Below are 63,343 nucleotides of genomic sequence, written 5' to 3'. Positions count from 1 at the left end.
GACGGTTCTTTTCTGAATCTCTGCTGCTAACAGCGTGATAGTTGAAATGTCAACATCATCTTTTGATAATCCCAATGTATGCGTTCATGCTTGCATTCCACCAACCTTGCGTTCATTCCTCTATTATGGTTATCATTATGTAGCCGCAATCTCTCTGCGATGACCACATTCGCTTGATGACCACAACTTCTATGCGATGATCGCATTCGCTTGACGACCGCAACTTCTATGCGATGGGTGCATGCGGTCGATGGCCGTAACATCCATGCGTTGAACATATGCGTTCACCTCCGCGATGGAGAGATTCCCCGCATGCGATCGTCTTTGCGATAGCTCGGCTTCCGTGTATGCGTCCGCTTCCTGCGTTAGCTACAAAGATAGACAATTTAATGAATAATAGTGGGTTAGCCAAGATTTTTAATGTCGATCGACGCAAACTCGTTTTCTCATGAATTCCTGACGCCGCATATTCTGCTTAATAGCCCTCATAATTCTAAATAAAAGGCCTATAATGACGTGCATTTATGCCCCTCATCACACCCTCAAACTTAGAATCATGTTTGTCCTCAAGCATGTGTTATACTCAAGAAATTCTAAACTCACCCTTTGGCTTTCCTTTGCGATGACCAGCTTCTCAGAATATAATTTACTCATACCTCTGACCATGGTTGCAACACTCTCCTCCACTTTGGCTACTTCTTCAAAGAGATCTTTTCTAAGCTTAAATTCGGCAAGCCTTTGCTCAAAAACTTTTTATTCATTCCCCGCAACTTTGCGTTCAACTTTTGGGAATGCGTTCGTTCAAAACAATTCAAAGCTTTACAATTTCTTATTCGAATGCGGCGTTGAACCTGGTTACGCTCTTTGTTTTGGCTTGTGATAACAGGCAAAAATGCACGTTATCATAGTGCTAAGTTTTTAAACAATGTTGGATTGTGTTGATGAAATATGTTAAATTGCGTCTATTAAGCATAAATTCTATAATATTGCGGTCGCATGGGTTCAGTGTATTGGAATTATTGATTTTTGTATTTTTGTGCAGAATATGCGTTAGCGCAATGCAAAGATTGCGATCATAGGAATTCAGTGGTCGAGCGCAACTTCACCGCAAGGCTTTACATTGATCGTGCTCGCAAGCATTCGCCCGAGAAGGATCGCCGCAACTTGGTCAGTGCAACATGGTGGGCGCATCTGGGTGAAAGGCCAATTAAGAGCGATGGGCAGAAAGCTGATGACAGTCGAATCTAAATTAAGTTGACAGTCGATAACGGTCATAAAGTACATTCAGCTTTATCGGTAACAATCATTCGGTGCGTCAATCAAGAATTAAAGATGTCCCATCTGTACAACCAAGAGAGAGAAGCCGCCTTTCACCATGTATGCTCTATAAATACCAAGTGCATTTTTCAAGAAAGGGGTTGACCGTTCACCGTTTTTACAACCAGTTGCTTCTATTCATAATTTCCTTTCCATTTTAAGGCGAAGCAAGAGAAGAGTGGTGGCACCAGAGATCGCTCAGGAAAACTCGAGAGAGAACCTTGGGGCGTAAGGGCAAAGAGCGGGACGACTCTCGCGAGAGCGAGAATATCTTTAGAGCGCGAGTAGAAACAGTGTAAACGTCTGGCAGCAAGAAATTGCTACCAGGCTCTTTATTATACTTGCATTTTTATTTGTACTTCATCTTCGTATCTATTCAATGAAAGTTCTATTTCTACATCTGCTCACTCTCTTAATACGCATGAGTAGCTAAACTAGTTGAATGGGTTGAGAAGAACTAAGCTAACATGACCTAGAAAGTTCATTGCTTGCGATTGTCTTGTTTTATGTTGTGCAAAATACCCTTTAGAGTTACGAGAGAGAGAGTCTAAAGAAAGAACCTAATGTCTCGAGAGAGCTAGGTTAGAATCTGAACTCGAAAGAGCAAGATTAGGCTTGCATAAATAAGAGATAGGGACTTAGAGATAAGCTCTGTTTGTCAAGTTGCATTGCATGCATCCTAGAGATGGGAATGATATTATGTGGTCGCATATTTGTGTGGTCGTCATGTTGTCATCGCATAAATAGAAATAGAGGTTTATGTGTAAACCCTATACACTTATCACATATATATCGCATGCGTTCTAGCCTTAGAAGCCATGGTATTCACACCAAGAGTTGGTTTACTGTTGTATGCATGTTGCATGATCGCAAGCATGAACGCATTCTAGGGAGTGTTAGCCGAAACCTTTCTCAACCCGTTCACCGCATATTCATTGCATTTCCCGTTTACCAACTTTTTTCAAACTTCGCCGCATTTGTTATTTATTTTTAATCAACGCAATCAACAAACCAAACACTTTATTTACTTTCCCAGTTACCGCTAAGTTTTCATCAAAATTACCAACGCAATCTATTTTCACAAGTCCTTGTGTTCGACCCTGGACTTACCAGGAAACTCAAAGGAATTTAAACTTGAATTCCGCTGGGGAAACTTGACTGCACAATGCAAGTCCATCAACGCATATCATCCATATTTCAACTTCATAAATACGTGCATCAGCTTGCCCCCACGTGTGTCATGCAGACAGCCAACTTCACAACTTAAGTGACTTTCACAACTTAACTCTTATCAACATGGGTTTCCCCATTGTGTTGATAGCAAAGTAGTGAACGAAATTCTCCAGGATCGCTGCCACACCCAAACTTAGAGGTTGGCAGCGCTCTCGCCGCAAAGCTAAAGACAAACTTAGCAGGAATGCGATAATAAATGTTTAAACAGAGGTTTGCACAAAATAAAACTTAAGACTGTCAAAATTTGAAGAAGCTATTAAAAGTAAGGTGAGTCTTACGATGCTTAGTTAGCAGATGTAGTGAATTATACTTACCATCATAGATGCATCGCAAAGGAAAGCAATCGGACAAAGAGAATTTCAAAAGGATAATGCATAAAAGATAACAAGAAAAGAACCTTGAGTAGAACACACTTGCGACCATGCTTTAGACTTCATGCGATCGAAGCCATGCGTTGAAGAATGGGGAGGATTCTTCCATTGTAACTGCGCATCGAGGAGAATTATTGTCGCACCTACAAGGAGCAAACAATTTATGCATAGCCTATTGTTTCAAAGGTATGTACAATTCTATCCCTTGATCATGTAGAAAAGCATGTTGTAATTTCGATTTATGCATAGCCTGTTGTTTCCATTTCGTAACTATAATTGTTGTTGTTCATATACGATTGAAATTTGGAACGATCATTCCGCTGCTCATGGAAATCCTCATGTCTGATTTCCTTCAGTGGGAGGGTTGTGTTGGAATAAGGAAGCAAGCAGCAGAAGAAAAAGGATCATTAAGCATTTTAATTTGTTAATTTTGGCTTCAAATTCAGCATGCTCATAAACTAAAAACAGAGTTTCAACACTAACCTTTGAAGCACCTATTGAATCATGATCTTCAGCTGCAATCTTTTTTTCCTTTGGTTGTGAACCACCACAAGGTCTTCCCTACTGTTCTCTTGGAGCCTTAGATTGAGTTGTAGGACTCAAAACAAGCTTGAATTAGAGAAAATGGGGTGAAGAATTGGTTTTTCAGCAATGTGAAGAACACTTCTTCAAACATATTTTTCAACAAAAATCTATTCAATGCATCATCGATTTTCACTTCACAACTGAAGTTTATATTGCATGGCATTCAAGAGACAAACCTTCCACATGAATTCCTGCTCAAGCATGAGAATTTGAGCTGTAAAAATAGTGGAACCACGAATGAGCTGCTAGGTTGAAGAAGTGGCAAATTCCTACTTTTCCAATTTTCTAATTTTGCAATTTTTTATTTCAATTTTGAAACTTTTCCAAAATCAACATTAAAAATTAACTTTTCAATTTTAATTCTTTAATTAAAATTGAGATTTTATTAATTTTACAAAAATTAATTCAATAATTAATTTCTAATAAAATTAATTATTAATAATTAATTAAAATTTTTAATTAATTCTAATTAATTAATCATCAATTCTACTATCATGAATTTAATATTTAAATCATATTTAAATATTAACCAATTCTCCAATTTCGTTTAATTCCAAAATTAAACGTGTAATTATATCACATATAATTACAAATTCTCCTAGTTCGTATTTGAACAATTCAAATCAACTTATCACGCTACTCTAAAATTAATCCGTTTGTGAGCTAGTAGAGGGACCTAATGGACCTACAGATCATGGGCTCCAACAAATCGAGATTAATTGGCTAAACTCTTTCCACCAAATTAACCCTCATTCATTAACTACCAGGTCATTCCACTAAAGCCCGTAGTTGTACTCCTCTCACTATAGATTTATTGTGTCCACTAGATATAATAATGATTAGTAAGTTAACCCTTCACAAGCTGTTCGTAATAACGGCTAGGTTAAAAGTTTGTTTTACCCCCGAGATTACCTCTTGTTTCTTAAGTTCCGTTGATCCTCTAATGAACAATTGGTTTGTGATCCAATTATCAAACTGAGTCCCTTTCGAGCTAATGAGAGGGTGGGACCCCTTGTTCAAGACCCAGAGTCAGCACTTAAGGGAACAACCTCTCTACTATCCCTGAAAGTGGATAAGAGTGAATTCCATCTTGTACCCTATGTCCCCAGCTATCTACCTGGTCTTACCTCTGAAATGGAAGGTTTATTGAGCTAACGTTGTTGAATCAACCTTCACCTATGCAAATCTAAGGATAATCTTGAATAAATAGGAGTTCATAGTTAGATTAGGATTAAGGTCAAGTTACCTAGGTCATCGTTTTGAAATAGTCAGTCTTAAATAGTAAAGAGCGTTATAAAGTAAGAATGACTTATTTCTTGGTCCGATCTTGCGCAAACTCATTGCATAGGAGGCCCCCACTCCTCATGTCACTACATGTACGAATCAGGATCACTTCATCTGTAGCACTTTACAACTACTTGTAACAACTATAGAGTGGGCCACATCCGATAGTGTTACCAAAATAAGGCATTCAACCTTATTCATAAATTATAGATCATTTAGACTATTTACTCGAACCTGATCCTTTCTTATGTCTCAACATAAAAGTTCAAGTACTCATGTAATAGTCATGGATATTTTAGTTTATTGGATTTATTTCTAAAACGAAATAAGCAATTCATATATTCAATACAACTTTATTGAATCAAACTTCAATAACAACTTTACTGATTTACCGAATGAGTTTATTGTTTACAAACCACGAGTTTTAGGACATAAAACCTAACAAACCCCCACTTGTACTAAAACTCCAGCGGTAACATACATATGAATATATAATGCTAAGTTTTTAGTTTTATGGAGAATTATAATAAATTAGGGCATCACATACCCATGGTTTGCCTTTAGGTATCACATACCCATCCTTAGGTATCACATACCCCCATCCTTAGGTATTACATACCTATGGGTTTTTCTCTCACTTGCCCTAGGTTATACAACTCGTAGTCCTAGTCTCACTAGGTGATCCTCAAACACTTTAGCCGAGAGGATCGTTGTAAACACTTTAGTGTACTATGGATTTCTCATTAAACTATATAGGGAATGCATCTTATTTTCACAACTCTTTGTTTCTCGATACAGTTACCGAGATTTGGTGACTTGAGTTTCCACTCAAATTATGGCTAGGCTGACATACATTCCTCCCACTACATCAAGGTACCCTCAACTCTTTGAGTAAGATGCATCTGACCTGTCTAAACAACTTTTGTTACAGTTTCAGCTTTGATCAATAACTCTTATTGATATACACTTGCTTTTATGGAATATAATAATACATGGTGATCTCGTATATTTTTCCAGAGAATTTGGTATTTCTCAACACAAACACTTGATTTTCATCTTCTTGAAAAATATACTACTTTTGGGTTGCCTACAGATAGGCATGCTAATTGAACAGTATTCCAATACTTAAAGTTTCAACACTAACATATGTGCTGATCTATTTCAAATTTCTGAGCTATGTAAACATCTTTTACATCTCATAAACAGCTTTTATGAGTTCTCCATATCTCATATGGAGTTTCAGAAAATACCTTAAAATTGCAATGGTGTTCAAAATAATTAAGGCAACTAGGTATAGAGAGTTTTCACTGGATTTCATGTTCTATCAAAATAGCCCTAGAAATCTTAAACTCTCTATATTCTTTACTTTGATCCAATCTAAGTATTTCGGATTTATTTTACCTAACAAGTTTTATACACCTTGAACTCTTCAAGTGTTCTAAACTTATTAGTTAGATAAATAACTATTTGTCTTTATTGACTTATAGCAATTTTTAAATATCTAAATATTTGCAAAATGACTTTTAACTTGGTTGGTTCTAACAAAAGTTGCTATAGGTAAAACAAAATCAACTTTTGCTAATGAACATTTCATTTATAACAAAAGTTGTATACAATGTGTTCTTTACGAAAGATGAAATTACTTTCATTACAATAACAAAAGTAAACAAGTTTATCTTTCAACAGCAACTGCATCTCCCATTGGTTGTTCTCAGAAATTCTCCTCTGTTCAAAACTTGGAGTTTACAAGGAATTAGTTTCCTTGTCTTTCTTTCTCTGTTCTTTTCTCCGGAAGGTATTGCGGGCAATTTCTCTTCCAGTGCCCTTCTTCGCTGCAGTGGAAGCATTTTGCTTTATCTGCAGCATTTGCCTTACCCTTTCTGCTAGTAGGTTTCTTTTTCCTTTTCCCTTTGTTCTTTTACTGGAATACTCTTATTCTTTGAAGAAGAAGCAATATCAGGTCTTTTAGAGGACGATCCTCTTTTTTCTGTAGTAGTAACATTTACCTTTGCTTCTAGTCTTTTTGCTCTCATCATGGTCTGGTAAGCCTGAAGCTCATTGAGAAATGTAGTCAAATTATACTCTATTTTATTCATCAGTGCATTCGAGAACTGTAAGATTCTCTTCAAAAGATTGAAGAATAAAACCAACTTGCCTCTTCTCATCAACGGCAGCACCATTTACTTCTATCACGTTGAAATGGACCATCATATCCAGGACATGTACTCTAACAGAGGCCCCTTCTTTCATACGGTAGTTGTAAACATATTTGATTGCATCATGCCTCAGGGAGAAACATGGTTGTCCAAACATCCCACGCAGAGATTCCATAATCTCCCTGGCAGTACTCATGCTCTCATGTTTCTTGGCCAATACATCAAATATGTTAGCAAGAATATAGGCACAGGCTTTCTCGTTAGCCCTGATCCATTTGTTGTATGCATCCCAAACATTTCGGATTACATTTGAGCAAGGAACGGGAGGACACTCCTCTATTAAAATGAACCTCAGGTCATCTATCACAAGTATTGTATTTAAGTTTGACTTCTACGTAGCATAGTTATCCCCAATAAGTTTATCAAAAGCCAATAGTTATACTAAAGAACTCGTCATTCTGAAAATATAAACAAATTTTATTTGTGAATTGCTTTTAAACCCTATCATGTTTTAGTAAAGTAATAATGTACCCAAGATTCATTATTTTTACAATGATACTAAAGTTAGAATAAGTGCTACCGAAAGGCAGTCAATTACTCCTTCACTAAAGCAAGACATTCTTAACTAAATACTATCTCCAGAATAACTCATATTCCAATAGTTATTTAGCTACCGTTTTTTTGTCAGAACTTACTAAAATTTTAGTAATTTCGTAAGTGTAACCCTCTATTTTCAGACCTCAGAGGTCAGCCCCAATGATGCTACCGAATTGGAAAGTCAAGGTTGGAAAACAACCTAAGAAATCATATCCATTTCTGGAGCTCGAGTTGTTTCGAATCCTATGTTACAACCCTCCAAGAGGATAATCGTCGTTAAACGATTAGAAAGGCCGACATAAAGACAACAAGCAAGCGCAAAATAGGAATCTAACGGTCCAAACAAACAGAAGAGACCGTAGGAAACATTGACACATATCCTTCACCCATTTACTATGAACTACTTCCCCCATTCACCTTGATCTTGACCCATACAAACACTTTCCGAATGAAGTAGTCGAGGTATAATCGACACGAAGTGTTGTATGGACCTCACGGTGTGAACTTTCTAGGGATGTGGGAGTTGAAATCAATATATTGTATATTTGATTTTACATTGAAAAACTTCCTTTCATTCACCTTGATCTTGATCCCATGCACACATCTTTTGAATGGAGGTCACTCCCAGGGTGACACAAAATGTCGCATGAATTTTATAGTGTGAAACTTTTAGGGCGTGAGAATGAAAATAAAAACATCACTTTTGATTTTACTGTGAACAACTTCCCCTATTCACCATGATCTCGATTCATGTAAACATTTTCCGTATGGAGGTCACTCCCAGGGTGACATGAAACAAAACATAAATCTCAATTGTGAACTCTTAGAGACATGAAAGCTAAAAATAAAATATCGTATATGTTATTAATCTCTCACGGAAGCATTCTTAAATTCCCACTAAAGTATTCTAATAACATATAATATATGCTATTAAACTTCCACTGAAGTGTCCTAACATTTGTTTGGGTATATTTTTACTTAGGAATGTTCTGACTAATTAAACAACCTAAGTCTAGGTGTTTATCCAAGTATAACATTTATATTTGGATTTAACCTGCGATGTCTAGGTGATAAACTAGTTTTAAAACCTCACATCATTCATATATTACTCATAAAACTAGTTAACAACGCTTAATTATTCGGCAAAATCCCTAGGTAGGAGTTGTTCCGTAGACCGTCAACTTAAATACCCCCAGCCTTAGACAGGATTATGTACGGGTTTAGTTTGTAACCCTAGTTTTACAAGATGTCGACCTATTTTAACTATTAAAACAGGTGGTTAACTTACGTGAGCATGCAACTTATCTTTATTAAGGATTTTAGATGTCTAACCTGATTTTATAGCAACTTACAAAATTTTAGACCTGCTAAGCATCCATAACATACATCAAAGGTATTCAACATTTAATATAAAATTTATATTAAAACATTTGAAACACTATACATGCATACTATATATTATAACATTTTATAACATACTTTCAATGCATGTAACATACTTCTTATTGTGGGATTTTAAATCTACATGGCATACTTTATGCACATACAAGATATATTTAATTATAACATACATCACATGCATAAATAATTAAACACAAACTGATATGATTTTAGTTTTGGCATTTTTAAGCAAGCAAATGCCTAATTATTACAAATTTTAGAAAAACCCAGCTCCAAAACACTTCTAGATTGCTCAAACTGCCTTGAATCGAACCCGAACCTCTCGAACCAAACCTCCAATGCTCAAAATTGTACTGAACTAGGCAAAAACCATCGAGTACCATCAAGCATCAAGTATGCCATTGAGCATCGAGTATGCCCTCAAGCGTCGAGTATGCCCTTAAGTATCGAGTATGTCATCGTGCATCGAGTATTTCACTAAATACCATCGAGTATGACATCGTGTATGGCATCATGCATCAAGTATTTCACAAAATACCAACGAGTATGAGCATCGAGTACCATCAAGTATGAGCATCGAGTACCATCGAGTATGGTATCGTGCATTGAGTATTTCATAAAATACCATCGATTTGCTCATTGAGTATGGCATAGTGCATCAAGTATGGGGCATCGAGCATCGAGTATTGGGCAGTGGTTGAAAATCTAGTTCCTGCTGCTCGACCTTCTTCACTTATTTCTTCAATTACATCCTAATTACAACTCTAATGACTCCAATCAAATTACAGATACTTAAACACACATTAAGGCCCATCAAACAAAAGCCAATTACAATAATTACAACATGATTGAAGAGAAATTAATGCCAAAATTGTGAAAAACCATATTAGTTCTTTATTTTCATACAACTTATGAAAAACACCCACTAAGCCAAAATTAAACTGAATTGAATGCTTATATGATGCTCCGATACCAATTGTTGGATTAAAGAAGCATTCAGCAAAAGAAAACAAGATCATTAAGCATTCTAATTCATTATTTTGACTTCAAATTCAACATGCTCATAAACTAAAAACAGAGTTTTAACACTAACCTTTGAAGTACCTCTTGAATCACAATCTTCAGCAACAATCTCTTCTTCCTTTGGTTGTTAACCACCACAAGGTCTTCCCTACTATTCTCTTGGAGCCTTAGATTGAGTTGTGGGACTCAAAACAAGCTTGAATTAGGGGAAAATAAGGTGAAGAACAAGTTTTTCAACAATGTAAAGAACTTCCTCAAATAGATTTTTCAATAAAAAAATCTATTCAATGCATTACCAATTTCCACTTCAAAATTGAAGTTTATATTGCATGACATTCAAGCAACAAACCTTCTGCATGATTTCCAGCTCAAGCTTGAGAATTTGAGCTATAAAAATAGTGGAACCATGAATGAGCTACTAAATTGAAGAAGTGGGAAATACTCACTTTTCCAATTTTCTAATTTTCCAATTTTTTATTTCAATTTTGAAACTTTTCTAAAATTAAAAATAAAAATTAACTTTTCAATTTTAATTCTTTGATTCAAATTGAGTTTTTATTGATTTTACAAAAATTAATTCAACAATTAATTTTTCTAAGAAAATTAATAATTTATAATTAATTAAATATTTAATTAATTCTAATTAATTTAATATCAAATATCAATTAATTAATCATAAATTCCATATCATGATTCCTTATACATGAATTTAATATTTATATCATATTGAAATATTAACCAATTCTCCAATTTCATTTAAGTCTAAAATTAAACATGTAATTATATTGCATATAATTACTAATTCTCTTAATTCGTATTTAAACGATTCAAATCAACTTATCACACTACTCTATGGCTAATCTGTTTGTGAGTTAGTAGGGGGACCTAGTAGACCTACAGATCATGAGCTCCAACGATCTGAGATTAATTGGCTAAACTCTTTATACTAAATTAACCCTCATTCGTTAACTATTGGGTCACTCCACTAAAGCCCATAGTTGCACTCTTCTCATTGTAGATTTATTGTGTCCACTCGATATAACCATGATTAGTAAGTTAACCTTTCACAGGTTGTTCATAATAATGGCCAGGTCAAAAATTTGTTTTACCCCCGAGATTACCTCTTGTTTCTTAAGTCCCATTGATCCTCTAATGAATAATTGGTTTGTGATTCGGTCATCAAATCGAGTCCATCTCAGGCTAATGAGAGGGTAGGGTCCCTTGTTCAAGACCTAGAGTCAGCACTTAAGGGAACAACCTCTCTACTATCCCTGAAAGTGGGTATGAGTGAATTCCATTTTGCACCCTATGTCCCTAGCTATCTACCCGGTCTTATCCCTGAAATGGGAGGCTTATTGAACCGGCGCTGCTGAGTCAACCCTCACCTGTGCAAATCTAAGGATAATCCCGAATAAACAGGAGTTCATAGTTAGCTCAGGATTAAGGTCAAATTACCTAGGTCATCGTTTTGAAATAGTCAGTCTTAAATAGTAAACATCGTTATAGAGTATGAGTAACTTATTTCTTGGTCTGATCTTGCGCAAGCTCATTGCATAGGACGCCCCCACTTCTCATGTCACTACATGTACGAATCAGGGTCACTTCATCTGTAGCACTTTACAATTACTTGTAACAACTTCAGAGTGGGCTGCATCCGATAGTGTTACCAGAATAAGGATCCAACCTTATTCATATACTATAGATCATTTAGACTATTTACTCGAACCTGATCTACCCTTATGTCTCCACATAAAGTTCAAGTACTCATGTAATATTCATGGATCTTTTAGTTTATTGGATTTATTTCTAAAATAAAATAAGCAATTCATATATTCAATACAACTTTATTGAATCAAACATCAATAACAACTTTATTGATTTACAAAATGAGTTTATTGTTTACAAAACACGAGTTTTAGGACATAAAACCCAACAGATTGCAAACCCGTCTATCCGTTACATGGGTTTAACAGAAATCCTAACTATGATAGTGGACGGAGATGTTAAAGATATGTTGTCTTACAAGAAGGTAATGGTGGATGTTGACAAAGATTAATGAATTAAAGCCATGAATCTCGAAATGGAATCTATGTACTTCAATTCGGTTTGGGATCTTGTAGATCAACCTGATGGGGTAAAATCTATAGGTTACAAATGGATCTACAAGAGAAAACGGGGTGTTGAGGGAAGGTGCAAACCTTTGAGGCTAGACATGTGGAAAAGAGTTCTACCCAAGTTGAGGGAGTCGACTATGAGGAGACTTTCTTACCTGTTGCCATGTTGAAGTCTATTCGGATCCTCTTATCCATTGCCTCATATTATGACTATGAGAATTGGCAAATGGACATCAAGACTACTTTTCTAAATGAAAATCTTGAGGAGACCATTTATATGGAGTAGCCTGAGGGATTCATATCCCAAAGTCAAAAGCAAAGGGTTTGTAAGCTTAATCGGTCCATCTATGGATTGAAGCAAGCTTCTCGATCTTGGAATATAATATTTTATACTACGATAAAATCTTATGGCTTTGATTAAAATGTTGACGAGTCTTGTGTTTACAAGAGAATCATCAACAGTTTAGTAGCTTTTCTAGTATTTTATGTAAACGATATCCTACTCATTGAAAATGATGTAGGTCTACTGACTGAAATTAAGAATTGGCTAGCGATCTAATTCCAAATGAAAATTTTGGGAGAGGCACAATTTGTTTTGGGCATTCAAATCTTTAAAGATTGAAAGAACAAAATGTTAACTCTATCTCAGGCATCGTATATTGACAAAATGCTTGTCAAGTATTCTATGCAGAATTCCAAGAGAGATTTACTTCTTTTCAGGCATAGAATTATATTGTCTAAGGAACAATGTCCTAAGACACCTCAAAAGGTTGAGGAAATGAGACGGATCCCCTATGCATCGGCTGTAGGCAGCCTGATGTATGTGATGTTATATACTAGATCTGACATCTGCTATGCAGTGGGGATAGTCAATAAATATCAATCTAATCTAGGTTTTGATCACTGAATCGCCGTTAAGAACATCCTCAAGTATCTACGGAGAACGATGGACTACATGCTTGTGTATGGTTCTAAGGATTTGATCCTTACAGGATACACGGACTCTGATTTTCAGACTGATAAGGACTCTAGGAAATCCACATCGAGATTAGTGTTCACTATTAACAGAGGGGCAGTAGTCTAGAGGAGCACCAATTAAAGGTGCATTGCGAACTCCACAATGGAGGCTGAGTATGTAGCGGCTTGTGAAGCTACTAAGAAAGTTGTGTGGCTCGGGAAATTCTTGATTGATCTGGAAGTGGTTTCAGACATGTCAAAGCCCATCACTCTTTTGAGCTATGGAAAGGGCGTAAAGTGATGGAACTCGAGACATACGCAGCGAAATTAGGATCTAATTACCCTCTAATTGCTTTTAATTAAAAGGAAATTATGCATGCAATTGAAGGAAAAATAGTAATTAAAAAGGGATGAGATACAACCTTTGTAGCTCCCGAACAACACTTTTCCTCACCGAATCTCGACCCGAACTCCTCCGGACTACCACAAGATTTGACCTACTATCCTCTGGACTCAGAACCGGGTTGTGGGACCCGGTGGATGAAGAACCCCGAGAGAGAGAAAAGAGATGGAAAAAAGGAATGAATTTGGGTTTTGGTTTTTCTTTCTGAACATCACACAAAGAAAGAGGTTTTTTCCAGCCCAAATTAAAAATAAAATTGGCAAATTGTCAAAAGTCTTTAATTTAAAATCAAAAGCCCATTCTATAGAAAAAAACCATGCAATAATTGCATGAACCAAATCCATAAAAACCCAACACCTATAATCCACTATCTTAGTAGACTTAATATCTCCACTAAAAGTCAACACCTAGCCCACTATTTTGTTAGTGGAATTATCCAACGAAATTTTGGATTTTCCCACTAACTATAGTCAAAGGGCAAAATAGTCATTCGGTCAAAGTCAAACTTTGACCAAAAAGTCAACATTTTGACTTTTTATGATTTTTTCTGTGTTGACTAATTTTGACCTCCCGAGCATGAATCCGCATTCATTTTCTCGAAATTCAAATCACATTTGAATATAAGGTCGGTCAAAGTTTGATTTTTCAAAGTTGTATCTCTAAACTAAAAACCCGACCACTATATCACATATACTTGTCGGTTTCTCTCTCTTCACCTAATTCGCAATTCGAATTATTCTATCATACTGTTCTAAGTTTATTTCATATGAGCTAGTAGGGGAACCTAATGGACCTATAGATCATGGGCTCCAACGATCCGAGATTAGCTGGCTAAACTCTTTAGAAGGAGTTAATCAACATGGTCATTCCACTATAGTCCCGTATTTGCACTCCCCTCACTATAGATATATTTGTGTCCATTTGATATAACCATGATTAGTAAGTTAATCCTTCACAGGTTGTTCATAATCTCGACTGGGTCATAAAAACCGTTTTACCCCCAAGACTACATCTTGTTCCTTAAGTTCCACTAATCTTCTAATGAACAATTGGTTTAAGATCCAACCTATAAATCGAATCCCTCTCGGGCCAAGGAGAGGGTGGGGCCTCTTGTTCAAGACCTGGATTCAGTACTAAAGGGAACAACCTATCTACTTGTCTCTTATACACATCTAGATGTGTATAAGAGACAGGTTGCGTCTTGCACCCTATGTTCCCAACTATCCACCCGATCTTACCCCTGAAATGGGAGGCTTATTGGGCCAGCGATGATGAGCTACCCTCACTTATACATATCTAAGGATAATTCGGAGTAAACAGGAGTTCATAGTTAGCTTATGATTAAGATTAAGTTACCTAGATCATCAATTAACGAAATAGTCAGTTTTATACATAAACGGCATTTAAAACGTAAAAAGTGACTATTTCATGGTTCAGTCTTATGCAAACTCTTTAATAGGATGCCCCCACTCACATATCTCTATATGAACGATTCAGGATTACATTGTTTGTACTAACTACAAAATGGGTCGCATCCATAGTGTCCCTAGAATAAGGCGCCCAACCTTATTCATATACTATAGACAATTTTGGCTATATATTTGAACTTGATCCACATTTATGTCACTACATAAAGTTCAAACTACATTAAATAGCCTCAGAACCTTAGTTTATTGGATTCAAGATTAAAATTTCAATAACAATTTTATCAAAAAACAAAACAGAATATGTTTATTAATTTATAAACTACGAGTTTTAGGACATAAAATCCAACATAAAGATAGTTTATAGCACTTTAGGATTTGGGGATGTCTGGCCCACGTGCTTGTGGCTAACCCAAAGAAGTTGGAACCGCATTCGAAAGTTTGCCTTTTTGTAGGCTACCTCAGGGAAATGAGGGGTGGATACTTCTATGATCTAAGTGAGAACAAAGTGCTTGTGTCGAAAAATGCTATCTTTTTGGAAGAAGACAACATCATGGATCATAAACCATGAATTAAGCTTGTTTTAAATGAGATTTTTTATGAGACTACTGAGGGTTCGACAAGAGTTGTTGAACAGACTGATAGATCGACAAGAGTTGTTGATGTCGGTTCATTGATAACAAACAGAAATGCACGTTATTACAGCGCAAAATTTAAAACAATATAGGATTGCGACGATAAAAATATGAAAAATAGTGTCCAAAAGCATTAAGTTGAGAACATTGCAATCGCATGCGCCCATCGCATTAAAGTAGCTAATTTACGTATTTTGTGCAGGAAAATGCGTTGAAGCTAGGCAGAATTGCGATCCAAGGAATTTAACATTTGAACGCATTAGAAGATTGCGACCGCAAAGCCATGCGAATATGCATTCGCAGAGATCTGCTCAAGAACGTGGTCGTATAGAGACGGTGCATCAAGGTGAAGGCTTAATAAATCACGATGGGACAGAAAGCTGATGACGGTCGAATCCGAATTTAGTTGATAAGCCGTTAACGACACACTGTAGCAAGTACACTCAACGTTTCAGTGACAATTAATCGGTGCATCAGACAGAGAGACATCCCATCAGTGTAATCATTTGAGAGAAAAACCCTTCACCCTGAAGCTCTATAAATACCAAAGGCCACCTTCGTTGAAAGAGTTCCGTTCAATTCAGTAGTTTAGAATTTTTTAGTTCTTTTTCGCCATATGCATAGATAGTCGTAGTCTGTAATTTTTATACTTAGAAGGTGGAGGCAAGTGAAGAGAGAAGACGCCGAGTGATCGTTCCTGGTTAGCTCGAGATAGTGTTGGGAAGCATTGAGAACAGAGAGAGGGCCGACTCTTGCGAAATCAAGAACATTCTTTAGGCAGAGTAGAGAAAAACCCAATGTAACAGCCTTGGGAAGCAAGACATTGCTACCAAGCTCCCTATCCTTACTTCCCACTGTCATTCTATATTCTGATTTCATTTATAAAATGGAATTTGCATCTCTACATCTGTTCACTCTCTTTACATTACGCATGAGTAACTAAACTTCCAAATGGGTTGAAAAGCAATTAGCTAGCATGACCTAAGATCTTCATTTTATGCAATCATCTTGTCTTATGTATGCATCCATCACCCCTTTAGAGCTACTTGAGAGAGAGTCTAAAGAAAGAACCTAGACTTGAGAGAGTTAGATTAGAATCTAGGCTTAAGAAATTTAGATTAGAACCTCATAAGCAAGAGATAGAAACTTAGAGATAAATTCTGTTTGCTAACATGCATCGCATGCACCCTAGAAATAGGTTATGATAGTATGCGGTCGCCTTGTGTATGTGTGTGTCATTCATCATCGCATAGACAAGAATAGAGGCTTAGACATAAGTTCTATAGACATCATCGTATACATCGCATGCGTCCTAAAATTAGGAGCTATAGCACTTGCATTGAGAGATGACCTACTGTTGTATGTGTATAGCATGATCGCATAACTTAAACGCAACCTTAGGAAGTGTTAGCTAAATCCCTTCTCAACCCGTTCCATGCATACTCATTGTAACTTTCTTTATTATTAACTCTTTTCTCAATTCCGCCACATAGAATTTACACTTTAAACAAACATACCAACCAACTTATTGTTTTGTTTGTCACCGCAAAGGAATCGAAATTTACCAATGCATAATATCTTAGTAGTCCCTGTGTTCGACCCTGGGCTTACTAGGCAACCTAGTAGGATTTATACTTGAATTTTGCTAGGAAAACTTGCATGTACAACGCATACACCACCATCGCAATATACACCATTATTTCATCATATTCACAACCCATCATTCATCTAGTCAACCATCTCAAGAGTTGAGACTGCCTCAACCTAGTGAGAGGGTTATGAACCTACCGGATCGCTATATGGGTTTTGACTGAAGCCCAGGACATCATTTCTGATGATGGGGTCGAGGATCCATTGTCTTATAAGCAAGCAATGGAGGATGTTGACAAAGATGGGTGGATTAAAGCCATGAACCAGGAAATGGACTCAATGTACTTCAATAATGTCTGGGACCTTGTGGATAAGCCTGATGGGGTAAAACCTATAGGGTGTAAGTGGATCTACAAGAAAAAACAAGGTGTAGATGGAAAGGTGCAGACCTTTAAGGCTATACTCGTGGCAAAGGGTTATACCCAGGTCGAGGGAGTGGACTATGAGGAAACTTTCTCACCTATTGTCATGTTGAAGTCTATCAGGATACTCATACCCATAGCCACATTCTATGATAATAAGATATGGAAAATGGACATCAAGACTATCTTTCTGAATGGTAATCTTAAGAAGACCATCTAAATGGCTCAACCAGAGGGGTTCATTGTTTCAGATCAAAAGCAAAGAGTTTGCAAGCTTAATAGGTCCATTTATGGGCTGAAACAAGTGTCTAGATCGTGGAACATTAGATTTGATAGTGCAATCAAATCGTTTGGCTTTAATCAGAACGTTGATGAGCCTTGTGTTTACAAGAAAATCATCAATAGCTCAGTAGCTTTCCTGGTATTATATGTGGATGATATCCTACTCATTGGAAATGGTGTAAGTTTTCTGATTGACATTAAAAAGTGGCTAGCCGCCCAATTCCAAATGAAAGATTTGGGAGAGGCGCAGTATGTTCTAGGGATCTAGATCATTCGGGATCGTAAGAACAAGAGGTTGGTCTTGTCTCAGGCATCGTACATTGATCAAATATTGATCAGGTACAGGATGCAGGATTCCAAGAGGGGTTTATTACCCTTCAGGCATGGAATTGTTTTGTCTAAGGATCAGTGTCCTTAGACACCTCAAGAGGTTGAGGAAATGAGACGGATTCCCTATGCTTCGACTGTTGGAAGCTTAATGTATGCAATGTTATGTACCAGACCTGACATTTGTTATGCAATAAGAATTGTCAGTCATTTTCAGTCCAATCCAGGATTAGATCACTGGACGGCGGTCAAAACGATCCTCAAGTATCTTCAAAGAACGAGGGACTACATGCTCGTGTATGGAGATAAGGATTTGATCCTTACAGGATACATAGACTCTTACTTTCAGACTGATAGAGATTCTCGAAAATCAACATCAGGGTCAATGTTCACTCTGAATGAAGAGGTTGTAGTTTGGCGAAGCATCAAACAAGGATACATCACGGACTCCACTATGGAAGCCGAATATGTAGCCCCTTATAAAGCTACTAATGAGGTTGTTTGACTGAGGACATTCCTTACGAATTTGGAAGTTGTTCCAAATATGTCTTTGTCGATCACTCTCTATTGTGATAACAACAAGGCTGTGGCAAATTCAAAGGAACCTCAGAGTCATCGTAGAGGCAAGAATATTGAACGGAAGTATCATTTGATCAGGGAGATTGTGCATCACAGTGATGTGATAGTCACGAAGATTGCGTCAGAGCACAACGTTGCTGATTCGTTTACAAAGGCTCTCACGACTAAAGTGTTCGAGGGTCATCTGGAGAGTCTGGGTCTACGAGACATGCAGCATCTTGTCTAGGGCAAGTGGGAGATGATAGTGGGGTATAGAGTATGCCCTAGTTTATTGTATATTGTACTTTTTTTCATGTACTGTATATTAGTCTCCCAAGGCATTAGAACAAGTGGAAGATTGTTGGGATTGGTGTTCTAATTCTCCCAGAGTCTCGTAGTTTGTAAACATTATACACATTGTTATGAATAAAATAAGAGTTATTTAATTTGCATTTACTCATATCCAATAAACAAAGATCCATGATTATTTTATGTAAACTTAAGCATATATATGAGATATATAAGTGGATCATGTCTTAAGTAATAACCTAAAAGGTTTGTAGTATAAGGATAAAGGAGGGATACCTTATTCTGATGACACTACGGATAGGGCCTGCTTTGTAGAGGTTTGCAAGTGTTGTAAACTACTATAGATGGTCTGATCCTGACCATTCATGTGGAGACATGCGAGCGGAGATGTCATATACAAAGAGTTTGTATAAGACCGAACCACAAGATGATTCGTCTCTTTATATAACATCGTTGATACTTGAGACTTACATCTCACTTAAACGATCATATGTGACATGACCTTAATCCTGAGTGCTTTGGGAACTCATGCTTATGAGGGTGGTCCTTTGATTAGTATGGGTAAGAATGACCAGATTGCTAACTCAACAAGTCACCTTTTTGGGGATTTTTCTGATTGAGAAGCTGGGAACTCAGTTACACAAGATGGAATTCACTCATTCCCCGAAGCAGGGGTAAGTTGATAGATTGCACCCTTAAGCACTGATTCCAGGTCCTGAACATAGTGGCCACATCCTTTCTTTGGAAGAGAGGACCCAGTCATAGTGGGACTATGACTTATTGTTCATTAGAGGAATCAGTGGTACTTAAGGAGTTAGATGTAACTACAGGAGCAAAATGGTAAATTGGCCCAGCTGTACTTACGAGCGATCTGTGATGGGTTATCGCACTATTGATTGGTCAATATGGACACAGAAATATATCTGTAATGAGAAGAGTGCAGTTGTCGGTCTTCAGTGGAGTGTCCGACAGTTAATGGATAGTGGATCATGTGACTAAAGAGTTTAATCAGTTATTCACGTACCATTGAAGCTTCAAGCTATAGGTCCATAAGGTTCCCTTGGTAGCTCAATGGATTCAAGTTGAGAATCAGTTCTTGGGGTTAGTTTGAAGTGTTAAAATTAACAAGAGGAATTCAATTATATATGATATAATTGGTATGATGTATGAGATACATCAAGTGGAGGAATTAGTGTAAATATGATTTACATTAAGTACCATTTACATAGAAAATGAACTATGGTTTATATGTTTCATGAGAAGAAATATTAAAACTATAGGTTATAAATATAATATGGTAAGTTGATTATCATATTTATTTATAATATATTGATTATATGATAATTAATTTCTTTTTCTCTAATAACCGATTGAGTGGGTTATTGGTGGTTTTATGGTAATCGTGAGATAAAAGGATAATTGTTTTCCTAAAATTAGAAGTTGCCTCTTTCGAAAAGAACTCACGGATAAGCTATCAAGTGAAAGAGTTTCACTAAGCGATAGCTGACAGAGACTAAACAATCATGCACCTTTGACTATACGATAGTCATTCAGCTAATCGTAGCTAAACGATCGAGTGGCATAGTCTATACGATAGGCTGTTATTTGCTAAACGATTGAGCACATCGTCTATGCGATAGACAGTGTTATCTCCCACTTGCTCGATCATTGTCCTCTAGTCTCTTCCTCAAGCCAAGATCATACAGAGCCCACAACTCCTGGATTCTCACATCGAGAATACAAAGGTAACCGTTGTGGTGGTGTCCTTACTCAGTTCGTGGATCGATTGGTTTCGTGGAGGCTGTGTTCGTTGTGTTCGTGTTGTTGGTAGCAGTCTATTTGTTGCGTTCGAGAGCTGCTGTGGACGCGTTTAGACTAATTGAAGGATTCGTGAAGAATGTTTCTTCAAAGGTATGCATCCTCTATCCCTTGTATCATCCTATAGCATACTATAATTTCTTGTTGTGCATGACCTGTTAGTTTTCGTTCTTAGATTGTAATTGATTGTGTTCACTCAAATGGAATTTGGAATGATCGTTCCGCTGCTCATGGAAATCCTCATGTTTGATTTCCTTCAATAAGGTGATCCTTTGATTTTTATGGATGAGAGTGGCCAAATCACTGACTCAATAAGCCTACCATCTTGGGATTCATCCGATTTGGGAGCTGGAAACACGGCTATACAAGACGAAATTCACTCTTTCCCAAACGTTGAGAAAAATAGATAAATTGCTCTCTTAAGGGTTGATTTTGGGGTTTGAACAATGTGATGTCACACCCTCTCCTGGCCCGATAGGGGTTTAGTCATAGTTGGACTATGATTTATTGTTCATTAGAGGGATCAGTGGGACTTAAGAAGTTAAATATAACTACAAGGGCAAAAAGATAATTTTGGCCCAACTGTACTTACAAGCAATTTGTAAATGGTCATCGTACTGTTGACTGGTTATATCCAATAGACACATAAATATATCTATAGTGCGAAAAGTGCAATTGTCGCTCTTTAATGGAGTGCCCGACAGTTAATGGATGTTGAATAATTTAATTAAATGGGTTTAATTAATTATTCAAGTACCATTTGAGCTTCAAGCTACAGGTCTATGAGGTATCCTCTGTAGCTCAACAGAGTTTTATGAGAATCGATTTTAGACTAATTTGATTTGTTCGAATTAATTGAGAGAATTAATTATATGTGATATAATCGATTTAATTTAATTATATATGATATAATTACTACAATGTATTTGATATATTATAATATAAAGTTTATTTGAGAGGAAATAAATATTTGAATATGATTCAAATATTAATTAAATTGAATTCATATAATTAAATTTAATATAAATGGGATTTATATTAAATGCAATGAGAGAATTAAAACTATAGGTTATATTGTATTTGATAAAATATAAAACTATAGACTATGTGTTATATTTGATATAACATATAGTTCAATATAAATAATATATGATAAAGTAGTTATCATATTTTATTTTAATAATTAAATTGGTTTTAATTTATTTTTGAATTTTAAATTGGGAGGGAGTCAACTTCCTCCCCCTGAATTCTCTCAAGATCGTGAGGTAAGGTGAAAGAGTCTTCATATTCTTCTCAATGAGTTCTCTCTCTATGTGTAATTGCTTCTTCCCAGAGAAAAATCACTTCCTCTCATCTCATCTTTTCCCCAACCAAAATTCTAATAGCCCACAAACTCCTTGGATTCTCATCCTAGAGAATACAGAGAAAACCAATTGGTGGTAGCCATCTTGATTGTTCGTGATTTTCTAGAGAAGGAATTTGAAGAAGAGTTCTTCAAAGGTAAGAGTATTCTTATCCCTTTTCTCTTTTATTCATAATTAGCCTGCTGTAATTTTTACTTTGATGCATAATGTTTCTATTTTGTTTCTATAAAATTCATGTTCTATAAAAATTGAGATTTGGGACCAATCCCCGCTTTCGCTCAGAACCTTAACCGGTTTCTTCAATATAAATTCTCTCTCTCTCTATATATATATATGGCAAAATAAGATTTTAAGCAAATATCAATTTATGGCCCTAAACTTTAGATATTTTATCGATTAAGATCATGAAGTATGATTGTATGATTGTATCGATTTAAACTCTGCAACTTTCATAACTATATCAATTTACATGATCCTCCAAAATTTCGTTCAACTAATAATGTGTAAAACTTATGATCCGAGTCAATTAAAATATGAAATTTTCATAAACCAATCAATTTAGACATTTCATTATGATTATTTGAAGATCATCTATGTATTGATTCTTAAATGTGTGTAGACTTCTTCAAATGTTGATTTTGTAAAATGAACAATTACAGTAATTGCATGAACAATTCTTAAAGGAAAATCTGACTAACAGCCTAAATTGATTAATTTATAAAAATTTAGGATTTTTTTATATAATTATATGATGGAATACACAAGCAAACAACAGAAGCAAACATAATCAATAAGCACTCTAATTACATTTAATTTTAGTTCTAAAGCATGATATTTCAGAAAAACTAAAGTGGGTTTCAAGTTAAACTTACCTTTGATGAAATCTTCCAATTCCAAGTTGTTCTTCACTCCAAATCAGCTCCAAAACGACAATGAACCACCAAGAGATCTTATTTATTATTCTCAACCTTAAATTTAAGTGGTGGAACTCAAGTTTGAGTGAATTTCGTGAAGGAAATTGAGAGAGTTTGTGAGGAAGAAGATGAAGTAGCATAAACTATTTTTCAGCTCAAGTTCCTCTGATTCATCTTCAAATCTAAGAGTTTTTATTGAATCTCAACATGCAACCACCTTCAATCTTATTGATGGCCAACTTTCCAATTCAAGTAGGAATTGTATAATTGTGCATGAGAAGCACCTCGTGCTTGAAGGTGAAAGTGGAAAAAACTCACTTTCTCCATTTTTTCCAAAAAAAACCCCTTAATTTCCAAAAACCTAATTAATTCAAATTAATTAAATCCAATTTGATTAATTCAAAGTAATCAAATTCAACATTTCAATATTCAATTCCTCAAATTGAATTTTAAAACTAAAATTAATTTAATTTTTAATAATTAAACATAATTAATTAATTAATTAATTTAATATCAAATATCAAATTAATCACACATCTAATTTTCAACATGAATCTTATTCATGTAATTAATATTTAAATCAATATTTAAACATTATAAACTCTTCAATTTCATTTAATTTCAATAAATTAAATGTTAATTATATCGAATATAATTAAACAAACTCTAATTTGATTTTGAATTTATTCAAACTCAAAACCCTAATTTCAATTTGAACATTTTCAAATTGAAATTCAATTTGAACAATTCAAATTGACGTCATTCCAAATTCACTCATTTTAATAATTCAAGGTATCCATGTTTTACGAGTTAGTAGAGAGACTTTATGGACCTACAGATCATAAGCTCCAACGATTAAGGTTAATTGGCTAAACTCTTTAGACCGAATTAATCAGTACTCGTTAACTACCAAGTCATACCATTATAGCTCAATAGTTGCACTCTCCTCACTGTAGATATATTTGTACCCACATGATATAACCATAACCAGTAAGTCGACCATTCACAAGTTGTTTGTAATATCGTGGGTTATTATGTTGTTTTGCCCCCAATATTATGTCTTATTCCTTAAATTTCCACTATCCTCTAATGAACAATTAGTTTATGATCCAATCACTAAGCCGGATCCCTCTCCGACCAGTGAGAGGATGGGGCCCCTTGTTCAAGACCTGGATTCAGTACTTAAGATAACAACCTTTCTCTTATCCCTAAATCAGGTAGGAATGAATTATATCTTGCACCTTATGTCCCCAACTATCTACCCGGTCTTACTCGTGAAATGGGAGGCTTATTGAGCCGGCATTGTTGAGCCAACCCTCACTCATGCAAATTTAAGAATAATCTCGAATAGACAGGAGTTCATAGTTAGCTCAGGATTAAGATCGAGTTACCTAGGTCATCTAAGCGAAATAGTCAGTCTTAAACAGTAAACAACATTATATATTAAGAGTGACTTATTTCTTGGTCCAATTTTATGCAAACTCATTACATAGGACACCCCCACTCCTCATGTCAATACATGAACGAATCTGGATCACTTCATTTGTAGTATATTTATAACAACTTGTAACAACTACAGAGTAGGCCGCATCCAATAGTGTTACCAGAATAAGGAACTCAACCTTAATCATATACTATAGACTGTGTTGCTATTAACTCGAACTTGATCCATTTTTATGTCTCTACATAAAGTTCAAATATTCATATAATAACCATGGATCTTAGTTTATTGGATTTAGACTTTATGAATGCAATTAATATATTCAATAACAACTTTATTGAAGAAATGTTGAATAACATCTTTATTGATAATAGAATATGTTTAACTTTACAAACTGTGAGTTTTAGGATACACAACCCAACATTATAAGTTTTACATAAAGTTTTTCCAAATGAAATGTAATGGACGGTGTAAATTGATACATTTACAAAAGCTTAGGGTTTAAATTGCTAAAATTATTAATTTGTGGTTTGAATTGATACAATTCCTAAAATTTAAGGGTTTAAATTAATATTTCTCTTAGATTTTCTATATAATAAATTTAATAATGTGTAAAATTTAAAGAGGTAGTTATATTAAAATTGGTTGTCGCGTTCCATCAATGAAAGGCAATATAGTATAAAAGATTTACATTCAAATAATCATGTACAAATGACAAATTTACTAATAAAGTATAGGCAAAAAAGAAAAGGATATTGTGAAATTGAGGAGAACAACGGGAACATGGATATGGAGAAAATATAATATAATAATAAATAAATATAATATAATATAATATAAAATATAAAAAAACTAAATCATAAAATAACTAAAATTATAAAATTGGATGATAAAAAATTTAGTGAATATATACACATATAATATTCATAATAAATGAAACATTTTTCCCTCGTATCTCTTTTTACACCTAATATATATACACATATAATATATAAAAATAATTACACAAAAGATCTTTTTCCCTCGTATCTCTTTTTATACCTAGTATATATACACATATAATATATAAAAATAATTACACATAATAAATGAAACATTTTTCCCTAGTATCTCTTTTTATACCTAGTATATATACCCATATAATATATAAAAATAATTACACAAAAGATCTTTTATATACTTTATATTTCATCAATGTCCTAGATTTTCAATTATTTCATTAACAACTTTTAGTTTTAATTTTGGACCATTTTATCTTTTTCACCATTATTTTAAAAGTTTCAAAATATTTAATTTTTTCTTTATGAACATCGTTTCCAAATTTTGACTTTATTTTTTTATTTATTAATTTTGGTTGATATTCATTTAATACATGATATTTTAAATTAATATTTCCTTCATCTTAGAAGATATCATTTATTTTCTTTCATATTTATAGTTCATAATGGACCACCTCTCCATTGAGCTCTCAAGTATATGTCAGATATATTAGTAATATACTAGAAAATATAAATATACATTGCATATATTGTTTGATACGTAAGATGAGATATTGTTAGAGATGTCCATGAGAGTAGGGCGGGACCGGAGATGTCACTCCATGTCCACATTTTCGTTCCCCATTTCATTCCCCATCCCCGTGGGAAATTTCACGGGGATCGGGACAAGGATTCCTTGTAGGAAAATTTTTGCCGTTAGTTTTTTTTAATTACTTTAAATCACTATTCTAGAAAAATGTTAATTAAATAATTAACTTTATCACTAAATTGTTTATTATGGTTAGTTTTACATGACAATTTGGATTTAAAGATAGATTACTCAAATTTTGGTCTAAAAAACTAAAAAACATTTTTAGTAGAGATAAATAAATATAAATCAAATTATTCACATATATAATTTAAATTTACATATTCAACTTAAACATATTAATTATTTGACCAATAAACAATCAAAATTTAAATTTAAATGTAATATTTATATAACGATAATAACATAACATTAAATAATTATACTAAATAAATAAATGGAGCCTAATCGAGGGGAACGAGGCGAGGGCGTGAGCAAGGGTAGGGACGGGAAATGTATTCCCCGTCTCCGTTTATCTCATGTGAAATTTTTTTCTCCCATTCCTTCCTCCATTCTCCACCTAGTCAAGGAATCTCTGCCTCCTTCGAGGGCGGAGCCTATGGAATTCCGTTCCCATGGAAAAATTGAATATCTCTATATATTGTACAAATTATCTTGTTCATGTAGTTATCAAGTATATACCATTATTTATTTCTAACAAAATAAAATATATATTGAATTGTTATTCCATAATTAACTTCTTGACGATTCTTGCTCCCGTTTATGTGAAGATCAATTTTTAATTATTGGGGAAATTTTTTTACTTGTGTATGTTTTAAAAAGAAGACCATTTTGAGAAAGTTCATAAATTTATATACATGTTTTTTAAAAAAGAAAATAGTAAAGGAGGTTAAAAAAATAATTTGGATTTTTATGTAAAATAATAGTCTTTTAGCATTCACTTAGAAAGAGAGAAACTAAGTCAATTATGTCATTAGACCAATTTATTTAGATTAATCGCTCAAAATGGCAAATGGCAAATGGCAAATGACCTAGTTTTTAAAAAAAAATGTCAAATACCCTTTTGTTGATGTCATGACCATGTGAAGTTAAGTTATTGCCCTTCTTTTTTTCTTTTTCCTATTTTTCTTCGGTGCGAGAAATCGTCCTCCACACGTCGTCGTCTTCTTCGGTTTCTTCTCCTCTGTACGTCTTATTCTTCTCCGGCACACGTGAGCAACTCTGATGAGCAAGAGACGAGAGAGAAGAGTGATTTCGTGAGTGAGGAAACGGAGAGAAAGTTAGACGGGCTAGAGCGAGAGACATAATGATTTGTAAGTGGAGAAAAGAAGAGAAAGTGAGACAAGTTAGAGCGAGACGAGCTAGAGCAAGAGACAGTGATTTGTGAGTGAAAAAAAAGAAGACAGAGTGAGACAAGCTAGAGCGAGAGACATAGGGGCGTTTGGGGCAAGGACTATCCTAAGACTATAATAACCATCTCTTGCTAAATTAAATACTCTTTTTCAGTCTCAATTAGCTACAATTAACACTATTTCAAAACCCTCCATTTCCTACCATATTTACTATTTGCTATAGTTTTTACTATTTTATATTCATCATTTTTCTAGTATTTGCTACCGTGTTTACTTACTATTTTCTTATCAAACTAAAATAGTTTACACCTCAAACACATATTATTATAATCCAAACTAAAATAATGTATCCCAAACACAAACTATTATAACCTAACTATAATAATTAAGACCATAATAACCAACTTCTTGCCCCAAATACCACTATAGTGATTTGTGAGTGAAAAAAGAAAGAGTGAGACGAACGAGAGCAAAACTACTTTTCGCGTGTGTGTGAATATATTTTGATAATTTCACCCAAAGTTGACGTTAAGAAAAGATCATTCGATATTTTTTGAAAAAAATTCGAGTCATTTTACAATTTTTTATCTATTTTTTGGTTATCCATCCAAGAGACCTTTTATTTAGAGCCAGGGGGAAAAGTGCCAAATCCTAAAAAACCCTAGCTCGGTCACAAAATCAACATATTCCTCCTGTCAATTGCATTGCATTGGCTTCTTGTCCGCCGAGCGCCGCGCTGCAAGAATGGGTAATTTTGTGACCTCCTTCATTTTTCATTCTTTAGCACACAGTTCGTATTCTAGGTTTGTATGTTGGCACTAGTTTTCACTAAAGATTTTTGTGAAGTTGTTCTCAAACATAGGAAGATTTTTGAATGATTATGTTGAAACAATGTGATTGAAGTGCCCTAGATCTACTTCTTTCCTGTAGCATTTTTATCTCGCTTTCGACATTAATTAGGTGTTGTTATCAGGAGCTTATAAGTACGTGTCTGAGCTATGGAGAAAGAAGCAATCCGATGTGATGAGGTTTCTACAAAGAGTAAGATGCTGGGAATATCGTCAGCACCCTTCAATCGTTCGTGTTACGCATCCCACTCGCCCAGATAAGGCACGTCGATTGGGCTACAAGGCCAAACAGGTACATAGATTTAGTATGTTTTTTTTGTTCGGAACATTAATCAGATAAACATGGAGTTTTGTTTCCGTTTGCCCTGGGTTTTTGCTGAGAAATTTTTTGTATTTTCCTAATTCGTTTACATATAGAAGTTGATACTTCCTACGACCCTGAAATCGTTTGACTCTATCTTTTGAGTTGTTAGAACTTAGATGCAGAATTCAATTTCATTGGTTTGTATTTCTGTTAGCTTTATCCAACCTCGAACTCGGTGTCTCTATTATGTGCATTGTTAAGAAATAAATGTTATTAAATTGTTGAATTACTGTGGTTTTTATGTTAATTGGGCGAACACTTTCCCTAGGAAAATTACAATGTGAGAACCACATTGAGGAAATACTGTATCCTCCCCGCAACTTCTCTTCCTTGTGGAAAATTCTATTCGATGATTCGATAAATTATATCATTTTGGGACACTAGAAGAATGCTTTCAATCATTTAAATTCAATTTTAATAGTATGATAAATGAGTTTAAAAGTGTTAAATTAAATGTTGAAGTGAAGTTTTAAACTGATTTTAAATATGACCAAAGTGATTTTAACCATTTCAAAATCACTTCAAAATATACGCTTAGTGGAATGCTTCAAGTGGGAAAGAATAATTGAGGAAATAGTGTAATCCTCCCCATGCTTTCACTTGGAAAAGAACAATATGAGAACATTTCGTGTAGTTGCTATAGTAATTTCATTTGGCTAGAAGTGACTTACGCTCTTTTAATTTTACACATTAAAACGTAGATCTGGAATATGAAAAAAAAAAAAGATGTTCCCCATTTGGCTTCTTGTGCATTCATGTTCTTGCATTTTCTTGTATTTCATGCAGTGCACAAGTAATTACATTTGACAGAAGTTGTTCTGATGTTTGTTTTGCCATAACAGGGGATGGCTTACGCTCGTTTAATCTTACCACATTAAGACATAGATTTGGAATATGCAAAAAAAAAAAAAAAAAAAAAAAAGAAAGAAGAAAGATGAAAGAAAAAGAAAAAATGATATTCTCCATTTATTTGGAATCATTTTCTTGAATTTGTTAAATAAAAGTAGGAAATTATTTTTTCCATCATCTGTTTACTGTTGTGCATTTTCTTATTTTAGTAACTATTTTGTAGGGTTATGTGGTATACCGTGTACGGGTGAGGCGTGGTGGAAGGAAGAGGCCCGTTCCTAAGGGTATTGTATATGGTAAGCCTACAAATCAGGGTGTTACCCAGCTGAAATTCCAACGCAGCAAGCGTTCAGTTGCCGAGGAACGTGCTGGGCGTAAGTTGGGTGGTCTTAGGGTTCTCAATTCCTACTGGATTAATGAGGTAACAATGAGTCGGTTATATTAAGACATTGACATACACTTATTCCTTGTACAATGTGTTTTTATGAAATCAAATATGCCCAAAGTTTTAGAAGTCACATGGTATCCTTCCTAAGTCCTCGAGGCATAATTTGTTCATATTTGCTCGAGCATTTCTCTGATATTCATTACTTACTGCAGGATTCGACATACAAATACTATGAAGTGATCTTGATTGATGTGGCCCATAATGCTGTGCGTAATGATCCAAGAATAAGCTGGATCTGCAAGCCTGTTCATAAGCACAGGGAACTTCGTGGACTCACGTCTGCTGGGAAGAAGTACAGAGGTCTTCGTGGAAAGGGTCATCTCCACCACAAGGCAAGACCTTCAAGAAGGGCAACATGGAAAAGGAACAACACACTCTCACTTCGTCGTTACCGTTAATTGCTATGATTTCCTTCGAATCCATCTCATCTTTGTGTTTTGCACAATTGCTTGCTTGGTTGTCAGGAGAAACTTTAGTTCTTCCCAAGTTTTCGTTTAATTTACTGTTGGCCAGACTGATTTTTGTAGCGTTTAATGCGGAACTTTTTTGGTTCTTTTCTTGAGAAAAACTTTGGTCACTTATTAGTTATATTTATGTTGCAGATGTCTTTTTTTTTTTTTTTTTGTTTCCCTTCTTTAAATCACTAGTTTTTCCCCCAAGCCAAGCTTGTGATTTTACCCTCATAAATGTCAATGATACTTGAAGGGGAGAAAATGAGTGGTTAGAATACGGAACAGCAAATCGAGAGTCATAGAAACAAATCACAATCCATCACCCTACTCCCCTTCAAGACATAGTAAATGAACAAAAATTAGAAAGACGCTTTGAAGATCCAAAGGAGGGAGGAGGAGGTTAAAAATGCAAGATTATAACAGCTCTGTTCTTTACTTTACTTTAGGGACTTTGCAAAAATTAGAGACATTTATAGACACAAGTCTAAAAGCCTCTCATAAAAGGTGACCTTTGACAAAACAGTGTCCTGAAAGTTCAACACGTTAACCACCTTTAAAGAATTAGATTTGTTCACCACTAGAGGATTGAGCTTCTAGCAACCCTCCTAACAACCTCTGCCTGAGTTGACTCTAAAGGAAAAGAGGGGGAGGAGAGAGAGACCTACCTGAGAAGGCTTCAACCGAAGTTTCAAACAACAAAGATCATCTCTTTTTTGTAAAAGATACATCATTCGTGATTATATATATATATATATATTTGAAAATTTTGCATAATATTTCAAGAAATAAATGTTATTCATGACACTTTATCTTTTTCAATATTTCATATAATTTTTCCAATATTTAGTTACATTCCATAAAAGTGTCACGAATGATATATAGTTTGTTTACCTTATAAAATTTGTTATTTTAATGGTAAATTTTGATTAAAGACTACGTTCCAGTTATATGATATATACAACCAAGCCATCACTACCTTCTCCTCTTGAACTTTCTTTTTAGATGCATTTTGAGCTCTAAATCTAGAGAAGATTCTTTTGGAACACCGATAAGATTGGAACCCCAAACTAGAAAAGAGAAAAATTAATAAATAAAAACCCGAACGGTTCGGTTCGGTTCGGAAAAATATTGGCCGGACTAACCTAAACCGGTAGCATCCGGTCTTTTTCGCGGTCATCACATCACAACGAAACTCTGCCACCATCGGACTTTGGTTCCACATTCTGAAGCTCAAAATCCGATTGCCGAGAAAATTCAACTAAGAAGATAGAATTTTTGATAAATTAAGTTCATTCCATTTCAAATGCGAAAGCCTGAAGCTGCTACCGAATCTCAAATGGCCAGAGACAAGGACGCTACCAATCTCTCTCGCACTTTTAAATACTTAATGGGTCAGTTCCAACCTCGATCTTTACTTTCTTCTGTTATTGTGCTGTAGTATATTAATTTGGCTGAGAATTTTGGTTCATCTTCCAATTGATTTTGGTTGATGTTTTTGTTTCAATATAAGGTAAGGATAATTTTTAGTTTACGTTTTTTTCTGTTTCTTTTGGAGTAGAGGGGTTGATCAAAGTCAGATAAGTTGATTAAATGTTATATCTTGTAGTTCATTTACAAAAACGCTTCAGTTTGTGCTTTATCGGTCTGATTTTTCTGTTGGATTATGGTTCAGCTACCCAATTCTTGTCAAGAGGCATTCCATTCATTTTCAATTTGTGGATCGTGAGGCATCTTACGGAAGAGGATTATGCGGTATTAGTTCTTATGAGTTTATCTTCCATTTGTTGGAGTTTAGATGTGCTTCTGTCACTGACTAGAAGCTTTATTTGTTTGTGTTATTTGAAACTCTAACACTAGCCCCAGTGGTGAGTTATTTTTTTTATACTATTCACATCTCGATATTTCTCATGCAATGGAACTTGACATTGAAAAATTAAATCTTGATGTTTTTCATGACCATGTAAGTCAGAACCTGAGGAAGATAATTGTGAAGACAACTAAAACGAAAAAGAAAAAGTGGATTTATCAATTATTGTGTAACGCCTTAAAGTTTCTTACTGGAAGACTCCTCACCCCACCCCCAATGAAGTGGTTGGAATTTTGAACTATTGTCTAGGTTTTTGTGGCGTATTTGACAAATATTTTCTGTAAATGCAGGTTTATGCAGTACAATTTCACCTCTTTGTTACATGTGTTCTGTTCCTTAGCCGGGAGGGATTCCGACGAGCATGCATGCGGGCAGAGTTAAGGTGCATTCTCATGATTTCTGGTGCTGTATTATGCACTCCCCAAACCACTATATTTAGCACGTTGCAGTTTACCTGTCTTATTTGATTAAATAAAATGTATCCACATATTTGTTTGTATTCATTCTTATTATTGCAGCTTTGTTCTTGAAATTGCTTTTGTTCTCCCTAACATACTTTTCGTTGCTCTTGTTTACTTTTCTAAAAAATATATCGGTTTCATGTCTAATTTCCATTTAAAGGACTTTGGTTCTTTTTTTTTTTTTTTCCTCATTACTATTTGTTATCTATAAAGTAATTTTTCTCTGTTCTCCCCCTAAACCCCAACAATTTTACATAGGTTTAATGTTTGACTCCTTTAGGTACGATTTTGGGATTTTTCTTTTTTTTTTTTTCTTTTTTTTGAAAAACATGTTCTGCCCGTTAGTATGAGAATAGGAGAGTTGACTACTACATTCATGTACCTTCTTTTGTAATGTTGATTTGCAACTTCTTTGTGGCTATAAATTTGATTATCTTGAACTAATTTTGTATAATGCAGTGACAGCACTTCAGTTGAGGAAAATTCAAGGAGGCTACTTAAAGTAGCCTGGTTGAGTTTCCCACTTGGATTGGTTATTACTCTTGCCGCATGTTATCTGGTTCTTTGGTGGCAAGATATTGCCTTTTCTAATCCATATGCACAAGCCATCTTAATTAATGGTAACCACGTTCCTTTTTACTTCCAACCTCGACGTATACTGCATTAGTGCACCTTAATTCTAATTTTCTTTTGATTTCTTGTGGGTCTCAGCTCTATTTTGTGTCCCCCCCCCCTCTCTTAATATTAGTCACGTTGGAGTCTGTTCTCATGAAGCAATTAACACAAGTCTAATTTTGACTTTAGAAACTAACATGCTTCATTTATTTGAAAATCAAAACAATAGAATCTAGGAAATATGTATATGATCGTGCATCATAGAAATGAGAGGTCACAGCATTGATGTTATATTCTTATTGCTAATTCTGTATTGGAGATTTTCATTTTATGTAAAATCTCAAATATTAACTTAATCCTCCTACGATATCATTCTCCCTTTTTAATTTTGTATTTCTTTTATGGCAGGATGTGCGTGTATTTTAGAGCTGTTGGCAGAGCCTTTGTACATTCTTTCTCAGACCTTACTTTTTCTTAAATTACGGCTTCTAGTTGAAACTATGGCTACATTTTCACGTTGCATGACAATGTACATCCTCCTAGTGAAGCGGAGTAACATGGTAAGATTTAGAAGACCCTTAACTGTCTATATTAATATTTAACCTGGAAAGCCTAAGACATCATCCCTATTGATTGTCACATTAGGATGTGCATGTATTTTAGAGCTGTTGGCAAAGCCTTTACACATTCTTTCTCTGACCTTACTTCTTCTTAAATTACGGCTTCTAGTTGAAACTATGGCTACATTTTCACGTTGCATGACAATGTACATCCTCCTAGTAAAGCGGAGTAACATGGTAAGATTTAGAAGACCCTTAACCGTCTATATTAATATTTAACCTGGAAAGCCTAAGACATCATCCCTATTGATTGTCACATTCTCCTACTCCTGTCCTCAAGGGCAGTCACTCAGTCAGTTTATGTGCACGTCTTATTGTATATTGGCTTTTGTATGGAACATGGTAAATTATGCAGTATTATCAAGCAGACCTCATGTAAATTTACCTCATCCTGATTGTGATGTATTCATTGATAAATGCCCTAAGCCCAAGAGCTGTGACATGGTGCATGCTTCTTCTTCTTCTTCACCATGGATTGAGCTCATCCCCTCTTAGTCCTTTAGTATGTTTTGTCTTCACTCACATGCTTGATCAATTGCAGCGAAGGTCAAAGGGTCTGGTGGTTTTAATACAATGCATGCTCTAAGTTGGTTACTTTGAGGAAACTTTTAGTTGGTGAATTTGGGATGTTTAATTAGCACTTCAACCCTGAAGAGTAAAGATATGTTAATAGCTTAGGCCGACTTATAACTGATAAAATCATAAAACTGATCTGCGGACTTTACGGTTGAGCCATGTAATTTGATTTGTTAAACTATGATTTCTGCAATGTTCTTCATAAAAACCATTGTTCTTGTCTATTGCTTTCAAAATAATAATGATGATGATGATATATGGATCCCGTATGTACAAAGTGTTGTTCAAGGTTCAGTGTTGTTCAATGTTCAATTTTCACATTAGAATAGACTGGGCTACCAACATACAACAAATTATCGTCAGTAAAAGCCCAAGGTTCAAATTAATTTTTTATTTTAACTTTTCTCAACTTCTATGTTTCTTCATTTTTATGCATTTTATTTTTATAACCATTAGAAACCCCAACATGTGAGCTATGCAGCTTTTGTTACAATTACTTTGTTGTGTCAAATCACTATTGTACGGCATTTCATTATTTGAAATATATAGTTAGTTCATCTCATCTGCTCTCGATTCAAACCCCATAACAATTATATATTAGTTGCAACGACTAATTAGAGTTCAATGGCTACTGGCAGGAGAAAGGAATTATATTTGCTTTATCACAATCTGCATATGGTGCTTGCTTGTTCTTAGGATATTGGGTCTACTTTCTTAATTTTTGTGCATTTAAATGGTCAGATCTTTTTCCTTTCAGGTACTTAACCATTTTATTTTAGCATATCATGCAATAATTTTCGTTAAAGTTAATTATTTTGTTGGCAATGGATGGAAATTCTCTGCCTTAAATACTTTTATTTATCTGCTACAAGCATGCATTCCCTCCCCACCCCCCCGGTTTTCTTTTTTGTTTGGACTCAAAAACTTTCGCTAAGGCAAACTATTTTGAAACTACATGCAGTTAGTTTTGCAGAGAAAATGTAGTTCGCATCATTTATACTTAACTTCGAATGAGGTGGTCAGTGACATGTAATCCATAAATAGTAATGTAAAAAGTGGCTCCCAATTGATTACTTTTGTTGTTGTTTATCTGCTTTCCATAATCGTAATGAGATGCGGGCTCACCTTGAAATTTGTAATCAAATTGTGTAATCTAATTGAGGAATAAAATGTGTTCTTTGATTGCCGTTGAAAATTACGTAGGACCCATTACCTTTACCATTACCGTTATCATTACTGTTACAGATATTGTTATTGTAATAGTATGAAAATTATGATTTTGCCACATTTATTATTACATTTACCGTTAGGGTCAAACAGTAACGGTAACAGTAAAATGTGACAGATTCATAATTCTAGGTAAAGACGATCATAAGCAATCCAATTATGTTTGCAATTCAAGACCTATTATGATTCATCCATCAATGAAATCTCATTTCGATTATACCAATTTTCATTGGTAAATGTGACCTAAACTAAAATTTCAGTATTAACTTTTGGTGGCTCAATTTGTCTTTAAGTGATGGATGGAAGACATGCACTCTCCTTTTTCTTTACCTTTGTTAATTATTTAGGTTTTATGGATTGTTTTTGCAGAGTGGGAAACATGAAGGATTTTGATAAGAAGCTTTCAAACATGTGTATATTATTTACTTTACAATCCTTCAGAAAGTTGGTTCTTCAAGAAGGTGAAAAGATGGTTCTTGTGTGGTTAGATACACCATATAACCAAGCCGTTTATGGATTAGTAGATAAATTGGGTAAGCATTTTTTAGCTCATGGTACAGTTTCATTCTGATTGCATGCAGGCGATTGTCTAAATGTCTGAGAGTCATTTCAAAGTTGTTTACTTTCTAAGAAGCACGGACACTGACACGCGACATGAATACGACACAACATCGACACGGCGACACGTCAATTTACAAAAAAGTAGGATACGGCACGTTAGGACACATTATTTATTTATTTTACAAAAATAAATGTATGTGCATAATTGGACATATTGTGAAATATGCCGACATATATTTAACAAAAAGTATGAAAGTACAGAAACGAAAGGAAAAAACAGAAATGAGAAAAGAAAAAAAAACAGTAAGAGGAGTCACATAAGTTGTCACTACCGTCGATGAAGTTAGAAAGAAGAGGTAGTATAGTGGGTTTTTTTATTTTTTCGAAAAAGGTTATTGATTAAGTCCTGAGGATGAAGTGTGTAAAAACTATAGAATTTCGAAAAAGTTGGGCTGAACAGTTAATTTTAATAGGCTTAAAATGTCCTTTAGATGGGCTGCCAATAGTGGGTCTTGTTTCATTATTTTCCTTTTTTTTTTCTTTTTTTTTTCTTTTTTTTTTTTTTTTGCATATGGAGTGTCCTAGGTGTGTCGCCAGCATGTCCTGACGTGTCAAAAAGCAAAAAAAAAAAAAATAATAAAGTAATGGACACGCCAGTTGGCGTGTTGGACACGTGCTGGAGCGTATCGGTGTCCGCCACCGACACTTCGCCAATTTAGAAGTGTCAGTACTTTATAGTTTGCTTTTACCTGTACTATATTGTGAAGATCTTGATATTCTACTATCCCCAAGTTAATAAGCATGCTAATAGTAGTTTTTACTTATATTCAGGAAGTTTAGTGGTGCGACTGGTTTTTCTTCCATTTGAAGAAAGTTCATACACTACATTTGCAAGGTCTGCATCAGGTTTATATATTAATCTTTATTCTTTTACTTAAATTACACCATAAATTAGCAATTTTTTTTTTCTTTCTTCTATATACATATTTTTTTATTGGATATCTCTATGTAACAATGTTTGGGAAATGGATTTATGTTACATGCCTTGGTTCTCAAGCCAGACCCCTGGACTTGTTCAAGTCATCGATTCAAGTATAGTGCATTGATTCAAGTCATGGGTATTTCCAGAGTTTAAGTACGAATTTTTTAAGGATTTTTGTGTAGTATCACTGTTGAATCTATAGGATTCCAGTTTATTTTCTTATCCTTCTTCCATTTATTTTGATTACTTTTATCTTCCTCCCACTCTTTCTTTCTTTTCTCCAATTATCCTTAAAAAAGATATATATAATAAAAAATTAAAAATTTTTAAAAAAATTATCCTTGGTCTCACATTTACTTATGTCATCAACGAGGAAGGAAGATTTCTAATTTTCTTCAACATCCAAAGTGCAAGACGTTGGTTTTCTATTCTAGTGCCTAGAAAAAGGTTGGGCAGGACCAAGGGTTAAAATATCGATGTTGATATCGATATCGAGATTTCAATTTTACAGATATATCGATAGAATATCGATATCAACAAATATTTCTGTAAGTCACGAATTTTATAAAATATATTTAGATTAATAATTAAGTTATTTTAACTTCCAAACTAAGTTATGGATATTATTATTAGTAATTTTTTTTTTTCATATTAGACTAAATAGATGACATTTTTTATATTTTACGAGCATTTATAAAAGATGTTGGAGATATCCATGGATTTCTAATATCGATGTCGAATCCTTAGATTTACAAATATATCAACATATCAATGGATATTTTCATCCTTGGGTAGGACTATACAGTGCGGTAGGTGGTAGAGATGATGGTCTTGCCTCCTATCAGCATACAAGATTTGCTTCTTGAGAAGAATTTGTGGTTATAATGCATTTTTGAAAATTTTGTATGCTTCTCTAAAACCATTCTCCTGATTTGCTAGAGTGCACTTATAAATTTTGTAACAAAACAGGCATTTTAAAGTAGATGGCTGTTTTGTGGCAAGAACATGAAAATTCAAAGAAGTACGCTCACACCAAAAAAGAGGGAAAGTCCTTCTCATGACATTAAAATTTCCATTTGCTGTTTTTGACTTGCTTTCTATTTGATAGGAGAATACCCAGATAAAACTAGAAAGCTTGCCATCTGCCTTTCAGAAGCTCTCAAGTTAGTTTTGCTGATTGGTATGCAATCTCAATTAATTATATTACGACAGTCTATATACATAATTATTTCTGACTGTCCTTCATTTGCATGATCTTTCTTTTTTTTGAACAGTACGTACAGTCAAAATTCAATGATATTTTTGTTTTCTGAAGTATGTTACCATGCAAGAACTAGTTCTGTGAGACAACTCACACAATTTCTGAAATCGAATAAAGAAATGTAGAGTTTGGATACTTTAAAGCCTGAGTTTTTCATCTTTGTTGCAAATCCATTACTGAATAATTGATTTGGACATAATTTCACCGAGAACATTAAGTCAACCAAAGATATTCTTCTAATGTTCATTGCCTTGTTGGCTACTTTAGGTACTTCAACGATGATAATCAGAGCATGAAATTCAGTTGAATAGTTTTGGTATTAATTTTATTGTGTTGAAAATGAATTGAGACTATGGTGACAACCTAAAATATTACACATCCTATAAAGAGTGAAGATTTAGAATTTTCCTTCAGATTTACTTTTTTGTTGATATCAAATATCATTAATATATAATTATATTCCTAATCTAAAATGGAGTTCGTCCCGCATGAAACATTTTCTAGTCTCCCGCCAAAATGATTTTTATGATTTCATGCAGGCCTTATATTTATGGCATTTGGTCCAAGCTATTCTTATGCACTCATTAGATTGCTATACGGCCAGAAATGGAGTGATGGAGATGCGCCAACAGCTCTCCGTTATTACTGCCTGTATATCATTGTGCTGGCTATGAATGGTTGGTAATTCTTGTTTATTCTTTTAACTGCTATGTCCCTCTGCATATTAGTAAATGTTATTGTTAACAAAGATGGGGAAGGCAGGGGGATGCATTCATTTATATTGAAAAAGTTACTCTGCTTTGAAATCTAATTATCCTCGTTCCTCGGCGTTGCTCTTTTTTAGAGAAAGAACAATTGTTGTCCATGAATTGGAGGCTGGGAGGCTGTAATTTGTTTATTGCTTAGGAGCTGCTGATCTAGATTAAATTCTGTAAGATCTTATTTTGGGAACATAAAAATATAAAAAGAGGGGAGCTGCAAAAAGTTTTGCTGTCAGAAATTCAACAAAAAGCATCTGAATATAAAGGAAAATTGTTTTAAATAACAAAGCTGCTAAAAATATTTACAAATATAGCAAAATGGCACTGTTTATGTCTATCATTATCACTAATAGACACCAATAGACACTAATAGACATTTATGGTGTCTATCAATATCTAGTACTGATAGACACTGACATTTTGCTATATTTAAAAATATTTGTCATTTTTCTATATTCGAAAACAGCCCTAATATAAACGTATCTATTTTTTCCTGACCACTAGGTTGCATTAATTTTACATCAGGTACTTCAGAAGCATTCCTGCATGCTGTTGCAAATGAGAGCCAACTCAAGAAGTCAAATGACTCATTGCTTTTATTCTCATTGATCTATGTCGTGCTAAATTTTCTGCTGATCCGGTCATCCGGAGTAGTTGGCTTGATTTTTGCTAATTCTATAAGTATCCTTTCATCACTCTTTAATCTAAATTTCCATGGCATATGATAATTTTAGATCAAACTTCTACAATCCAAATTCAAGTATACGTTTTTACTTCGTTTGTGTTGTGCAAACCCCATATCAATGATGGCTACAAACTATTGAAACCGTGTTTTAAGAGCATGTTTTTCATAAAAATTCAAGGGAATGGTTTCATCACTTTTTGATCAAATTGTCTTTGATAAACATCTAATGTGGATTGCTCGTCAATATAGATTAAACCAGTTATATGATTATTAGAAGTCTACTGATTTCATCATTAGCAATGCTAATAAATTGTTTTCATCAATATTGGGGAAAAGGTAGTTTGTTCCTGAATATGAATATGTTTATTATAAGTTAGTTCCTCATGCCAACGCCATCCAATTTTTAAGGCACAACTATATTTTTCGAGTTTCTTTAAGGCACAACTATAAGTTAGTTCCTCACGCCAATGGATTGTCAATTTGTCATTCAAGTTGAACATGTCTAGATATAGAGTGGAGTTTATCTTTAACTTTCATATTAGATTTTACTCCCACTTAATATGGATGTATGTTGTGATACCTTTAATTAGCACTCATCCTTGTGGAAACTTCCTGATATTTCTTCAGCAGATGTTACTATTTTTTATTCCATCATCAATTTATGAACAAACAATGATTAAATGCCGATTGAAGAAATAGAGCTTTTGTAGTATTTTTCTTAACTCTTATAAAAGATATGATTTTGAGGATAACATACTCGGCCATATTCATCAAAGGCTACTTCAAGGTATGCTTTGGTTATAACCGCAACCTTCGCTTGATTTTTTTTTTTTTTTTCATTAATAATGTTAGTTTTTTTTTCTCTCTACAGAACTCTTCATTCTCCTTCAACAGATGCCTGCCTTCAGGATGGATTTTTTTATTATTCTCAGGGGTTCTGACTCTTATTTCGGAGAGATTATTTCTGGACCAACAAAATTTTTGGTCAACATTTTCGCTTCATTTTTCAATTGGTTTGGTTTGCTTTCTTGTGTCATCATACGTCATGTGAGTAAATTCCTTTCTAATATCATTAAGTTGAAATTTCTTTTGCTTAAACTCTTTGCTTCCTTTATTCAAATTTGATTTCTGTTTTGTTCTTAATAGCTATCACCGTGAGAGATCCTTCATCAACAAAATTGTTCGTTTCCGTCAACACTCAGATTGACAAGCATTTTTCTGGGGAGCTGAATGTTATATTAAAATATCAGTTAAAGTATTGAAGCTTTTTTTTTTTGTCTGCTTGGTTATGGCAAGGGGAAATGTTTGTCAACTCAGCCATAAGATCCCGTTAGATTCGAATCAGTTTTGAAGTTGTAGGAAAGCCGAAGAGGATGATATCCAGGACATATCCATGGCAGGAAAAGGACAAATGAGCACTGCTGAGCCTCGGTAACTTTCAGAAATAACTCGGCAAGCTAACTACTGATTAGTAATCTATGAATGCTAATTTATCTATATTATGCTCTCAAGTTACTATAATATATATGATATCTTGACATAGGCACATTATATCCTCTCATCAGTTTTATCATCTGAACTCCTGTTTTTTATTTTGCAATTTGGTTCAGATATTTCTTTTCTGAAGAGATCTGATTTCTGATATTTGCATTTAATCCCCCATCCTCCTCCCCCCCCCCCCCTCCCCCCCCCACCCCCCACCCCCCCCCCCCCCCCCCCCCCCCCCCCCCCCCCCCCCCACCCCCCCCCCCCCCCCCCCCCCCCCCCCCCCCCCCCCCCCCCCCCCCCCCCCCCCCCCCCCCCCCCCCCCCCCCCCCCCCCCCCCCCCCCCCCCCCCCCTCTTAAGTAAAGATTGATATTTTACTTCCTACCACTTGGTCAAAGTTTGAATGAATAAGGAGTATTTGCTGTCATGTGCAAAGGTACATTGATATTTTTTATTCCAAGCATAATGATTGTGTTATCTGATATATATGGTGTAATATCGTATTTCAACCAACGTATTCATCATATTACTCGATTGATTAAAAGTTTTCTATCATTGCTATTTATAAATCGAATATGATACAAGTAGTAATCATAGAATAGATAGATTCCAAATTGAGTTTTTTCTAAGCTCTTCATTTTATTAGTACAACTGAGAAAATCCTTATCCTCTTAGAACCACAAGTTTGATACTTAGTCCTTGTATAGGCTGCAGTTGATATACTACTTTTTCACATTTAGATATGGCTTGTTAAGGCATCATCCAGTATTTGATTATTAGGAACAGCACCAAATAATAGAAATTTGCTAGAGACCATATTTCCTTTATGTAAAATGCATCCAGCATTCAATTTCTTGAGTTTCTGAATTGTTCTTATTTACAGTAATTTCGCATGAGACTGCAATTTATCTGGTTTTTGGTGGTTTTATATTTTTTATTCTGCTGAATTTTCTTTTCATAGGAGACCATATTTCGAGAGAGAGAGAGAGAGATGTAGTTGCCATGTCCTTGTGAAAAAGCACTGTTGGTAGAAACACTAGAGCCAGAACTAACAAAAGCCAGTGTGCAAACCACTCTAAAAGGGCACTTTTTCCCTAGATCTTTTCTAAAAGCTTTGCATATGACTTGTTATCTAGAATACTTTCTAGGCTCTTCCATCTGTTGATTAGTCACAATGGTTGACAAGTAAAAAACATGTTTATTCCTTTAGCTGTTTTGGGGTATTCCCTAGACTTCATTTATCAATGAAATGTTTTCTCTAGGAAGAAAAATAAACTTCTTCCTTGTCGATAAGACTTAAAACTGCTGGTTTTGGTTTTGCCCCTAGTTTTCTTTTACTTTCAAATATGTTCTTCACACAATCATGTCACGAGGAATGCCCTTTTGGTTTCTGCACTTCCATCAGCAAGTAAAAATGAAAACTGCCCTCAATTATCTTCCTTTAGAAGGACACTTGGTTGTAAATGTAATGGCAAAATTTGAATCTACTACACAATGCCATGATATGACAACGTTTATGCTCCTTGTTTCTTAAGTTGGTTACTGTGACACCAAACTTAGCTAGATGAATACCAAAAGCAAAGTATTCCTTCATTTGAATTGTGGGATTTAAGTTCAATTCTTCATTATATTTGTCATTTCTGAGCATGACATAGGTTTACCCGTTGTATCTCTAAGCTGTTTTATATTCTTTCATTTCTCTCCATGAAAGCTCGACTTGTAGATTTAAAAAAAAACAAACATCAGAAGAGAGGGAAGGAAGATGATGATGGGCAAAGGAGCACAGGTGATGATTCATAGTTCATGCCATGGTTTTGTGGGTTGGCCTCCAATTTCACCTGAAATAATACAGAGAGATAATTATAAGGTTTGAAAGCATGGAGAGAAAAAGGGTACAAAAAGATGGAAAAGGTGAAATGGAACTTATGATTAAGATGTAGACTTTAGGGGTTTTTTTAGCCATAGTATCCACCAAAACTCATCATAAAGTATGTTCCATCTTCTAAAGCAGAATGATGGCAGTTTTTGAGTCTTGCTTCACTGCTTGGGATTCCTTTCATGGATTTCACTCTGTTTTTAGACCTTTTTTTCCCTTCAAATTGCAGTATCCATGATTAGCATGAGCACATCAAGGGCAAAAAAAAAAAAAGTTGTTGAAAAATATATATTTATTTTCAGAATATCATAGGGAATTATGGTCTTGTTTAGAATAAACCTATGAATCACTAGTTAATTAATATTCGGTTAAACAACACTTTTGGTCCCTAAACTTTTATGAAAGTAACAATTTAGTGCTGAACTTTAGTTTGTAGCGATTTAGTCTCTCTACTTTCAATTTTGTAACAATTTAGTTCATGAGTTTTAGTATATAACAATTTAGTCCTTATACTTTTGCAAATTTGTAACAATTTGGTCTCTAACGTGAAAAAAATTATTAAAATTAGATGTCAATGTTTATTATTTTATGATGAAGACTTTATATTTTATAAAAATAGTAAGTCTTTAATTAGTTTATTGGTCTAGTTATGCAATAAATCTCATTATCTCTTAACACTAATTTGGAATCAAATGTTATATAATAAATTTCAGTGACTAAATTGTTACAAAATTGAAAGTGAAGAGACTAAATCTTTACCGACCAAAGTTTAAGAACTGAATTGTTACTTCTTCTAAAAGTAATTTTTAACCTTAATATTTTTGCATTTTGGGTACTTATAAAATCTTTAAAAACAGTTTAAATACTTCTAGTAGTTAGTATCTTCCTCCCTTGAAAGTATGGATAGGAAAAGTGTCACTAAGAAACATTAATTCTAAAAGTCATTTCAAATACACTCTTTTTAGCATAATAAAAGTTCAATTTTCTTCATAGATTCGGGAGATCCTTCTGTTCTCTCACAAGGATGTAGTTCTCTATCTTTTATTATTATTATTATGATTATTAAAAAAAAAAAAAAAAAAAAACAAATACGAGGGTTATCTTTTAAGAGATTCTGTGCGTATATTTTAAGGATAGAGCGAGAATAAATGTTGGAGTAAAGATAAAACTATGTAAACAAAGTTTTTTAACTCAACTGTGCTCGGATAGTTAATCCGAGCATAACTTGAAGTTAATGAGTTGATTCTCTACCTCTACTTGTTGAGCTTAAAAAAAGTTAAATAGAACTCAGTGTAATTTAATCAAAACATTAGATATTGATTTTTTAATCTTTGTCTTTGCATGTTGTTGACTAAGAAAAATTACTATATAACAATGAGGATGTGAACTAGATACTTATTTGAATGTGAAGCTCGAATCATGCCCTTTAAATTCAAATTCAGAAGAATAAAAAAAACGATAATAAACACCGTCATTGAAAAAGTTAAAACAACATTTTGAACTTCTTGAAGTCATTATTGTTCTAATTCAAAATTAACAATCCTTACGGAATAATATGGCTAGAAATCCTAAAGTTTAGGAATAAGAATAATTAAATAGTATCAAATGAAGAATATTGCCTAAAAAGATGAAGAATGTTTTAAGAATAATACATCAATCAAAGACAGACGTTTCTTTATGAAAAACAATACTCATAATATACTCTTTTTAAAGGAGAAAGTGAAAACAATACCAAAAAAGAAAAAAAAAAAAAAACAATCGAAGAACAAAGAAGACAATCAAACATCGTATCTTCACGATGAAGATATGATTTTCCTAAAGAAGATAAGTTTTTAACCAAGCTTTTAAGGGATTGTTTGTTTCACGTGCATTTTAGATTATCGTGAAGTGGTCATCTGGATTACTATGTTTGTTTTGTAGTATTATAAAATGCCTAACATCTAAAAGTTTTCAGACATCCTAAGATGCCTTCATGGAGAGCGTCTCAAGAGTTTTTGATGTCTTCCTAAAATATGAATTTTTCGAATTCCTATGTGGAGGATGTCCTCATTTTAATTCTTTGCCCTTCCTTTATTTCTTTTATATATATAAGAAAAAAAACTTGGGTGCTCCCTTGGGGCAATCTTGGTGCATCCCAAGAGATTGCCCAATAAAATTCTAACACGTGGCAAATAATTTGTTAAAGAAATATATTTTATTTTTGCGTGTAAGAAGGGAGATGCACATAGTTAGGCTATACCTAATCATTGCCCTTTATATAATATATCACTCTTATTTATTTGCATTACATAATTAAAATAAATATTGTCAATCATATATATAACTCTTTTTTTATTATATTAATTTTTTTAGCAAAATATTCAATTTTAAATTTAAATTAATATTTATTTTATAGAAAATATAAAATTATTGTACATTATTTTGTTGAGAAAAATAACGTATAAAATAATATAAATTGTATTAATTTAAAATTAAGTTCGAATCAATAAAAACAAGTATGTTATATAAGTTCAAAGTTTATTAAGTTAATTATAAATTAATAAAATTGTCATTACGGTATTTTTTGAAACATTGTGTAAATTTAAGACATTTCTGAGTAAAACTCTTACAAAACAAACACAATTATCAAAATATTTCTAGATATCTGCAAAGTTATTCCTACAAAAGAAACATGGTTATCTAAAAATACAAGACATCTATAATTTTAAGTATCTAAATATTCTAGTTATCTACATTCCCAACAAAACAAACGATCCCTAAATATTTGTTCTCCGAGCATGGAGGGCCAAAATATGGACTACTACATTTGCTTCTCTTAGCATCTACCTACAAAAATCAATTACGAATAATGAAATAAAAATAGGTCATATATTATTTGCATTGTAGCAATCAACCTATCAATTTTTCTTTAATATTCACAAACCAAGATACGATTTTTTTATTTTATGAGTCATAATTATATTAATGTAGTTTAGATTAAAAGAAACAATTTCTAATGGCCATTTAAGAAGTAGCACATTATTCATTGTACTCTAAATATCACTTCTCCATACATTTTTGTCATGAATGTCTAAGAGGACAAAAATATTTCATTCACCTTAACATAGTAAACTTTAGCATATTTTCATTTTTAACATCTTTTCCAAATCCTCAAAATATGTGGAAATGCCCAATTTTGATTAATATTGATGCAAACAGTTTTCAAATCTTTTGGCCTATGACATGTAATGATTTTATGGGGCCTCTTAATCTTGCAAGATTTACTAAATATCTCAAACATTAACCGAACCTAAATGAAAAGTTTTCAAATTTCATATAATGTAATTGTTTCCTTTAATCACATGCATCCCCCTTAATTGTCTTTCTTTAGATCATTATACTTTAATTAATTATAATAAATGTTTTGTTTTACAATTTCTCCCATGGTCTAAATTATGATTGTCTATAAACATGTTTAAATAAATTGGTAATAAATTCTTTTGTGGAAATTTACACCCCTAAATAAGCCAAGATTTTGTTTTAAATTGATCAATGTATAAGTTTCTTGTATTAAAAAGATAATTTAAATATTACTTTGGTTCTCGTTACTTTTCGTTTTTATTCAATTTAGTTCATGTATACTTTTAAAATATTCAACTTCGTTCCTATATTTCAAATCTGTTTCAATTTAGTCTCTATATTTTCAAAATGTCTAGTTTGAATTTTGTATTTTTAAAAATTTTCCGTTCTGATACTTAATTTTTTTTCTGAATTTTATATTAAAATTTTTCTAATAAAGGCAAATCAAAATGAATATTTTGAAAGCACAAAAATCAATTTTATCCAAATTTAGAAGTAGATAAGCTACCTTTGATCAAAGTCAAATGTACATATATGGATGTAGTATTCTACAGTAATCCCCAGAGTTACCCATAAATGTAAGATAAAAGTGTTCAAAGTCACTGTATGTTTGAATTTAGTCAAATTGCACATCTCGAAAACCGGTATCTATTGAAAATAGTCATATCTTAATACATATTATTATTTATTTATTTATTTCCTCAACAACAAGCGTGGTGCGTAGCCAATTTGAACATAATTGAACCATGATTCAAAATTTAGATTGGGCATCTAATGATCTCGATATTTTCTTACCTTAGGACCTAGCAATGTCATCTTTGTTTGTCTTAAATATAAGATTGTTCCAAGTTAAGCACGCTTAACTCTGGAAGTTCTTATGATTAAGTCACTAAAAGGAATGTGCACTTTGTTGGCATGGATAATTGTTTTAAATTCCTTTAAACCTTTCTTAATCATACTTTCATATATCCTTGAGATTCTTCTCATTCAGATGTGATCTCAGTTCATTTATATACTCTTCTGAACTTTAGCATTACATGCCCAATAACTTTCACTTGATTCATCCTCAACCTACATCTCACTGGGAGAAGTTTTGCTCTAATACTATTTATAACAACCTAAGACCATATTTGGATCTGGATCTGAATCTTAGGCTTGGAGCATTACAACTATTTTATTCTCCAACGACCATTATTGTGCTATGCTTGGATTAGCTTATTGTTGGCGCAGGAAACTCACACGCATTCATTGTTGTCACAGACCATTCTTGGGCTTGTTAATCGGTGGGTTTCTCTTGGTTTAGTCTCACCTTCTAAACTGACCTACGTGAGAATCTTTCACATCAGTGTGGTATCAAACCTATCACACTTTGATGTCTAAGTTAGGACAAAGAGCATATAATTTAATTACACATAAAAATAAGATTGGGACTCTCCTTGGGAGATTACTTACTCTTCTCTTTAGAACCGTCGAATTGGATTATTTATAATATCATTTATTTGACATGCACCTGTGATTACATCTAACTTTGGCAATGTCAGGATGGTTGCAGTGCGGTGTCAAACTTAGCACGACTCAATTATTTTTTTATTGGTATATATCCACCAGTTTGACTGGTCAACTCAGAACGAGTGTTCCCTTTTGAGACCCACATTTTCTCATGTCACTTCTTACTTTTTTTTTTTAGCTTGAACCCGCTCATTGACGTTAGACCTTGTCTGAAGCAACCTTGAAGATGTATAAACATAGGTTTAGGTCCAATTAGAAACGCTATAATCTTAACTTCTTTTAAGCAATAAATTGACATATGAACATCATGGGATTCTATATTTGAATGCACAAGTGGCGCGTGTTCCCCACACAAAACTTGATTAACACAATTAGATTGAAGTTCAAAATTTGGACTTAAAAGACCAAAGTCTCTCAATACTTACATCACTTCCTTACTTGCCTTCAAATATGCTCATAATTTGGTCTTCCACTTGAAACAAAATAATCATAGTAAAACCCTCCTAAAATTAGAGGAAAAAAAATCACTTTATGATGATTGTGTAAATCTTTCTTGCCTATTAGGTTTTTCAAAATTCAAAACAAAATTACTAATTAATTTAGTTAATTTCAAATCAATAACATAACAAAAAGTTAAGTGAATGTCAATAAAACTAGCTCATTTGATGTAATCACAAAATAAAAGATTGAGATTATCTTTTTTGAATATTAGTATATATTATTTGAAAATTAATTTTTTCTTTTTTTAATTTGTCTTCTTGACGGTCATCTTTTGTATTCGTTAAAATTAGTATAGTTCAATTAGTATAAATTTTGTTTGATCAACCTTGAAGTTAGAAGTTCATTTTCCTATCTCATATATTTGTAAAATAAAAGAAAAAGATTATCTTTTATATTTAAAAAATAATTTCAATCATTGCGCGTTTCCAATTATAAAGATGTGTTTTTTGCACATTCACCATTTATAAAACATGAGGTAAGACTCATAAAGTATAGAATTTAATGGGAGTATAATTTGAAATCGCCTACTAAAATAGTTTATGAAGGTTAAATCAAATGCTTATTCTTTTATGGTTGATTCAAATAAGTATTTCGTACTTCAAAAGTTTCGAATTGGCATGGTTCTCGAATTTTTAATTTTATGTTTAATAGGTTCTTGATCACTTCGACATTTTTTTAAATTCACAAATTTATTTAGACACAAACTTAAAAGTTAAATGTCTCATTGATACAAAATTAATTAAATATCTAATAAAATGTGTTAATTTTATTTTTAAAAAGTTATCGAATATGTAGAAGACTATTAGACAAAAAAAAAATGAAAGTTTAAAGATTCATTTAACATTTTTAAGGTTCAATGATCTATTAGATACAAAGTTCAAAAATCAAAGATTCATTAGATACTTTTCAAATTTTAGAAATTTATCACACATGAACATATACAAGTCCTAAATGCACCCCCCCAAAAAAGTTTATATAATTGATGGTATCTTTTAAAAAAAAATACTTTGAAAAAAAATATTAAAAGAAATAACAAAAAATAATTTAAAATAAAGAAAAAAGAGAAATTTTTACATATAGAAAACATATCAAACTATTTATAGAAATAGCAAAAAAAAAACAACATTGAGTCTCTCAATATTTATCATATAATATCAATGATAAACTTCTATAAGTTTTTATTACTGCTAGATATTGATAGACTTCTATCAGTCTCTATTAAAGAAGATTAAATTATGCTATTTTGTGTAAATAGTTTTTCTTATTTTTTATTTTTAAAAATCTTTCAATTAAAAGAAAAAAAATCTTAAATGCGTACATTCAACATATACACCATAATAAGAATAAATAATAATAATAATAATAATAATAATAATAATAATAATAAACCTTATTTTTTCAATCAATTTCAAACCAACCCTTCTTCACCAAGTTTTTAAAAATATTTATATAGAAAATTTCCCTATACTTGAGAAGTATGGAAAATTATGTATCACGGCATCATGTTTTAAAAAATAATAAGATTAGCGTATTTATAAAGATAAAATTTAGGGCTAAATATTATTTCTTTTGGTCTTCATATTTTTAAAATATTAATTTTGGTCCTCATACTTTTAAGAAGTCATTTGGGTGAGGTTTACTAATATTAATATATGGTTCGTTAATATTTACAAAGATAAATTTTAGGTTGAAATATTACTTTGATCCCTAGTTTTTTTTTTTCTTTACTTATTTTGATGACTTATACTTTCAACGTCACTTCATTTTGGTCCCTATACTTTCAAAATGTTTATTTTGTTCGATGTACTTTCACATAATGACATTTTGATCTCTTAAAATTTTTATTTTTACTTTATTTTTAAGATATCAAAATGGTCACTTTTTGAAAGTTCAAATAAACAAAAGTTGGAGGTACAATGATGAAAACGAACATTTTAAAAATACAAAAAGTATCCAAATGAATCAAAGTCACACATATAAGAGTGAAAATATGTGTAAAATTTCTCAACTAAAATGAATGTAATGGTAATTAACCTTTACATTAATTCATCAAAGAAGTCAAAGGTTTAGGGGTTGAAGGTGTGGATAGGCAAAAGGAATGAAATGGGTGGTTCCCACACCTCTGAAAAATGCAAACTTTTTTAATCATTCTGTTTGTTTTTAAAGTGAACCCATAATCTTAACTTTCTTTTTCTTTTTCTTTTTCTTTTTGAGCACTCCCTTTGCTTGGGATCTCTCTTCACCTTCTTTTGTCAGTTTTGGACTCTCTATATTTGATGGATTTCCTAACCACTTCATTTCTTATTATACCAAACTTATAAATTTTACCAACAAGAGTATAATTCAACTGATATAGTATTTGTACTATTAACCTTGAGGTTTGAGGTTCAATTCCTCCATTTCATAATTACTTTAATTATAATACCTTTCAAAAAAAATCCAAACTTTAAATTCATACCACTACCATTATTTTACCCTACAACTATAATATATATATATGTATGAAATGTTGATTCTATAATCATAGATTATATTATGACTACATTTTAAAAAACTGTAAAAAAAATTTCTAATAAAATTTATGGATTTACCACTTAATAAAAATGAGAGGAGTTAGAATAATACTCGTTTACATATTTAATCTTATCCTTTTCTTAAGTATTGTACATAATGTCAAAGAGTTGTTTTTTAGTGATGAAAATTGTTAAAGATTGTTGAAGGGAAAATGTTTTTGCTTGGATTGAAATTGAACACAATAAATATTTTGGTTTTTGGTTAGGGAGGGCCCTTTTGTTTGGTGGGATTTAGCTTATGGCATGTTTGAAAAATTGATTAAATGACATAAAGAAAAGTTTAAAATTCATCATTGAAGTATTAATCATTATATTTTGTTTCATATAAGCTATATATTATCATATTCTCCCAATTATATTCCAAATTAAAGTTTAATCAAACATTGCCTTATGTGCAATTTGCTTCATCCCATGCATGCTCAATTACATCAATTACATTTATTGATATTAAGATTGGAGTTTTTCAATTGATTGGAAATGTTAGAGGAAAAAAAATAAGGGGAAAAAAGTACTACTTTTAAATTTTGAATATTTTTATATAGTATTCTTTGTGAAACCTAAATGAAATGATGGGTTCATTCATTTATATCATTCTTTTTATTAATAATATAACATTCAATATGTGGGTTAGCAAATTTATATAACATTGCATATGTGGGATATATTTGTTGAGATTCATCAAAAACATTTAAATCAAAATTAATTAACTTAAATCGTAGTGATAAATTTTATAATCCGACGTAATAACCATAAGTCCAATATTATGAAAAGAGTGTTACTATGGTACATTGGTTGTCCAAGTTGCATATAGAAAAACTATTCTTAAAACAATAAAAATAAAATGGAACAATTAAAAAATAAAAGGTGCAAAAGCTAGATTTTTCTTTCATTCCATGCAATTTCTTTTTTTTTAATAACTAATTACAAAGATTTGGTTAACATAAAACTATTTCAATAATGGAGTTACTAATTCGTGGACATGGTACAAGAATTAGATAAATCATAAACCATGTCTAAATACTTTAATGAACGTGAACAAAATACGCAATTTGCCTTACACGAGTTATATGACTTGGCACCACGAAAATCGAAAATCGTATACATCGTCATCTCTATAAGTTTCGCTGAAATTGTGAAAGTAAATCATGAACATTATACATGAATTCTGCAAAAATCGTGGACATTGTAAACTAGACTCGTGTGCCTAGTATACAAGTTTCATACCCCAAATTCGTTAATAATTTTCATTTAATTTATTTTACATTATTAAAATGACCATTTGTAGAATTATCCTTATATTTGTCCATTAAAAAAAAATACATTATTCTTGAACTTGATTGTTAGGACATTAGCAGAGATGTCGTAGAAGGAGAAGGGACAGGGGCAAAACAGTCATTTTACTTTTAGAAAAAATGAAAATATGAGAGAAAATCACGCGTGGCGTGAGTGGGGGTTGTGGAATGATGTGAGAAATTTTTGGAATTCTTGGTGGGGGCCGCAACCGTCATGCGGTGCCAGGCACGTGATTGGATTGGACCAATCAGATCTTGCCACTAAAAAACTCACAAATATAAAAATAAAAAATAAATAAAAAGGAAATTGTTATATTAATAGGATATGGATTTCTTTTTTCATTTGTAGGAGTGAAGGGAATGAAGGAGACAAAATGGGTTGTGGGCCCCCAACTACTTTTTTTTAAAAAAAAGGGGGGGTGGAAAACGAATTTGGGCCCCACCAGCCCATTTTCATGTTGGGCCTATAGCATGCCTCTCTCATTCTCTCTTTGAGATTTAAAGGTGGTGGAGAAGAGATTCAAGAGAAGACTATCTTTCTCTCTCTCTCTCTATGGGGCAAAAAAGGAGGATAAGGGCATTTTTATCATTTTTATTTTCGTATAGCGAATATAGGTAACAACGGTAATTTAGTCATTTAGATATGATGACAATCTCTCCCACAGATTGAAATTGCTTAATTGTGTTTTGATCGATCAAATAGAATGATAGATGTCGATTTTGTTTGGTTTTATGAAAATAAACCTGACACTTGGTTATTTACTACTTGTTCCAAATAGTTTTTTTTTTTTTTTTTTTTTTTTTTTCTTAACATATTAATTGGATTTTTATTAATTTAGATTGATTCTCGACAGATAGTTTAGACATTCTCTAAAGTAATGTGATCTTACCACCCAATATATACTTGCATAAATGTTGGAGCTCAAAAGGAACTACTTGAAATAGACAGCTACATTATGATTAACAAATTAATAAGGCAGCTAATATATGGTTGAGTGGTTTTTTTTAAATATTAATCTCACGCGTCTCAACACTAATTTTTTCTTATTCTTGTTCGTCTTCTTTTGCTGACTTCAACTTGTGAACTTATGTTTTAAATCTTTGACCTTTTATTCGATGATATGATATTTTTGTTCAATTGAATTGTCTTTGAGTTGTCTTAATAGTTATAACAAGCATAGTCTTATTATCTTGATTGCATTGTACCATTTCACTACATGTGACTACACGAGTAAAAGGAAAACAAGATGAAAGGGGTACTTTGGTCATTTGAGTACTGACTCATATGGATAACCACCTCTCTATTTTCCCTCAAACAAAAAAGGAAAAGGAAAAAAAGTACAAATTCTTTTTTAATGAACAAAGGAAATGAAGGGTATTTAGGTAATTTAGATGAAGAAGTGGACAACATTACTTTGTAATAGAAATGGAAGATGGGCAATGATGTCTTTTCCTCTTAGGTTTGTGGCTTTATACAGTGTCATCCAAACATGCTTTAAAATGTGTATGTGGGGAGGAAAAAAAGTTTGAAATTTCCCTCTCAATTTTGTTCCTTTTGGACCAAAGTATTTTTCCCTTTAAACCCCTCCAATTTCTTTTTGGTTATTCAATACATTGTATTTATATTATTTAATTCCTCCCAACATTATTTCAAACATAAATGCCTTTTATATTTCAATTCTTCATTCTTATAAATTAAGGTCCCATTTCATAATTATTTTAACTATATTTGATAATTATTTGATTTTTAGTTTTTATTTTTGAAAATTAAACTTATAGACACTATTTCCATCTCTAAATTTATTTATTTGTTATCTACTTTTTATCAATTATTTAAAAAACTAAGCCAATTTTTTAAAACTAGAAAAAAAAACAACTTTTTTAAAAGATTATTTTTATTTTTGGAATTAGACTATGAATTCAACAATTGTACTTAAGAAATATGCAAATCATTATAAGAAATGTGGAAGAATTAGACTTAATTTTTATAAGTCAAAACCAAAAAACAAAATAGTTACCAAACGGAGCCTTTGTTTTTTTTATTTTTGGTTTTTGAAAATTAAACATATTTTCTTCCCACGTCTTACAATGGTTTGCATCTTTCTCAAATAAATAGTTGAATTCTTGGCCAAATTCTTAAAATAAAAACAAAATTTTAAGTTACTTCTTCTAGTTTTCGAATTTTGGTTTAGTTTTTTAAACCATTGGTAAAAAAATAAATAACAAAGAAATAAATTTTGGATGTGGATGTAACGTCTTTAAGTTTAATTTTTTTTAGAAAAAATTAAATGATTACCAAACGAAATCTAAATATTATAAGAAAATAAATTATAACTTTCTTTCTCTTTTCAATTTACTCTTTATAATTTTAAATGTTTCAATTCAGTTCATTATATTTTAACACTTTTAATTTAAGCTTCCTCACTATTAATGAATGTTAAAATTGAATGATCGTAAATTCAAACTTAAATTAGAGGAAAAAAACAATTGATCCAGAGAGAAAATATTTTAATTTATTTTCAAATTTCTAAAAGATTTGTATAAATTTCGAGGCTATATTTATCATCTAAATTTTCACCAAATTCACTAAATATCATGTCACGTAAATCTATCATCTATCCATTTTAATATTCACGAGCAAACTAAATTTGAAGATTTTGATATACAATGGACTAAAATAAATTGAAGTGTTTTAAACAAATACTAAATTGAAGAAATACTCAAATACAAGGGACTAAACATACATCGATTAATCTAGGACAGGGTCCTCACAACTTTGTCTTAACCATCTCAAATTGTTCGAAAGGATGTGATATTCGAAAATGAAAATGTAATATTTGAAAGATGAAAATAATGTTTTTTTTTTCCTCAAAAGAAGTGAAGAAATATGATATTTTTGTTTGATGTATGATAATAAAATTGTATGTTAGGTTATATTAATTTATCATTAAAAATCTAACTACTTATAATTTTAATTTGATAAATATATACCTTCTACGGGGAAAAAAAAAAGGACGAAAAATGCAGCATAATATAATCTAGAATTTTAGTTTCAAAATTTGTTAAAAAAAGGAAATATTTGTTAAAAAAAATGAGAAGATATGCATATTATAATACAAATAGTATATAGAAGCTTATCAAACAAAGGGGATGCCTAAAACTTAATGAAAGTTCAAATTTAAATTTCATTAATTTTTTTTCAAAAATAATAATAAAATTATTATTATTATTATTATTTTAAAAAAAGTGGAAAATGTTATGATTGTTGTAGGGGCAATTTCGAACGTAGCGGTGGAAAGGTGTTAGGCACGCGCGGCAAAAGAGCTATGACGACAGGAATTAGCCAAACCCCCTTTTTTGTCTTAATTCCCATAATGCCCTTCCCTAACAATAAAATTAGTAAATAAGTATTGTATATATTTTAAACAAGTTAATATATTATATTTACATTGATGACATTTTGTTACTTATTCTTATGCTTCCGTAGATTTATTATGATAGAATGAAAATGTTGATTCAACCCTTGTGATGATATCAAACCATAAAATTGTCGAAATATCAATGAAAAATATTTACACGTTGATGAAAATTTAATACCATGAGATGATATATATATAGTTTTTGAACTTTTACTTTTGTTTAGATTTTTAAATTTTAAAAAATTTTAATACATCTAAATTTTTAAAAGAAAAATTTTAAATTTAACCGATCCTCTACTAGATTAAAAGAAAGAAGAAGAAAAAAAAGTAATTGACTTTATATATAATAACCTTCAAATTTTTAATTTTATATCTACTCAATGAATGAATTTTAAAATTTATAAAATATAGGTCAAAGATTTATTAGATATAAAATTTTAAAAAGATGAATGATCTTCACAAAATTAAAAATTTAGGTATGTTTTAAAATACAAAGGCATTAAATATAAAATCGAAAATGAGTAGATCTATTAGACATTTTTAAAACTAAAAGGCTAGAATAGTAAACATAAATCAAATACTATGACTTTCATACTACCCTATTAATTATTTACCATAAAAGGATATATTAAGAATTATTTGGAAGCATAAATTAAATTAATGTGATTAAAAATTTAATTTAATTAAAGTTGATTGACTAAAGTTGTAATTTAATATTTGTTAGGTAGAAAATGGAAATGTTGTTTTATTATATAATTTTTAAAGTGGAAGAAAAATGAGAGATTCTGTATGGAAGGAATAGAAGTTGGGTCCAAGGAAGGGAATAAGGAATGAATTGAATTGAATGAATGACAAAAGCTTCCCCTATCAGTTTTTTTAACTGTTCAACTGTCTCTCTCATTTATTTTATCACAATATTGACCATCCTATTTCCTATTTCCCTCTCTCTCTCTCTCGTTCTTTATTTTGTTTCTTATTAGTTTTTTTTTTTCCTGAAATGTGTTCCGATGATATAGATGTTTTTTTAATGTAGATTTTATAATGTTTTTTAACAACTTTATTTTTCATATATTTTTTTATCCACTTCTATATTGACAGGTAAATTTTGCCATGTGATCCAACTAAGAAAAATAAAATTTAAGAAAAATGTCAGAAATAGCTTCTTCTATGTTTCACTCTTCAAAATTAGTACACTTTTTGAAAATTAAACTACTTTTCTGGGTCTATCTAGGTTGAGATCTGTTGGGATTCGTATCATAAATCTCTTTGTTTCCGTAGTTTGTAGACTTATATAAACGAATTGTTATATAACATAAAGGGTATTTTGTTTGTTCATTAACTCGATCCAATAAACTAAGAACTAAGGTCATTTTATGTAATTTAAACATAGACGTTGTTGAAATACATGCGGATCATTTTAAGGAATGACCTAAATGGTCTGTAATATATGGATAAGGTTGGGTGTCTTATTCCGGTAACACTACGGATACGACCCACTTTGTAATTGTCACAATTGTTGTAAAGTGTCACAAACGATTTAGTCCTAATCGTTCATGTGGAGATATGTGAATGGAGATATCATATACAAAAAAATTATATAAGACCGGACCGCAAACTGATTAGTCTCTCTTTATAACACCGCCACTTGAAGAGATTAGCATTTCAATAGAATGACCATAAGCGACTCAACCTTAATCCTGGGTGAGTTGTGAACTTCTGTCTATGAGGCAACCTTTTGATCTGTATGGGTGAGAGTGGTCAATTTAGCCGACTCAATATGCCTACTATTTTGGGGATTTGTACGAGTAGAGAGTTGGGAACATAACTATACAAGATGAAATTCACTCTTTCCCGATTTTAGGATAAGTAGATGAATTGTTCCCTTAAGGACTGATTCCGTGTATTGAACAACAAGGGCCCTCACTCTCTCTAGCCAGAGAGGCGTCTAGTTTATAGTTGGACTATAAATAACTATTCACTAGAGGGATCAATGGTACTTAAGGAGTTAGATGTAACTACATGGGTAAAACGATAATTTGACCCAACTGTTACGAGCAATTCGTGAAGGGTCGACTTACTGTTGAATGGTTATATCCATGGACACAGAAATATATTTAAAACCCGAAGAATGCAGTTGTCGGTCTTTAATGGAGTGATCGACAGTTGATAGCTCTAAAAAATAGCTATTATTCCTAGCTTAATTCAGGCTTGATAGTGGATTTTATGTGTTTATTTCTCTTATTTTGAAAGTATTGAGCAACCGAGAGGTAGAATTGGTGATTTGGAGCATATCAGAGTTAATTTGAAGCAATCTGGAGTTGATTTTTTTAGCATCCAGGCTTCAAAAAAGTTGAAAAAACCAAAATGCCCCTACCGGAGCGTCACAACGCTCAAGATTGGCCTAAGTTTGACGCTCATGCAACTTTTGGAGGCATAAATCGTGATGCATGGGAGCTTTGCAACGCTGCCCCAAGTGTCACAACACTTCGAATATTCAACATCGCCACCGTTGCAACGCAACTTGATGTTTCACTCCAACGGTTAGGGACAGAATGCCCAGCGTTGCAACGCTCCTCTAAAGTGTTGCGACGCTACGACGATTGACGGACGGAGAGCGAAGCGCACGCTCAAGTGAGCGTTGGACTTCTTCCTTGACGCTCTTGACGAATGCTTCAGCGTTGCGACACTACCTCGTTTTCTATAAATATTTCTCTTCGGTCTAGGTCAAATTATGCTTAATTTGGGGGACAAAGTTAAACTTCATTCTTCTTCCTTTCCCTTCAGATTTTAGTATCTTTAGATTAGTTTTTCTTTTTATTTTGGGTTGCAATCGACGAATTGAATGTGTACCTCAGATTTGTCTATGAATTAAGAGGTAACTCCTATCTAATTTCTTTTGAGAAAGAGCCCTATGTTTAATTTCTTAAAGGATTTCTAATTAATCTAACTGTTGTGAACTCTTTGGTTGGATTTGTTTTAATATTAATAGAGTTTCTTTGAATTTTTCTGACAATTTAATTTATTGAAATTCTTGTTTACAAAATCATCATAGTCTATGCACAATTGATTTAGTTGCACATATTAGGATTGCACATGTAAAGTGACTTTTTCTGACCAAATGCATGTATGCCCTAATATAATCTTTTCCCAAATAAATCATGCTATAAGATATGGCTTTCCGGCTTGTAGTATGTCTCAACAATTGAACCCTTTCGTAATGCAATTCAATTTTAACCTGTATGTCGCTAAGAAGGAAGAGTTGTAAATTGAACTAGGCCTAACTTCGTTTAATATCGAATTTGGCTAATTGGACTATTAGATTTTCTAATAGGTTGAGGGGTTAACAGATTCAGTGTAATTAATTGATGCCTAATGAAAGAAATTGCATAGGAAACTCTCTTGTGCTCTAGAGATTATATAGACTCATATTCTAGATTACATTTATCTTTTTATTTTTAATTTCACGCATATCTCTCTTCCACACAAAACCCCCCATTTTCGCTCTAGTTAGAACATTAATTTAACGAAACAAATCGCACTTCCCTGCAGATTGACTCGGACTTACTACCGTTACTACGTCTTTGTAGTAATGGGAGTAGTTCGGTATTTACAAATTTTCTTTTGATCAGGTTTGAGGCTTATTAACGACGTAAGGACCGAGCCTGTCAATAGTTAATGAATGTTGGTTAATTAATTAACGCGTTTGATTAATTAATCTCGTATCATTTGAACTTCTAATTTGTAGGTCCACAAAATCCCTTGCTAGCTCACTAAGGATAAAACAATGGATAATTATTTTTGGAATAATTTGAATTGTTCAAATTATTTAAGGAAATTTTTGTATTAATGTGATTAATATCAAGTATAATGTAAATTAATTATGAATGTGATTTATAAGTAATAGATAATGAAATTAGTATGATGTATATTGATACATTATAGTAATTATGAACATGATTCATAGATAATAAGAGAGATAAATATTTGAATAAGCTTCAAATTAAAATAATGCATATTGATACATTACAATACATTACAAATATGATTTGTGATACTATCATATAAATACTATAGGTTAAAATCAATAAGAATGAGATTCATATTAAAACTATAGGTTATAAGAGAGAATTGCATTTCAATATGATTCAAATACATATTATATAGTTAATTAATTAAGGGTGAGTTAATTAATTATATAATATTATATATTATTATAAAATGATATTAATAACTCCCCTTGGGAGTTTTTTTTTTTTTTTTTTTTTTTTTGAAAGGTATTGTAATTAAAGTGTGGAGTGGGGGAATCAAACCTCAAACCTCGAAATCGATAATATGAATACTCTAACAGTTGAGCTATGCTCTTGTTGGCCCCTTGAGAGTTATGTGGATGGTTTTTCATGTGGGAGTTAATTAACTCTCTTCCCTGCATGGTTGAATCAATACAGAATGATGGAGATGAATAGAACGTGAAAATTCACAAGAAAAATTCTCTCTCAATCTCTCTCAATTCTCCCTGCATTTCCTTACTCCCAAGAACACTAAAAGAGTCCACACGTCTCCATCTCTTATCATGAGAATAGCAAAGGCTCTGAGTTTTTGCGTCGAAGGAAGTTCGACACTGGATTAACCTGTTCGAGGAGAGAATTGTTGAACATAGAGTTCGGAGGGAGATCTCGTTCGTGGTTGTTCGTGGCTTAGAGAGGAATTACCGTGAAGAGGAGTTTTTAGGGGTAAATTCTTCCCAATATTTTTTCTCCTTTTCAATATCATGCTTAACATATTTGTTCTGTTTAATTTCTCTATATTTCATGTTCTCAAATTGAACAAATGCACGGCGTTCACACGCTTCTGCGAGAAATTTGATTCCTTCAAGATCGACCATCAAGATTTATATGAAATGTTAACTTGTTTTATAATATCGATTGTTTTGGATTTTCTTAGGTGAAATCTTGGGCACACCGTGATTCTACTATTTTTCTAAATCTTATATCAATTTTTGCAAAAAATAAAAATAAAAATTTGGAAATATAAAGAATCTCAATGTTAATACGCCCGAATTTCAGCGAAAAAGTCCAAATATATAGAATCTCGATGTCAATCCTGCTCGAGATAATATCGAGATTCTTTATATCTCCCAAATATCACTAAAATTTGATTTTTAGGCTGAAAGATTTGAAAAACTAGGTAAATTTTTATATAAAAATTGGTTGATCACATAAATTTAGAAAAAATAATAGAATTTCAGTGTTGACTGTTCGGAATTTCACAGAGAAAACCTAAAACAATGGATAAGTTAGAAAGAGTTAAATTTTTATGGAAATCTCGGTGGCCAATCTTGGACAACATGGATCGAGATAAAATATTTTAATAAAATCTTAAAAAGGGTGTTGATTTTAGAAGACAAGAACTTGAGGAGCTATTCGACCATTTATCTAAAAGCTACTAGACAAGGATTTTTTGTTTCTTTTTGTAAAATATTATTTAGTTTTGAGCTAAATATATCAAATTGGTCTTTAATAATCTCACTTGATCTATAATTGAATATAGCACATTCAATTTAATATCACGGTCTATCTGCGATAAACTGCGATTGACTACTATCTGTGACTATCATAACACAGATAGACAAAAATACTAGCCTATCGCGATCTATCGCAGATAGACAGTAAAAATTGCGTATATTTGTAAATAATCTTGATTTATTTTTTCTATATTTGAGAACAATCATATATATAATATATATATATATATATATATATATATATATATATATATATATATATATATATATATATATATAATAGATAAAACTAACATGCAGAGGAAGAAATTAGAATCAATAAGCACTACAATTACACTTAATTTTAGTTTATAAACATGTTAAAAGCAGTTTTTGCAACAAAAAAAAAAAAAAAAAAAGTTTCATGTTTGAATACCTTTGATGAATAGCTGAAAACTTCTTCTCCCCTACGAATTGGGCCTTCAATTTGATAGTAGACCACCACAAAGGTCTTCTCTGCCATCCTCTAACTTGACATGCGTGGTGAAAATACGTATTGAGCTCAATTTGATGAAAGGAAGAGGAGGGTTGGAGAGGAGTAACAAATTTATGTACTTCAGCTTGCATGAGACTTCAAATCTGATCAAATTAGATTAATTTAAGCAAGTTCATCATGCAAGCATCTTAATCTCAGCCTAAAGACACCTCTAGCTACTGATTATGAGTAGGTTAGGTGTTTCAATTGGGTGAAACCACCCCAATTTAAAGGAAATCTTAGATAATTCCACTAAAAGTGGAATTTTCCATGTTAGAATTCAATTTTTGAATTTAATTTTAAATTTCATTAAAATTAAAAAAATAAATCAAATCTATTTTTTTATTTTAAAAAATTGAATAATGTTTTATTTAAATAATTTTAATTAATTAATTAATTAATAATTTAATATCAAATATTAAATTAATCAAACACTTAATTCATATATGAATCCCATTTATGTAAATGAATATTTAAATCAGGACTTAAATATTATAATCTCTCCGATTCCGTTTAATTTAAACCAAATTAAACGTTTTAATTATATCGAATATAATTAATCAAACCCTAATTTGGTTTTGAACACTCCAAATTTAAAACCATAATTTCAAAATTGAACAATTCAAATCACCTCAATTCATTATTCCAAGATATATTTTACGAGCTAGTAGAGAGACCTTATGGACCTATAGATCATGAGCTCCAATGATTTGAATTTAAACAATATTCATTAACTATTGAGACACACCACTATAGCTTGATAGTTATGTTGGGGTTGATGCCCTAAAGTCTCGTGTCCTATAGCTTGTAAATAGTTGTACGAATGCTTATGTTGTATAATAGATGATATTTACTTCACATCTTGTTTTTGCTCAGTTGTATATTTTATTTGCTTTACCACAAACCAATAAACATAAAATTTCTGGTTATCTGTATGTAACTTAAGCATGTATGTGGTGACATACAAGTGGATTATGTTTTAAGTGATAACCAAAATGGTCTGTAGTATATGAATATAGGAGGGAAACCTTATCTTGGTAATGCTACGAATGTGGCCCACTTTGTGGAATGGTCACAAGTGTTGTGACTTGTCACAGATGGTCTGATCCTGATCATTCGTGTAGGGGACATGCGAGCGGTGGCGTCCTATACAACTTATACAAAGAGTTTGTATAAGACCTGACCACGAAGTGTTAACGTCTCGTTATATAACACCGTTCATGACAGAGACTTCACTTCACTAGGATGACCATAGGTAACATGATCTCAATC

General features: G+C 32.7%; 2 protein-coding genes across 2 annotated transcripts; both read left to right on the top strand.

Moving 5' to 3' along the window:
- Positions 1-28,074: 28,074 nt before the first annotated feature.
- On the top strand, positions 28,075-30,576 carry LOC120082883 (60S ribosomal protein L15-2-like). The gene is made up of 4 exons (XM_039038271.1): positions 28,075-28,212; positions 28,438-28,604; positions 29,749-29,946; positions 30,126-30,576. The coding sequence occupies exons 1-4, from the start codon at positions 28,209-28,211 to the stop codon at positions 30,369-30,371; spliced, it is 615 nt and encodes a 204-aa protein (XP_038894199.1). The 5' UTR covers positions 28,075-28,208; the 3' UTR covers positions 30,372-30,576.
- A 1,038-nt stretch (positions 30,577-31,614) lies between these two features.
- Positions 31,615-41,696, top strand: LOC120082882 (protein RFT1 homolog). Its single transcript, XM_039038257.1, has 14 exons — positions 31,615-31,816; positions 32,098-32,177; positions 32,583-32,674; positions 33,213-33,373; positions 33,777-33,928; positions 35,203-35,321; positions 36,161-36,324; positions 37,184-37,258; positions 38,443-38,514; positions 39,135-39,272; positions 39,882-40,037; positions 40,776-40,828; positions 40,913-41,088; positions 41,188-41,696. Exons 1-14 carry the CDS (start codon positions 31,729-31,731, stop codon positions 41,246-41,248), a joined length of 1,587 nt encoding a protein of 528 aa, XP_038894185.1. The 5' UTR covers positions 31,615-31,728; the 3' UTR covers positions 41,249-41,696.
- The last annotated feature ends 21,647 nt before the right edge of the window (positions 41,697-63,343 follow it).

This window comes from Benincasa hispida, chromosome 1 (assembly GCF_009727055.1).
Source record: "Benincasa hispida cultivar B227 chromosome 1, ASM972705v1, whole genome shotgun sequence".
Taxonomy (NCBI): domain Eukaryota; kingdom Viridiplantae; phylum Streptophyta; class Magnoliopsida; order Cucurbitales; family Cucurbitaceae; genus Benincasa; species Benincasa hispida.
This window is presented reverse-complemented; position numbering and strand designations above follow the sequence as displayed.

Coding starts and splice junctions, on each gene's coding strand:
- LOC120082883 (XM_039038271.1), top strand. Junction 28,605..29,748: donor TGGGCTACAAGGCCAAACAG/GTACATAGATTT, acceptor ACTATTTTGTAG/GGTTATGTGGTATACCGTGT. Junction 29,947..30,125: donor ATTCCTACTGGATTAATGAG/GTAACAATGAGT, acceptor TACTTACTGCAG/GATTCGACATACAAATACTA.
- LOC120082882 (XM_039038257.1), top strand. CDS start 31,729: ATGCGAAAGCCTGAAGCTGCTACCGAATCTCAAATGGCCAGAGACAAG. Junction 31,817..32,097: donor CACTTTTAAATACTTAATGG/GTCAGTTCCAAC, acceptor ATTATGGTTCAG/CTACCCAATTCTTGTCAAGA. Junction 33,374..33,776: donor ACAAGCCATCTTAATTAATG/GTAACCACGTTC, acceptor CTTTTATGGCAG/GATGTGCGTGTATTTTAGAG.